We start from the raw sequence: 72,089 nt of genomic DNA, 5'->3' as shown, positions 1-72,089 counted from the left end.
CTATTGATATGGTCATGTAGGTTTGTAGTATTTTTTAAAAACTTTAAAGTTACACTTTTCGCACATAGATTTCTTCTTGCGCAGATGCACCATTTTAAGGCAAAAACTTTATGCTTATAAGTCAGAATACTATCATCACTACACTCAGGCAGAACACTTAAGTCTATATAACTCAGATCAATACCACTATATAATAAAATATATTGAAATGATAATTGCTTGTGCTCGTTAAAGAAAAAGCCACTTTACCATCACAGTGTAGTTTATACTAGGGATCGATTTAGCCATCTTTTCTGCGTCATTGTCGCGCGGCAACACTGGTTAAAAGTTGGATTTATTGTTTATTGGTGTTGTATAATTACAGCGATTTATACATTATTAATGGGTGAACTAGTGGCTAGCAATACTCTCAGTGGCGTAGCCGGGAAAGACTGACCTGGCTCAATCAGGGGCGGATCCAGGACCGACTTCTGGGGGGGGGCGGTGGGTTATCATACTGCTACTTTTAAGGGCTTCAAACTTTGGAATGGGTTTTATTTATATATATAAAATAAGAAAGTGTCCTCTTCTGGGGGAGGGGGGAGATTGCTCCGATCGCCCCCCTGGATCCACCCCTGGGCTCAAGCCTTCCCATTAGTATCATCGAATATCATTTTGTATATATACACTGTATATATTTCATTTACGATCCTGACCTTCCAATGTTTGTTTTAAATTTATCTTAAAGCAAGTATTGTAATGACATGTTCAGAAACCTCACTTCCCCAAAGCTCTACATTGAGCCCTGAATAAGATCTATTTAAACAGATTTATGGGCATTACCCAGTGGAGTAACCAGGGTGGGTTCAGGGTCTGGACATCCAAAATTCATAAAAGTTGTTAAAGTAAATCTAAAATCGAATTTTCAGTCGATGCCAGATCCCTCCTAGCACCGAAATTAAGTTATGGCTAATGGACCCCACGAAATTAAGTACTGGCTACCCCTTGGCATTAGCAGCAGCTGTGATCATAAGCCCGTCACGTATGGGAGATGACGTCCCACGGGAGCACACAATCCGGGGAAGGAGGAAGAAATAAAGGATGTGTGCTTCCCGCGGAAGAAAGTTACCTGGGACCTGTGGGTTAGGTATCATCTCAGCATTTGCCTGATGTGAGTGAGAAAAACCCAGGAAAACCTCTCAAAATGGCTGGTCTGGAAAAGCTATTCACCTTTTCGACAAAGTGACCCCACCAGGAATCGAACCCGGGATTGCTCGCACCAAAGGCAAGAGTGGTAGCGACAACACCATGTCAAGCTGTAGATCTACGCCTGCTGCTGAAAAGGCCGTTAAAACTAAACATTCGAAAGTTCAATTATTCGTTACTGACACATTTTTTATGGGCATTACCGGCAGTATCGGCCTTAAGTCCGTAACGTCTGAATGATGACGTCCCTCGGCGAGTACATCACCCGGATAAACGGAAGGAAGAAAGGAATGGGGAGAGAAGGGAGCGGCATGCTGGGATCTATTTGTTGAGTACTATCGCGGCATTTGGCTGGTGTGAGTGAGGAAAACCCTGGAAAAACCTCAGTCAAGACGGCTGGCCTGAGAAAGCTGTTACATTTTTTCGACCAAGTGACTCCACCGCTCGCACCGAAAGCGAAATAAATTATTCGTGTCGTTCTCTATCTTGAAAATATATATAGTGTCTGTAGCCTATATATAAGGATGAAGAACAATTTCCAATACGAAACGAAACTTTAAATGAGGCTATGTAATTTAACAAGAGCTGCTTTCAATTCTCTTTGTCGTGTGGTTGCATCTTTTTTCTTTCTTTTCTTTCTTTTTTTTAATTTTTAACAAAATGTTTATTGAAAGAAAGAAAGAAAGAAACAAATGGCTTTAAGAAGCGTTAATGTACTGCACAGTTCATCTTTCTTTTATTTTCTTTCGAATTTTATTATACATACAATACATTAAACAAGGGCATCTGTTCCAAAACATTTGCTATAATCTTCATTGGTGTGCCATGAGCGAAATATTGATAATAGCGAAAACCTGTTTTGTGTAAGAAATGATAACAAAATTGGCCTTAGACTATATGGAATTGGCTCGAGCCAATAAAAGCGAAGTACGAATATTCAAGTTGAAACCTACTCCTGCTCGTTAATACAGACAATTGCAGACGATTTCTCTTAGCGAATACAGCAATCGAGAGGAACCTTTCGATTGTACAATCCTCTCGCTAAGCAATCGAAACAATCTATAAGCGGAACTTCTCGATAAGGAACCTGTCGATTGTTAGAACCTCTCGCAATCGCGCATCACTACTTACCACTGTTGCCAGTTATATAGCCTGAAGTTTACCTTAAGAAAACATACAATTTCCCGACTCTCAGAAAATTTTTACGTCCCAATAATTTTACGGAAGCACTAAAAATGAATTTTAGGTATTACAAATCAATATAGGGTGCAGTTTTACTATACGGATCCACATATCGTAAAATGTAAAAAAATCTTAATTTGCCCATTGTGAGTCAAGAACAGGACAGAAACGAACTTCTGCTGGGCTTCTAATCTGTTACTACCACTCAGTGGCGTATTTACGATTTTGTTTCGGGAGGGGCTTTGCCTGAAAATATGAAAATTCTGCAAGATATTTAATATACTTTACTATAGTAAGTAAGATTTCGGGGGGGGGGCTTAAGCCCGGAAGCCCCCCCTTAAATACGCCACTGCTACCACTACTACTACTACTTATATCATGGATCCGTATAGAAAAACTGCACGCTGTACAGAACATCACTAATCAACATTTATAATAAAATATCTTTATTGTAAGACCTAGAGATTTGATTTATTAGAGACTTATTCCGTTTCACTCATTGTAAAATTTGAAATTGCAACATACTGCAAAAAATGAATTTAATTGATTTTGAGTTTAACGCTCCATTCAGTAGCGAGGCTACATGAGACGTGGACCTACTTATTAACGTTTAACATCAACACATTACCTTCCACCGACAATCGAACCCGGGTGTGTCACTCAAAAGGCACATACGCTAATTCCTTAGTAACGAAGTGGCTCTACAACGCGAAAAAGAAAATATAGTAGGCGATTATATGTTCCATACTGAGGCTTTTGATGCATATTAGCGAAGTTACCGATGTTAACACTAAAAAAAATTACATCTGTCCGTTGTTCTCATGTTTCTACATTTAATTATATATATATATCGGGCGGCCCAAAAGTAGGTACACATTACCATACTCATCTGCTCATTGCATTTTATTTCATTTCTTATTGCTATCCAACAGGTAGACTTAGTTTCTTTATTATTTGTTCTTAATGTGTTTTTACTGACGTCTTAAGCCCGGAAGAGCCAAAGCAGTAAACCCATAAACCAGGATGTTATTCTTGATCAATGCAAGGGTGTATACCTACTTCTGACTGTTGATTTGAGCAATGACTGTTAATTGAACAATGTTTGCTTTTATTGCTGCTTAAATAATAGAAGGTAGTTGTCTCGTCTCTGGAAAAGCAAATACGTTGTCATTCTTTGAAGGGTGATATAGAGTGTACAGAAATGCCCATCGATAAAATATGGCATGGAACAATATGGCGGCTAGAGGTTGTATACAAAAAACAGTAGTGGAAGCAAATTTAAGTAAAGGTATTAAGTTGTGTAATTGTGGGGCAAAAAACAATGCCAATAGTATTATAGAATATTGCGATGAGTGTGAAAATAAAATGAGAAGCAGGGACACATTTATAAGCAAATCAAAGCTGATAACTCTTGAGGTCCCCAATCATGCTTTGGAAACAAAAGACGGTAATGCATCAAGAAAAGTCAACTGTGATTGTGACATCGAAAGTGTAGAAGCATGTTTAAAACTTCTAACAGAAGATATACAGGAACTGAAATCTGAGTTGAATGCACTAAAAAGTGAAAACATAGAACTTACTACTAAATTGCTACAAGTCACTAACGTCAGCCTAGTGCAAGGAGAAGTGCAAGGTAAAGAAAGTAAAAACAATTCACATCATATACAGGATTCGTATAGTGATGCTGTGAAAAATAACACAGTAAAACAACAGGGGCGGGATAAAACTAGAAATTGGACAACGGTAAAGAAAAAAGACGGCATAAATCGTGCAAAAAAGCAGCAATCATTAGCTAGTGATATTGAGGTAACAAATAGGTTTCAGGTACTGAGTACTACCAGTGAGTTAACATCAGGACAAAATTTTATGGTGCGCGAGTCAAAAAATGTCATAAACGGTACACCAGTGCAAAATAAATTAAACCCAGTATTGATGGTAAAGCAAGTTGAAGACTGTGATTCAAAAGTGAAGACCCCAAATTTTCATGTGCAAGGGAATATTCTATTACTCGGAGATAGTCATGGAAGAGGTATTGCTGAAAGAATGAAACGTAGTAGTGCAAATGTGTCAATTGTTGGGATTGTGAAACCAGGCGCAGGACTCAGTGAAATAATTAAACCAGTAACGAATGATAAAGTTATGACAAAAAATGATACTGTTATTGTGATAGGTGGTGCAAATGACGTTGCAAAAAATGACTCTCGTAGTGTAGTTGAAGTATTAAGAAAAACCTTACCCAACCTAACACATACAAATGTCATAGTAAGCACTATACCGCACAGACACGACCTTATTGGAGCATCAATTGTGAATAAAGAAGTGCAGAAGACTAATAAAGAAATAATAAAAGTGTGTAAACATTTCAAAAATGTCAAAGTGTTAGATATTAGCAACAGTCCACGGGAGTATCATACCAGACATGGGTTGCATTTCAACGGGATAGGTAAAACAATTTTGGCAGAAAAACTATGTAATCTAGTCAAACAGCAAGCCTAAGAGGGATCCTATACCATTAGCATGGCAAGTCTCAGTAGAAAATACGAAAGGTGTAGCTCCTGTAGTACTTGACAGTCGAATTACCAAAAACAAGAGCCTTGTTCAACTCAACGAAAATGCACGCTCTATTGGTGTAAGTTTAGATTATGTGGATAGAATTAGTTTAGTACAGAGGTCAAATGATTTAAACCAGATAGCAGAAGATAGTAGCAAGATGATAGCAGATTATGATGGCGTTATAGGGTCAGGCCAAATTAGCAGTAACATTAGTAAAGTTAGTAGTGTTAGTAATCTTAATTATGAAAACAAGTTATTGTATACTCGCACAGAAAACAATCGAGTAAACGATGTAACTACAGAAAATGGCCAAAAGGTAGAACGACGGAAGAGAACGCGAAAAATATTATCCAGTGATTTTTTATGGTAGGGGATACCGATACTACTAAATGTTCAAACACTCGTGAAACGCTAACAAATTCAAAAACAAAATTTACGCATGACAGAAGAAACTTAAAGAAACAAAATACTACACATGTATCGATAAGTAGTATTAATATTTTTCATCAAAATGTTCAAGGTCTCAATAAGATAAAAATTAACATGCTGGAGGTACTACTTTCCACTGAATTAGATAATATACATGTAATCTGTATAACGGAACATTGGTTAAAATTAGATGAAATAGAATATTATAAAATCCATAACTATACATTAGTAGAGTGGTACTGTAGAACGGGTACCCAAAGAGGGGGAGTTGCGATATATATTAAAACAGGATTAGAGACAAATATATGTAAAAATTTTAATTACCTCAACACCGAAAAAGACTTTGAGTCCTGTATAATGGAGTTATCAAAACAAAAACTATTTATCATTTGTATTTACAGAACCCCAAATAGTAATATTAAAGTATTAGCACACAATTTAGATGAGATACTGAAAAAATTAACTACCCCAGGTAATAAAGTAGTAGTAATAGGTGACCTGAATGTTAATTTTTTGTCAAGCGAAATCGATAAAAACGTACAGGTTCTTATTGATTCATACAACTTAACGCCAGTAGTTAGGGAACCCACCAGAATAACACCGACAACAAAAAGCGCAATAGACCAAATGCTCCTAAACAAAGATGTCTTAGAATATTCCGTGAAAGTTTTCAATACCGGATTTTCCGACCATGAAGCTCAAATTTTTACTATTCTAAATGTAACCAGTAGCAATATTAATAGAATATCGAAAACTATCACTAAAAGAAATTTTAGCGCAGACAATGTGGTCTACTTCAACTATCTCTTAAGCGGTGAAACATGGGAGGATATCTACAAGCAAACTACAGTAGATAAAGCCTGGGAATATTTCCTTAACATATATAGTAACTATTTTAATGCAGCATTCCCGACTACCACTCGTAAAATTTACACACATAAGACAAAGTCGTGGATAACTTCAGGAATAAAGAAATCCAGCAAAACAATTAGAGAGTTGACACAAAGAGTCAAACAAGAGTTATCGAACCCGGAACTTAATAGATATTACGCGAATTACAAGCGCATATATAGACGTGTAATAAAAATGGCTAAAAGAATGGAATATGACAAACAAATTGAGCGTTCAAAAAATAAATCAAAAACACTTTGGAAAATAGTAAAGAGTGAAACAAACAATAAAGCATCTTCTAGGGAGATAGGAAACATTGAATTGAATCATGTAGATACTAAAATAACTGACCCAGTGTTAGTTGCTAATATTATGAACAACTATTTTACTGAAATCGGAAATAAAAGTGTAACGGGTACTAAATTCAAAAAAAAATCTACGGAAGATAGGCTACAAAAAACGATGTTCCTTCAGCCAGTGATACCTAACGAAGTTGCTCAAATAATTTCAAAGCAAAAAGACAAATGGTCAGTAGGTTTTGATAACATTCCAATGACAATAGTGAAGAAAAGTTCCGCTTATATAGAGGAACCTTTGACATATCTTATAAATCTTTCCTTTTCATCAGGACAGTTTCCTCAAAAATTAAAATTAGCACGAATAAAACCAATTCATAAAAAAGATGATAGGTATAAGGTAGAAAACTATAGACCCATTGCCTTACTTTCGCCCTTCTCAAAAATCATTGAATCAACTATGCAAAAACGCATAGTAAGCTTCTTGGAAAAATATAATATAATAGATATTGCTCAAAATGGTTTCCAACGCAAAAAGTCAACTGAGACGGCGATATTTAATTATCTCGATTACATTCGGGATGCATTAGACGACAGGAAAAAATGTACTGCATTTTTCTTGACTTAACTAAGGCATTCGACCTTGTTTCGCATCAAATACTCCTCGAAAAACTAAACAATATCGGTGTAAGAGGAGTTGTAAATAAATGGTTCCAAAGCTATTTAGAAGATAGAAATCAAGCCGTAGAAATTTATTACACGGATCAGCGGGGTACAAGTTTCAAATATACCTCTGACATCAAACCAATAAAATGCGGGGTGCCACAAGGCTCTATTTTAGGTCCTACTCTCTTTATAATTTTCATCAATGATTTCCCAGCTTACATAAAAACAGCCAAACCAACCATGTTTGCTGACGATACAAGTCTAGCCATTACTGAATACACTGACAGTAAAATGAAAGTTAGTAACGAACAAACAATAGAAGAATTAAACTCATGGCTTGAAAATAATAAATTAAAATTAAATACCGATAAAACTACAGTAATAAACTTTCATCACTCTCAAAATACACATGTAAATAATCCAATCATATCTATTAAAAATAAATTTATAGATAACGTTAAAGCAACAAAATTTCTAAGACTCTGGGTAAGTGATACACTAACGTGGGATAGGCACGTATCTGTACTCCAAAAGAAACTTTGTAAAGTGCACTACGCCTTAAAAAGTGTGAAGACATCATTCAACATATCAGCCTTAAAAGTAATTTATCATAGTCAGTTTGAGAGTCTACTTACGTATGGAATAGTACACTGGGGAAACGCAGCAGAAAGTAAGACAATTTTTAAGATTCAAAAAAGAGTACTGAGAACAATGAAAGGTACAAAATCAAGAGTATCATGCAAAAGAATATTCCGTGAGCTTAAAATTCTCCCACTGCCTTGCCTTTATATATTACGAACGGCAATCTTTATAAGAAAATACCTGAAACCGTCTCTTAAATGCAACAGTGACATTCATACATACAATACCAGAAACAAAAGCGATTTTGCAATTCCCATTCATAATACAGCACTTTACCAAAAAGGTCCAAAATATACAGGAATACAAATTTATAACAGCTTACCTATCAACATAAAAAACTCAAAATCTGATCACCTCTTTAAACAAAGACTAACAAAGTACCTACAAGAGCACTGCTTTTATACTGTCTCGGAATTTTATGAACATGCTCAAGCTAGAAACTTGTAGTTGTATGAATCAATAGTAAGGTATTTTATTTTATTATTACATGAATACTCATATTTATTTATATATTATTATAATCAAATATCTTGAATACGTGTTTCCTAAATACTAAATGAAGATAGCATAATGTAAAGAAAAAAAAATATAGATTCTCGCACTATGAACAAAATTAGGTAGATGAATAGATAAGGTATGGTATTTCTATGTACATATATGTATCATGTTGTAAGACTAATGTGATGTATAAGGTAGTATAGTAGTAGTTTATTATATAGACAATAATAGAATTTGACATGTTCTATACCGCATGTACAAATGTACAATACTGTGGTCTCTTGAACGCAAAATAAATAGATAAATATGTTGTTCTATATGCTAAATGCTGCAAGAGCAAGGAGGAAAAAGTAATGATACTTAAATATATTTTCCACGCTCCTTCCAAATCGAGTACCTGTTATTATTATAAAATGTATGCTAGTCAAATATATCAAAGTTAAAGATATTCTGCTGACAGCACAACTTTTACACTTTCATGAAATGAAGAGTTTGTATCGAAAAGATACTATATCCATCTTTTTCAGAATTTGAAATTTTATTGGGAACGGAAAGGTTAATGGTACTTCTGCATAAATACGATGAAAATTTGTGCCAAAACACTCTGAACCCATCTTAAAAAAACGAACTTTAGAAACACATTTTTTAAATATTACTATATCCACAAATTGTTTTTTTTCAAACATAATTTATCCCTTCCTCATTGCATAACGTAATGTATGCAGTATTGTCTTAATACGTATGTCTTCCTTTTCATGACAGAATGTACAATATCCAACTAAAACAGCTAATCACTTCTTTTGGGCTCCATTTTAAGACTTCTGAGTAGGAAATATATATTTATTTTATTTGTGAATTCATGCCTTCATTTAACAGCATCGCATTTCGCAGCGTCGATAAAACATTGCATTAAACATCATTGTTTAATCATTGTTGATGTCACTATTACTGCTAGCACTGCTCACTGTAACTAGTTTTAAACGTTAGTTGAAGTCAAGCATTACATATTTTGAGTTGTTTATGTAATAAATTTGTTGTTTGAAACTACTTTAATTAATATCATAATGTTATCGAGTGTAGAAAAAGAATGAAGTGATCAAGACTTATGGAACTACTGTGTTGAAGCACCACCAGAACATTCACGGAAACGACAGAAATATCCTGAGCTCGGAAAGAAATATAAAGAAAAATGTCAGAGTGTATGGTTATGGTTTAAGTGTACTATTTAGAAAGTAAATATTTAAAAATGTAATATTCCATTACCGTATTTTTCTTTAATACATACTGTATCCATTCTATTCAGTACTAAATATACTATATGCACATATAAACCCAATATTTACTCTACCCATAATTTCAAAAATTTTCAATACCTTATTAAAAATTACTAAGTGCATGTACGCATCGAGCTATATATCAGTAAAAAATATAAACCATTCTACCTAGATAAAATTGAATCTCCATTTTACAGCAGAATTTAATGATAATATTTGTTCTATTTCCTGAAAATATCTCAAAGTTGATATACGTAGTACATTTTGGAAACAAGCTCTCCAAATGCTCATTTTTGTTTTCCGTATGTATGATTACTTTTACGATGATAGAGATCACAACTCCACGGTTTTTGGAATTCAAAATAACGCATTTTGAAACTGTACTTTTTACGATTTTGGTCAGGTCTAGCTCTCCTCTACAGGCTCATATTAAATTTTTCATTATTTTGATGTTATAAATCACCTCTGACAACTTAACGATTGAGTTCGTTAACATCCTTTAAATACAGGGTGTTTCAAAACAACACCAACAACGTTTGGGAGGTGATTCCTAACACCAAGATTAAGACGAAAAGTATAAACCAACCTGGAAGCACAAACGCTTCCTTTTAGAGTTATAGATACCGAAAATATGAAAACATGAACTTTAAAGGTCCATAGCTCCAAAACTATGGGTCCTACCGTAGTCGGGTCAAAACTCCAATTAGGAACTAGTATGTGACCTATGCAAATGTCCACGTTTCGGAATCCTGCAGTATTTCTGCAACATTTTTTATAGAGGTACTGGGTGAGTACTTTAAATTATATGCACGTAGCCAAACTGTCTCTATAAGAAATGTTGCGTGGGTATTTTAGGATTTTGAATCATGTATTTCTGGATAGCGCACATATCAGTTCCTAGGTGAACTCTTGACTCGGCTACGGTAGATCCCATAGTAATGGAGCTATGGACCTTTAAACTTCATTTTTTCATATTTTCGGCAGTCTATAACTCCGAAAGAAAGCACTTGTGCACCCTAGTTGGTATATACTTTTTGACTTACCTTGGCGGCAGGAACCATCTCCCAAACGTTGTCGGTGTTGTTTTGAAACACCCTGTATATAGCGTACCGTATGTTATTTATGTGTATCACTGTGTTAGTAGTAATAAGTATAACAATGATTCAGAAAGAAAACGAACTATCTTTAATGACATTTACCTTTCTATAGGGAAAATAATGAAACGATATTGTGATGCTTCATTTTTATCGGCAAAAAATAAATGATTTGCAGAGAAAGACATATATTACGATTAAATAATTTAAAATCAAAAGGATTAGGAGATTATGAACATGATTTTATGGCACAATGAAATGCCAATCACTTATGGCTGAGTGGTAGTGTAAAGTTCATGAAACCTTTCTCATCGCCACGCCTGTTGTTTGGGTAGTGACAAAAATGCATGAAATTCTTAGGGTGTCGATAACATTGACAAAAATAGAATCACGCAATATTTACATCAAAATTCCACGCAACATATTGCACTTGTGTTCGATGGCTACATTCAGGAAACCGAACTTAACATTGCGAATTGTAATGAGTAGCCTATACTAAAAGGACCGGACGTACCACGAAACTCTAAATTGGCGCCACTTTCTTCTTAGCTTTAGAGGAACTGCCGTTCAGATGTAGCGACGTATCCTTTGCACCTACAAACTAAGGGAATGTCATTGAACTATTGACTCTGCATTCAGAAGCTGATAATAAATTATATAGTCATTTAAAAGCATGCACATTTTTTCAAGCACATCTAATGTGATTCAAAACGACATGAGCAATTGTATCTCTACACACACAATTAACGACTCAAAAAAAAAAAAAAAAAAAAAATGAGAGACTATATTTTTGCTGCATTGATTACAGACAAAAGCATTGGTGTTTCGAACCTATCCCAACATTCAACAATTCTCAGCTATGCTGTTGGAAATGGAAATGTATGAAAAATATTTGAAGATTTTATGGAGATCGTTGCTGATAGTACAGAAGCTAGTCTGTCCCAAATTGTTTTCGAGTGTTTAACTGATATTTTATGCTGGGAGAATCTTGTTGCTGAAACTTAATGATAAAGCTCCAGTTTATGTTGGAGAACCTTCATAGTTGCAGGCTCTTGTTACACAAGAATAAACACAAGTCTTATTTGTTCATTGCTGTGCCAATGGGCTTAGGTTTTCTTAAGGAAATTTATCATTTTCTGGCTGCAGTAAACAATGAGTTTACTTTGAAGAGGTATAATGCCGCTTCATCTACAATGATAAACATCAAGGGTCATGTTAAAAGTTGTTTCTACCATTTTACTAAGAGTTACAGCCCTTTCCCATTTTGCGGCGAATTGCCGCGCAGGGTAGAAAGAAATTGCAAGCAATGGAGCTTTTCATATATGCGCGGCGGTCGCCGCAAATTTTCCGCCTCTCCCTGTTAGAAAGCGGCGCGGCAGATTGCCGCGTATAGCGAAGCGAGACATTGCAAGCAGGGGCATCATTTCGGACTTCGCTTGGGGGGGGGGGGCAAGAGCACCACCGACGTAAGATTTTCGCGTTTTGTACTAGTATATTAGTAGACAATCAATTAAAGTATATGTATTCCTCAAACTCTTGGGGGGGGCAATTGCCCCCTTCTGCCCCCTAAATGACGCCCCTGATTGCAAGCAATGGAGCTCTTTACATACAGGCGGCGAACTACCGCTTGAGTGTTGGGGGAGGTAACAAGTGTTGCCAGGAAAGAGTAGAGAGTGGTTGTGATAATATGGATGTGTGTGTGTTTTACGTTGTGGAATGTGTTTGTGTATGTGGTTATGTTCTAGCTTAGAACACCTGGAGTGCTTTTAACCAAACTTGTTACATACAATATATGAGAAAAGATAATATGTAATAATAATCGTAAACGACCGATACTACCGAAGTGTCGAATCCATAGGTCGTTGATTAAAAAGAGTCCAAATCAATATAAATTATTTTTTTTATTTAATAGAATATTGGGATATATGTGCGAGCAGCGCTGGGCAAATGACCTTGTAATTCTATAAATGTCTTGTGCTCCAAAATTGAAATATATATACCTACTATCAAATATTTCAAAAATATTGCATATTTTACAGTCTTTTGCTATTTATTTATGTACTATTTTGCTATATATATTTTGTTACATAAAATTCGTAATCCGGATTTTAGTAATAATATTGTACCTTAGGATTACCTTGATTACGTGATATTTGATAACTATACCGTATTTTATATATTTTATAACTCTTAACACTTCTATGGGTGTAATTCCTTGAATAGTCCCAGCGCTTTAGAGAGACTCGAGTCAATAGACGGAACGCTTAAAACAAACGAATAAACCCGAAATACTATAACTATAATAATAATAATAATAATAATAATAATAATAATAATAATAATAATAATAATAATCTCTACAGACCAGCCTTGGGCTCAGTGGTTCAGTGTTGACTTGGGATTCTGGGATAAATCTCAATCACCGACTGTTCTTAGACTTTATCCTGGTTTTTCCAGTCACAATAGTTGAATATCGGGATGGTATTTTAAATATCCAGACCTGGCCGCTATTTTGCTCAAGTCTATCAATTGTGAAAACAGTATAGAAAAATCTTCTTCAAGATACCACTTCTGTAAAAAAAAAAAAAAAACGTAAACGTGTATTTTTTTCTCTTTTTTCCTTTTTTTCTTTCTGTCTGTCTTAACAAGGCGAGTACAAGACACTTTTTGCATCTCTCCATTGCAACCACCACAACACGACAAGAGTCACAAGGTTTTGTTTCTTCAGTTGCACAGCAACCCTGCTTGCATATTTTTCATTCGCGGCAAAAAGCCGCGTTATAAAAAAAGGGTACACTTCTCACGCGGCAAACTGCCGCAAGCGGCGACGGCAAATCGCCGCCTCAATGTGAAAGAAGCGTTAGACTAACGCGGTATTTTTACTTCCGTATTTAGAGACCTCAGTCTAAATAATGTAACGACGAAAAAGATCTGCCACGGCTTTTCCAAAGGGTTGTCCAAACATAATAAAAGAAATCAAAATAAAAGGAAATAATTTACTAATGCAGTGATTTCTACTAAGGTGTTTGAACAACCCTAAGAAAAAGGTCAGGGGCGGCGTTTTCCAACAGAGTTTGTTTCTAACCTCATTAACATTTTCCTAGGAAGCATTTTTCAACATACTTTTTTTTTTTTTTTTTGTATTTCATTAACGTTTCCTAAGTATGGACGCTAAACTCATGTCTTAGTGAAACAATACATCCTTAAACAAACTCTTCTGAATAGTGACCTAATGGTCTGAAAACTCTGGTTCAACAAACATATTTCAACAATTAATTGTTCCCTGTTATACATCTGATTTAATAATAATAATAATAATAATAATAATAATAATAATAATAATAATAATAATGGAAGATGGGTGGTCGTCGAGGTCAATCCAGCATGGACTGGCGCTTTTGAGACCAACTTAATCGTCTCTATTTCACTGAAAAAGTCAGCAACAATCTTAAACCATAAATTACGTCATGTCGTCTAAGTACCAAATGAGGAAATTTTGTAAGCCGTTCTTAGGAGTCTTTTATAATCTTAATGTGGAAGCAAATTTCATATATATTGAATTCTTAATTGACATTCATATCTCTTAGTAGTGTGCAAGAGCTAAATGTAACTCCATACATCATTTCCGAATGGCTTCAACTTAGGGGACAGGAAGTTCCGTAAGCAACGTTTTACAATCAAGTCCGAAATCCTTAACTGAACGCAATACAGACTAAAGAAAGTGTTTCAATATTTTGCAGAACAATCAACAACAAAAGTATTTTCCCATTATTTTCGTTTACCAATGTTTCTGATAGAGATCAAAATTGATATTACACTAAAAAACAGTGATAAAATACAAAAGGAACATCATAAACAAAGATAACGTTAAAGAAAAATTAAATAAGTATGTATCCTAAGATTCTATGAGACATGAAGTTGCGAATGTGGGACGCGAACCATATTAGATCTCTCCTACAATCTAACCCTGATCAACCGAGGAAAACGCGAACGCTATATACATAATCACGAAGACCTTACAACTTATACTTAAAACTTATTTTAATTTTGTATACAACAGATAATGTGACGTTACATACCGTCTCATTCATGGGACTATGAAGACTAACTCGACATTTCATTTGTCTGATTTTTTTAACCAGAATTGGAAGCATGTGCATTTGTTCTTGCTGTTCCCATTCAAAATATTGTGCTTCTCATACTATTTTATAGAGACAACAGAATGTTTGAAACAAGAGATATTTTTTTTTAAAGTAGAAAACTACTAACTTATTTGTTTAATAGATTTGTTCGTTTATTTCGTTTGTCATACGTAACAAAATGCCTATAACTTGTGTTTTAAGTGTTCGCAACATATATATATATATATATATATATATATATATATATATATATATATAGATATATATATTCATCTGATATTATACAGAAAATGTGACGCCATATAACAAGTCTCAGTGCTGGGACTATGACAAGCCAATCGAAACCTCATTTGTGTGATTCTAAGAAACTGCTCAGGTTGTGTATATAATAAAGGAACACAGAACCTAACATCCATATGCTACAGAACTTTTCAATTCTAACGCAGCTGAGATAAAAAAGACATCAATGTTATATAGCTTCAAGTCTCCTATGCAACACTAAAAAATACTTACATATTTCAATTTTCTTCGAAATTTTGGAAATCTTGACACGGAACTTTCAGATTTACGTCGCTTAAATGTTCATTTAAACTGATTGCATTTTTGAAAGTGATATAAGTATTATTGCACGAAAAAATAATCATCTTTATACACCGCTGTACAGTACAAAGTCCCAGTGAAATCGTTTTATCATTTTTAAGTTTCTCTCTCCCCCTCACTTCTCTTTTTCCTAAAATTGACCACTTCTTCACCTATAATGAAACACTGAGCAATAACCTTAAGTATAAGGAATTTTATAACTTAAATAAAAACCACGAGTACAATTACATTTTCCTTTTTCTCTATTGATGACATAATGTATATTTCTACCCAATTTTTTGCAATTACAAAATCGTTTCATACTATTCTTCAAGGGGAAACGCAAACTCTTTGAAAGTCAGGAACACTGAGAACGGAGCGAATCACACTTGTTTTTTCGAAAGAAAACCAGGCCACAATAATGCAATATGTTGCAATAACAAATTTATGTTTAACCATAATACATTTCGGAAAGAACTGAAAGCACATTCTTTTTGAAACAGAAATATTGTACCAGAACAAAACACTTAAAGAAAATTAAGAACCGATGATAAAATACGCGAAGCCGTCGCCCAGGGAGGCAGGAAAGTTATCAGCTGCTTCGTGTTCCTCTAGGATACAGGAATAAAACAAGAACGTAAGTGCAGGTGAAAAACAAATAACTTATCAAGCGATATCAAAGTTGTATATTCATTAAAAAGAGAATTTAATTAGCTAATATTCTTATTGTCAGAGAATATCATACAAAATTGATATACTTGGATTACTTTTAAACGCTTGAAAGGAATTTCAATATCGCTTTAACACTCCAATTTCCTCAGTGTTTTCGTGTAACCTCAGTTTAACTATTGTTAATCACTGTTAATCGTAGCAAAGATCGAAGTACACTTTTTACTGACTTACAAAGATGGTCTCTAATTATTCGATTCTAACTACTATTTCAACATCATCTTTATCATCGACAGTAGGAAAAGCACTCTTCTCAGTAACCTGATTTTTAGAAGCTGATTAGTCTAACGTAGTCTTGTTGAGATTTGTGATACTTCACATTTAATTGAAAAGTTTATTGTGAACGGGTTGAAACGATAACTATTTGCTACTTGTAATACCTCGTACGTGAAATTAAATACTTGAGATTCCTATGTGGTAAAACATTTATTACACACTGATTCTATTTTATTTTATATTTGCATATTTCCAAATCTTATAACAACGATAATTATTTATTTTATATATTTTTATAATTATGATTTCTTCTTTACTACTCGGGCTAGTGCTGAGTTTAAGCACTTCTAGCGGGTTAACTTTGTAAATGGTGGTTGAACAGTAGGAAATTACATAAGTCGTACATGTAGGCTTTCTCAGTACAATTACGTAAAGAGCTCTGGAGCTTATAATAACAATGATAACAACTGACATTCACCTAGCGGAATCTAGTCAAAAAAAAGGGCATTTGGCTTAAATCTTAACATTACATTGAACAGCACAATCGCGAGTAACATTTGGACGATGGTTGTTTCCTATATTTCTTCTTGAACCGTTGGTATAACTCCTGATATATGTGTTATAACCTTGGTTATAATTACTACGAGAAATAAAGGTTTTACGGAAACGATAATCTTGTGCATTGGAGTCAGTATTATCTACCTTTGTGAGGCCATCGCGTCTATCGTTGCTTCTGAAACTGGAATTGTCCCTATCTTGCCGATTAATAGTGATCTGATCTTCCCTATAGGGAAGTTACTACTTCTCTTAGCTACGAGGTTTACCTGAAAATTCCGATTTGTAATACCTTGTGTCATCCAATTGTTCCTATAAGTTTGAACTAATAATAACATGTGACTCAAATTAATACACTGAGCCGAAAGTAGTGTTTGTTCCAATTTATATGGCAAGAAAATGCGTATGGACGCAACGATCCTACCGTTTGATTGCTGAATATTCAATATTTTAAAACTGTTATAGAAGGCAACAAAATTTCCGTAATACATTTGTATACCCGTGTATCAAATTTATTGTTTCTAATCTGAGCATTCCGATTGGCAAGCATAAAGTCGTTTTCAAAATTGGCTAAGAGAGCATGTTTGAAATCTTCGTATGTATGCAAGGAACTCTTTATTACATTGAAACATCACGAACAATGTTTCTCTAAAATATGTTGTAAAATCTTCGAATGTGTACTCTACTTATGTCTACTAATTCACTCTCTCCTTCGAACTTTTGTAAAAACACACTTGCCGGTTTGTCACCTACTCGACGACTATATTGCGTCAAAGATCTTACTTCACTAAGTTTTACATGTTTGGATCGGGATTGAGTTGTTTTCATTTGACCTTCGTGCTCGCTTTCAAAACTAGGGCCAACGTTTGAAACTGAGGATGGGGGCATTTGTATTGCATTTTTCATCACATCGTCCGACCATGTTGCTTCCATCGGATTCGTTTTCATTTCCAATATACATTAGGTTTTGCGCTTGACTATCTTCTGTTCGATCATTGGTATGCATCAAAGGAATTTTCATAACTGCTCTGTTCTTTAAGTTGCTCTTCATTCTTTCCACTTCCTGCCTTAATTCTACTATTTGATTCTGATTAGTCCTTATTCTTTCATCTAACACATTCTATATATCTTTCACGGATGTCACATATTCGTGAAACGTGTTCTTCATATCAGCCATTTCTGTACATATTGTTTGCATTTTGCTGTCCATGCTTTAAAATTTGATTCTAAATTTTTGCATAAAAGATTGAATCCGAGTTTTGAACGCGACGTTCTGCTTCAACGGTAGTTGTATAACTACTTTGTACTTCTTCCCTAGACTCGCAAGCTCTTATTAATTGGTCAGATATATTTATGTTTTAATCTGTCCCTTTTTTGTTACGTAGTAATTTGTACTCCGTTTTTTGTTCTTACAAAATGAGTCTCACAAATTTAAAAATGGTTTTGAAATACTTCTGCTTGAAGATTATCAAATTCCTGGCTTGTGAGGCACCAAATAAAAAAATAATTATTTGTTAGTTATAAATCCTGGGTGTGAAATAATATATCTCTGTGAACCCTTCGTTGTAAAATATTTATTGGATATTAATTCTCTTTTTTATATATATATATATTTGTGTATTCATAAATCTTATAAGAACAGCATCTATTCATTTTCTACACTTTTATAATTATGATTTTTTTTCTTTATATTCGAGATATTGCTGATCTTAAGCACTTCTAGCCGGTTACCATTCTATAGCTCAGTATCCAAGGCTTAATTTTACTTTTCTTGTGTTTTTGAAATTGTACAATATATATTGAACTTGTCTGAGCGAGTTCCAAATATGGTTGAAACCCTACCTGTTTCTTTCCTTTAATCTAACTACTCGTGGAGTCGATTCTAATTCGAGTCTTCTGTGGCTTACATTGTTTTTTGACGTACTTTTATAGCGGTTTGACTTTTCTTGTAGACTAAGCGCATCTAAAATACATTTAAGGCGCCTCTAAGGTTATCTTTTATAAATATTTTGATAGCGAAGTACTGTTCTCCGTTGCAATATTGTTTCTAGTATTCTTTTTTCAATTCGATACAATTTACGGTGCACTAAAGACGCTAGACGGATGGCTTCACTACAAGGTTAGTGATCTATCTTTCATCTTAGGGCTAAAAGTACATATATCAAAGGTTCTGCTTGATCCCAACTGATAAATTTCCCCAGTATCATCAACCTGACAACTATTACATACTCGGGCTTCTGGTCTCCAATATTTTATTATACTATAACGAAAGTTGTAATGGACGTCATAGCGTAACTCTTTGCTGAAATGGAGAATCTACTGGTGTCATAATAAGATATTAGAAGAAGGGTAGACATAGTCGTAGCTGGGGTTAATTGACTATAAAATTGGAAAACCTAAAGGGAAACCTGTATCTTAGAAATAAAGGAACGAAACGAACAATTCAAGAAGCGATAAGAGGAACAAAGTTTCGAAGGTTTAGTACCACGATTGAAACTAGAACAGAAGGGCCCCAAAGTTGAACGATGGTAGGGGGTGGTATGATATGACTTTAATAAAAAGGAAAAGTTAGATTTGGAGAATTTGAAATGATAGTGGCGATTTACGTAATTTTTGGTCTCCAAGACCCAGCACCGAGAAACAAGGAATTGTTTAGGGCAAGTAGAAAATAATGAGTAACCAAGCGAGATTAGAAAGTTTACAGAGCAATTTTACGTAGAAATTGGATCAATTTATCTGAAAGGGAGGTGATCTTGGCAAGGGCGGATATAGCTATATCGAGGCTACTTTAACAAAGTTGATGGTCGACAAAATATGAGATATAGAGGTACATGAACCAAAGACAGGGTCGCTGAGGCTGGGTGACAATTCAGTAATGATCACTGCCAAAAGTGTTAATTTACTATGATTGTTTAAAGAAAGTGTTGATAGAGCTGCAAAGTGACATTTCGAGCAGAGGAAAATTCCGAGCGACGGAAAATACGATTTCAGATACTGCAATGTCTGTAACGTTTTCACTGGTAACACCCTTGACATTTAGAAGGCTTTGTTCTCAAGGAAAGCCTATACACATTCCTGAGAGAGGCATTTTTTTCCTTGTGTAACATAGTGTTCTATCTTTTCTTATTTACAAGATCACTTATCACATTCCTGCTATGTACTAAGGTTACTTTCGGTGCAATATCATGTGAAGTTTTAAATTAATCTGAGAGAAATTTCTCTACCATACACTTAAGGAGTTTCCTTTTGTGTGTGATAGCATATAAACTTAAGTCACTTAGCGATTCATGAAACTCTTATTTTATGTGCTTTAAAACATGGACATTCAAGCTAGATTTTTTAACAAAGCCCTTACTACATACCAGACATATATGAGGCTTTTGATGTGTGTGCGTAAGTATGTGGGAATTCAAATGACATTTTTGAGCAAATCTTTTACCACATTTACATGCATGAGGTTTCTCTCCGGTGTGTGTTAAAATGTGTCTATTCAAATCACCTTTATGACAAAATCCCTTCCCACACTCTTGACAGATATGAGGTGTTACTCCGGTGTGTTTAAACATGTGAACTTTTAAATCTTTTTTCTGGTTAAAAAACTTACCACACTCCTGACACATGTGATTTTTTTCATTTCTGTGCCTCGACATGTGCACTTTTAAATAATGGATTTGAGAGTATGTTTTACCACATTCCTGACAAATGTGACCTTTATCACTTCTGGGCTCTAATATTTCGAATTTTAAACCACTTTTCAAAGAAAATGCTTTACTATACTCTTGACATGTATAACGTTTTGCTTTTCCGTGCGTTAATTTGTGAACATTTAAATGTTCTTTTCTAAGAAATGATTTACCACAATCATCACATTTGTAAGCTCTTTCTCCCATATGTTTTAACATGTGGACTCTTAAGTTACTTTTGCGGGAAAATTCAGAGCCACACTTCTCACACTTAAAAAGTTCTCCTTTAGTGTGCGTTAAAATGTGAGTATTTAAATGACCTTTCTGAAAAAATCGCATACCGCACTCTTGGCAAGTATGTTTCCTATCACCCGAGTGTCTTAGCATGTGTTTCTTTAGGGTTGCTTTTTCATAATACTGCTTACCACACTTCTGGCAGATATGAGGCTTTTCGTTTGTATGTCTCCGCATGTGAACTTTCAAACGAGATTTTTGAACAAATCCTGAACCACACTCCTGACAAGTAAGAGGTCTTTCGTTTAAATGTTTTAACATGTGGACATGTAAGCTTATCTTTTGAACAAACTGTTTTTCACACTCCTGACACCTATAAGGTTTCTCATTGGCGTGGGTGAACATGTGGACTTTTAAACTACCTTTATGAACATAGGCCTTTCCACACTGCTGACAAGTATGAGTTCTTTCTTTAGTGCGTTTTAACATCTGGACTTCTAGGTTATATTTATCAGTGTATCCTTTACCAGAGTCCTCAAATTTCTCACCAAAATATGTTTCCGTTTGCTTTGCTGAATCTGGATTTCCAACAAATCTCATTCTACACTCTTGATATACATTCTCTCTCTCATCTTCATCAGTTAATTTCTGATTCAATGAAAGCTGTCTTCCTGTAGGAGCTACGTTAAATTTCATATAAATTTCAGAGTTGTTAGATGGATCAGAACTTAAATCCTTTGGGATGATCAGCGTATCTCTTTGTCTGGAAAGAAGGCATTTATTAATCTACGAAGAAATTAAACCAAGAAGTACAAAAAATTTAGTAAAGATTTTCCAATACCCAAAAACAAGGAATTTGGTGCGTGTAAAAACGTATAACACAAAATTTCTAAATTAAAGAGTTTCCCTCTTCCATAAAATTGAAAGTGATGATAAAAAACGTTAAAAATCATGGTAGGAGGAAACGAGAGAACCCTGGGAAAATCTCCGCAGACCATATTGGTCCATCACAAACCTCATTAGCGCGACCTCGGTTCGATTCAGGACAAATACCACAGGTAAACTCTCTTCAACTGTGACCATATCATTTAAATTCACTCAGAGATGTATAACGTTGACAACTATAAATAAAGGTTTTTAAATTTACAAGCAAATTATCGACGTAAGGTAACACATAATACTATGTAATCACAAAATTCATCTATCAAAAATTGAAAACACATACGCACAATTTTTAAGTAAAGTGGATGTGATGTTAATATCAGAGTCTGGTGAACATGAATAAGGGAATTCATAGACGACATAACTCAAATCATACTTACCTTATCCTACAATATACAACCATAATACGTTTTAATGTTAACACTAGTAATGTTTGTATTACAAAATACGAAAAATTAACTTATTAATTTTACTTAAAAATTACGAAAGCGGAGAACGTTGAAAAACTTGAAGAAATACATTCAAAATAAAAGTAAAAAATCAGTATGAAGATTGACACTCGTTATCAGATCCCACAGCAAGTCAGAAAGTGAGGACCACCATTTTTATACTACCTCTAATATATTCCACAAAGATAAGCGATATATTAAAAAAAAAAAAAAAAAACATTGACTCCAAACAAAAAATGGGCGAATAATATCTTCAATACATTTGTATTTTGCATATTTACGGACGTAATTAAACGTCATGTTGTAGCTAGTAGCATGTACCAATTATAATTAACTTTATTTTCTGGTAAGTCAGCCAGTCACATTTATAGTGTACTTATTTCTCTCCTAATATGAAAGGAGAAAACAGTAGATGCACGAATATGTCGTAGCTGCGCCTCGAAGAACCGCTATGTGTTAAAATCACAACTTTTCAAGAGAAACAAAAAAACATTCCGAACTCTTCAAATTTTGTCGAATACACAGAAACACTTGAAAAATACAATAAAATTGGTTCTGCCTACATTATGCACTGGACATTGTTGTAGCTTGCATCAAGAATATTATTTTACTATTTTACTGTTTACGTACCACCTTTTGGGCATTTAGAAGCACATAGAGGATTATATACATCAACCAATGCGTACAATTTGAGAACCAGAAGCCTTTGGTTTCTATTTGTAATTTTTTAACTTGTGGCGAAAGAATTGAATATTAACTTATGACATTATCTGAGATGCTGCCTAACAGGTTTCTGGTTTATATGCGTGACTTAACAACTCATTTTCGACAAAAATGTAACGTAGCGGTTCCTCGAGGCGCAGCGAGGATGTGCAGTAGATACGAGAAAGATAAACAAAGTTAAATGAACTTGTGTTCAGATTTTATTAGGTCTTAATCTAATTGGAGTAACTCTTGAACTTGAAAGAGTCAAATCTAATATTATATAATAGTTCACTGATAGGAAATATCTGCAAGTGACAGATTAATCGGACATTGGTAATAACTTTCTGTGCCTAAAATTCACATATTGATACAGATAGCTACATGGCCGTTGCGAGTATCCACGTATGATGAAATCTAGCACAGTACTTACTACAAAAACTGCTTCCCGCAACATTGACTACACAAATGTCTTATTCTCTTACTGAAACAAGTAGTCATCTTCACTAATTTATTCTCATTTGAAGTTTGTTGTTGTATTAACAATTCTTCGCATTAGTTATTGTATTGAAAGAGTTCTACCAGCTATATTGTTTCAGATGTGTATGATATTCGATTTTCCCTCCTTTAACCTCCTTTGTGAACAAGACGAGAAGTCGTGTCCTAGATCTTATAATGCTAGGAAAAGACAACTTGGAGAAATGAAGCAAGTCACTGATCTTATACGCATACGTTTGAGTTGTACTCAAATAATTATTATAATTTAGGAATACATATATTCGTGTGGATTAGATTCGAATTATCATGTTTAATTTTCAGGTGGTAAGTGTATGATTTACGTTGAGTAGCAAAACATTATTTTAAGGTGCAGCCGGACTATGTCGACTCGTAATAGCTACATTGATCGAGTCTTTGAATAAGAAGCCACAAGGGACGAAAACAAGTATTAATTCTATCTTGATTACCTTGTTCTGTTAGTTGAACCGATTTAATACTGTTAAAGCATCGAGTTACCATTAGTTAGTTTTGCTTACGCAAGTTTTCATGTAAGTACGACATATAATTTCTGTTGAATTTTTAGACACGATTTGGTGCGTTAAAAGTTGTTAGCTTCAAATGCGTCAGGCTAGATGTAAAGAACGGTACATATTAGTTCCATACCAGTCAATATTTTAATTATTATACTTTCAAAGTCATATCAGCTAAACTGAAAAAGGATAAATATGAACTGTTTTTATCAATAGTTGAGAATAAATTCTTAGTATTTTTTGTTTGTTTGAATGAGTATCACGAATATTTATTTGAAGTTTAACAAATAAATGGCCGATATTACTCTTTTATAGATCTCAGCATTAATGCTGCTTGTAACAAAATTTACAAGTTATTATGGCAAGTAGTGAATTCATCTTTGATAATATATTACTATATACAGAGTTGTTTGGGATATTACTCTGTATTCTAATTCTTATTGGATACAAATAAAAAAATACGACGCAGAACCGTATATTACGGTCTTCACTCTCACCAATTAGACATTTTCTCTTTATTTGATATAAATGAGCTCGAAATTTTCACATTTTCTGGAGCAGTAATGCGATTCGTTCATATGTTAATTGGAAAGATAATTCACTTTTGGCCACGAATGAGTGTTTCGATATTAGCTGTTATTATTGTCCTATAGTTCATTGAGGATGTTCAAATTAGCATTACAGTAACAGATCTAATAGCTGTGAATATTTCTTAGATACATAGTGTGGGATGGGTTTAATCCGTACACAATATTTCATTTCACCAACATAAGTTCTTGAGTGTATTTGTAGTAAGAAGCTGAATATTACTTCTATTATATATGTAACTAGGTAATGCTAATTAAGTCTGAATTAATTCGTTTACTTGAGGACAATACGAAACTTATCCTAGACGATCTCGGATACAGTGAACAAGATACAACAGTTTAGAACAATAGAGCTCGTATCTCTTGCGTCACTGCACCAGTTAATGCTGACTCACATATTCCCTTCAGCAAGAATAAAAATATCAATTTCGTTCCTCAACAAATAGTGTTTATACTTAGAAGCTTAATAAATTTATCAAACACGAAAATAAAATTTTCTTTTTTGGGAGTAATTTCTGAAATAAATAAATTAAAACTAGTTTCTATAAGGCAAGAAGAGTTGAAAGTGAAGTAAACTATAAGTATCTATTCGTTCGTGTGAACTTCAGCCTGGTTTTGCTCGTACTAACGATAATACTAAAGAACAATTTAAAAACCTACAGATGGGAAATTGTTCTACAATCACAATTAACGCAATCTAATGGAATGATCCCAAATTTACTGTTTTGTCAAGACATAATGGCTTTTTCTGTCTATATTTTAAAGTGCTTTTTGAGCTTATGTTATATGTGAAAACAGTGCACTACTCTATAAACTTGTTCTGATGGCAATAGTAGCAAAAGCACGAGGGGTCTTCTCTTAATCTACATAGAATGTGAATGTGTCAATAATCTCATACGAGATGATCTTATTGTTCATTTTGGCTGACGCTTAATACAGCAAAATTATTATGTGCAATTACACGAAACAAGTGACAACACTGATTTGATTTTGAGTCTAGCGTCCCTTCAAGAACAAGGCTATATTTGACGTGGAACTAAAACTTACCGTGGAATCTCACAAAATGAGCTCCAGCCAAGAATTCAACTCGGGTCTCGCCCGTCCAAGGAGCATACACTGAACACTTGGCCACGAAAGAGCTCGAGAACGTTATGCAATATATCGAAGATTGTTCCTGTTATTACACCTTATAAGGATAATATTATCACTATATTTTGTGTTGCATACTAGTAGCGTAAACCCAAGTGGACTCTGTGGTGTTGGAACATCGTGTCCGCGAGTTTCCTAGGGTTCCTAACGTTTCCTCCCACTTTCCTCGTTTAAACATTGCAAATATTTCCCATCACAATCTTCTTTATCCAAGCCACCAATATTAAAAGGTTTCAGATGAACTAAAGGTAAGACAAGTATATTAATCAGAATTTTTTAAAGAAAGAAATAAGGTGTATATGTTCCGAAATAAAACACGTAACGATGACTTTTCCGTATTTTCAGTAAAGTTGATATCATGGAACATTATTTTCAACGTGCAGTGCAAACATTGTTTGTGGCTTCCTTAATTGATGACGATTTAGGCAGCACTCACTCATCCAGTAAAATAAAAAAAAAAATCTAACTGATACGGAATTAATGACCCAAGTGTTACAGTACAATCTGAATTTGATATATAACTATCAAAAGTAAACTCTTCGCACGGCCTTTTCGAACAACGAAATTTACGCTGAATATTTAAGCGATAACAGCTAATAATATAGTTACTGAGTACAGGAACGACGAAATGATATTCAATAATTTTCAAGTGTGTAAAACTGTATGATATAAGTGGTATAATCCATACTGAGAAAAAATAAAGAGCTAGTCAACCTTCCAAGATTTTCACTCACACATATGTGCACAAGAAGGGAAATGGGAAAATTGAAGTGTTCAAACACATATATACTTTGAGGCAACTGTGAAGATCTACAACACTTTCGAGGCAGAAAGAGAAAAATAAATATAACCTGATGTCATTAATTTCCTTGACCTCTGTCATTTAGACGTCCGTCTTGGTCAGTCATTGGCAGCGGATCTGTTTCAATGATCTTAAAACCAGTAGGGTACATCTGCAGCTTACAGGCGTATGGTCACTAATCCACTGATATCGTCAGTAGAAGAGCTATCGTAGAACTGCGGGCTCATATCATAAAGAGAAAATATATCTCTAAATTACTGGAACAACTGGATAGTTCATACTCATACTTCTCTACGGAGAACCAAGAACCGAAAGAATTATACTTCAGACGTTCATATAACAGATGAAACGCCTTTTCGATTCACATTATACTTTATCTCAGAATAAAAACAGGCTTGACTAAAAAAGGAAGAAAATGTTTCATAATAAAATTGTTGAGAAATTCAGGAGCCATTGGTCATTTCAAGCATTTTTAGCCAAAAAATGCTGGAAGACTTCTTGACTATTCCATATTCGATCAAGATGAACGTTATTACTTGTCTCTTACAGTAGAGCATACAATTTTCCCAATAGTTGTTGCGTCTGAAGGGCTTGATTAATGCGCGTCCCTCAGTTCACTGTGAGTCACAGACCGTTTATGTTTCCATACTACCAACCACCACATTCCAACTGAGCCGTTTTAGTGGCGGATACGAAATATTTTACCATCAAATTCAGGGAATGTATGTTTTTAACCACTGTTTTATTAAAACGGCATTTAGGAAGTTAAAACGACAGAAAAGAATTTGCTATCAAATATGATTTTTTCTATAAGGAACTATCGAAGCTGGAAATACTAGAAACAAATTATTACTTCTGATTTTCTTATAATAACAAGCATGAAGATAACATTTTTTGTGATGCTGAATCGATTCCAAATCATGGATTTTCGATAACACTTAGCGGCATTGTTCCACAGATTTAAGCTTTGAAGACGGAAGAACTAATAGCTTTCTACAACTTTCAGTTTTACCACACTGTTAGGTGTGGTAGCATTTCACTTAGCATAGTGCTTCCATCTCAAAAAACGTTTCTCTGTTTATTCCTGTTTTCAACGTCTATCAACGTTGATTAAGAGTATGACCAGAGACCAGAATTTGCCAAAGGGAAGTTCAACGCTATTCATTTCAACGCGCAAAGCCTTCTTTCAAATTTCGTGGAAATTGAAAGCATTGTGTCCTCTTTTAAACACGTGCATGCAGTACTTATTTCTGAGTCTTGGCTACAGGATTCCCTCTCAAACAACCTCGTTCATTTATTAGGTTTCCATCTCTTTGCAAACAATAGAAAGGGTATACGCGGCGGGGGTGTGGCAATATACTTACGAGACAACTTCCAGGTCAAACTCCTGTCTCAGTCAGCTGGTGTATATAACAGTAGTTCAGAACATATTATACTCGAAGTCACTGTAGGTCACCAGACATTGCTTTTGAGTGTTGTGTATCGCCCCCCCCCGTGCATCTTTCACAAACTTCGTTGACGATATTGCAAAATATTTACTCAATTACCAGCATTCCATAGTAATGGGTGATACCAATTGGGATCTCTTAACAACGAAAGACCAAGTCTTGCAATACCGGGATACGATCTCGGGCCTTAACCTTGCTATCTGCCCTCTTGGTCCAACCCATCACATAAGAAACTCAGAATCATGGATAGATGTGATACTCGTATCCAAGGAAGACCATGTAATTATCCACGGTCAAACCTACAAACCCGGCATCTCATATCACGATATGTTATATATATATACTACATACTTGATGTTCCGCAATATAAAACTAAATTCACATCATACAGAGACTTTAGGTACATGAATGAAGTAGACCTGAACATCGACGCTGCCTACTTGCCGTGGAACTCAATAAACTGCCTCCCTATAGTTGACGAGCAGGTAAATACTCTAAATTCTTTAATAATAAATTTGTATGACAGACACGCCCCTGTACTTAAGAAACGCGTTTCGCGACCTCCATTACCATGGTTATTAACTGATGGATTACGTTCGTTAATGGCGCGGAGAGATAAAGGTTATAGAGCATACAGGAGACATGTTAAAAATAGTAATCCTTCTAGTGATAGCACAGTAAATCCCAATACAAAATTCGAAAACTATAGAATATGAAGAAACCGTTGCACTCAAGAAGTAAGGAAGGCAAAACGGTGCTTCGCCTATGAAATACTTGAATTTGAAAATAATGGAGCAGTTCTTTGGAAACGGCTAAAAGTATTAGGTGTTGAGAGAAACATAGCCAAGAACGCAGTTAACTATACGCCGGATGAATTGAACTTATTTTTCTCTCAAAGCCGTATGACACCATCCTCCATGAAACTGCAAACAATGAATAATATTGTAGCTTCGGAAATTAACTTTCTGTTCTCGTTTTCTCACGTACAGCCTGCACATGTATTAAAAGAGATCCAAAGAATTAAATCTCAAACCACTGGTACAGATGATATTTCAATAACCATGATCAGGAAAATCCTACCGCATGTACTTAATCCTATCACTCTAATATTTAATTACTCTCTTGCCACAACTCGCTAAGTCCCGCCCACTTAAAAAAAAAAAAACGCTGACAATATCGCAGACTATCGTAAGTTTTTGAATATATTGTAAATGATCAAATCCGAGAATACTTAACAACAAATAATTTGTTGGATACATTTCAATCTGGTTTTCGTAGTAATCATAGCACATGCACTGCACTAGTAAACGTAACGGATGACATAAGATGGGCTATTGTTAACAGAAAACTGACACTCCTTACTCTACTTGAATATAGTAAGGCGTTTCAAACGATTGCTTTTGAGATACTACTTCAGAAATTATCATTATTGTTTATTTTTTCTGAATCAGTGGTTAAATGGCTTAATTCTTATCTTCACGAACGTAAACAAAGAGTAGTGATCAATGAGGATTACATATCGATATGGCATTGTATCAACAGTGGAGTGCCGCAGAATAGCGTACTAGCCCCTTCTCTTTGCCCTTTAAATTAATGTTCTCCCTAAAATTCTTAGATATTGTAAGTACCATACTTACGCTGATGATTTTCAGTTATATGCTTCCTTTTCCTAACAAGATATTAATAATGCGATTGAGAAAATAAATACCGAGTTAAACAAAATCAGCGACTGGTCTACGGCTCACGGGTTAAAATTAAATGCAACAAAATCGCAGTGCATCTTAATTAGCACCCCAAGAATTCTCTCTTCTATTAGTATGTATCAACTCCCAAATATAAAATTGTCCAACACTGTTATTCCATTCTCTACAACTGTCAAAAATTTGGGAGTCATACTAAATCAAAATCTCTCCTGGTCAGATCAAATAAATGGAGTTTGTAAGAGAGCATTTCGTGCCCTGCATACGTTAAATCGACTAAGAAATTTCTTACCAATATGTCTGAAGATCAAACTTGTCAAGGTACTGGTGTTTCCACATCTTGACTATTGCGACGCAGTCTATTCTGATCTAACAGAAAATCAATCAAAGCGCTTGCAAAGAGTGCAAAATGCCTGCATTAGATTTATTTTCAATTTAACTTACAGGGAACATCTCACATCTTTTTATAAAAAACTCATGGTTGACGTTAGTTGAAAGAAGAAATTTACATAATGTTACCCTACTGAACAGAATACTTATTACGTCAGAACCATCGTACCGAGCCCGTAGATTTTTATATTTATCAGACTTTCATACTTGAAGCTCAAGATCACAAGATAATTTCTTGCTCTCCATACCCAGTCACAATTCTGATTCACACTCAAAATCCTTCACAGTAAGTACTACACGCCTCTGGAGCAGTTTACCTCAATTAATACACAACGTTTTCACAGTTGCCAAATTAAAAAAAAAAAAATCTGTAAATTCCCTTCTCTTAACTAAAGATAAGCATCATCGTTTCACCAAATTATTAATAACCCATATATGAACATACAACCAATAGGTAACCTATGTTAATTTGTACAGCTTATATATTCATACTTTTAGTACCACTATATGCAATATGCAATTACGTTTCTCCATGTTATTTTGTTTCCTCTATTGTATATTATTTTCAATTTTTGTTTTGCAGTGTTTAACTATTTTTCTACTTAAGTAGTACATTCTTTTTTATGTCGTTCAATACTTTTCTTTTGTAATTGTTATATTTTCCATGCATAGGTGTTTTTTTGTTTTTTTTAAAAAAAAGAATGTATGCACGTGGTTAAGTGCTCGGAGAAGGCTGCAGAGCCTTAACTTCGCCACGTAAAATAAGTCAGAAATAAATAAATAAAGAGTATATTTTACCACTTCTTGTCATAGTGGTGTAATAACGAGATAGATGATTCTCTTTTTTAACACAATTCAATTTCAATAAACCGGTTGTTGGTATTTATTATTATTATATTGTGATTACTCGAGTTGAAATTAAAAACTTTATTTCTCGAATTTTTTATTTGTACTTGGGAATAACGGAGAAGACAAAACTACTGTTGGGACAATAAACTAGAAACTCGGTATCTTCATTTTTTTACTTAAATAACAATATTCAAAACGAAGATTCTAGCTACTTTTTTCCATTTTCGGTACTAAAACAGCGATACTTGTGCGAAAATTTATGAAAAACAGCCTGTCATTCTGACCTAACATTTTTCAAACTTGAATGTACAACTAATTCCCGTTTTAATACGGAGTTAGCGGAGAAGATGGAACTTATTCTTTGAACACTTAATAAATCTATTATTGTTATATTTTACTGATTTGAATTCTATGAAAACCAATTTTGAAACGTTAAATACTAGGAAATTTCTATCACTACCGAGTTTGTTAGATTATTATGGACGGAAATTTATTTTTCTTTAAGACAATGAATCGGAACCAAGCAGTTTTCTGTTCCTATTTGTTAGTGATTTTATTCTATAATCAGTGTTGAATCCGGAAGCACTGACATATTTAACAAAGTGCCGGAGAAAGATATGATATACAAGATAACTAAACAAAGTTCTTTCAATTTTTAACGTCTCGTTAATCAAGCGCTCACAGAAAGAAGACAAAATGACGCTCGCGGCTTCCAAGTGATCGCGTGTTAGTTTATGATCGACCTTCAGTACTACAGGCACGTTATGCACACACACCAGTCATAGTTCGTCAAGTGTCGAAGAGAATCGGAAGTATCAATGCAGCTTGCAGCTTATTCGCGCGTGTTTGATGTATGACTCTAAAGTGGCTTGTCAGCTCCCGCATCAAGTCGCCAAATATGTCAAGAATTTAGGGAGAAGGCAGTAAACGAACGCTCTGACAGGAATGGTTCATGAATTTCCGTGCGGGACATGTGATTTTTTCGGATGAACCTCACATTGGACAACCACATATGCTGGATAATGAGTCTTTGAAAGCAGCCACCAAGGAACACAGTACTAAAATGTGAGTCGAACGTGCAGAAGGGTTCCATGTTTCCGCTGTAAATGTCAAACTGCAACTACACGGAATAAAGAAGATATAAAAAATTAAGCACGCTGGTATCCAACAAATTGCTGACACACATGAAACAATGAGTGACAGTCCGTTTGTCCTTGTTCACTCGACACCCAAACACACTCATCTTTCATCGCTTGCTCACTGAACATAAATGGTTCTCTAACACTCCCAAGCGTACTAGGCATTGGTTGTCACCACATGAAAGATCATCACATCTCAAGACCACCTCTGCAACCATAAAATGTTATGTTTTCTGTATCATTGAATTGGCAGTAAGTTGTGCATTACGACCTTCTTCAACCTGATTAGTCCATCGCTACTGATCTCTACTCTCAGCAGTTGAAAAGGTTCTACCGTGCATTGCAGAAGAATGAGCCGGTTTTGGTAAATCGCAAGAATATGCTCCGACTGCAAGACGATGCCAAACCACATGTGGCAAAGACAACCTGGAAGACACCATGTAACTCATCATATTCATCGTACATTATGGTAACGGAGTACCACCTGTTTCGTTCCCTGAGCAACCACCTCAGTCAGAGATCATTCACAAATAATAAAGACCTGCAGAAAGCATTCATGTAAAACTATGCATCTACGACATCCGAATTTATCACCAGTGCATTGTGCAGCTGCAGAACGTTGGCGAAAGGTGTCAGATTCTGGAGATTATTTTGAAATCTGAAACTACGTATCCTTCATTGTATTGCTCTTTGTTTACTACAGCCTGACAACGACATGGAACTCGTATTTTACTTGTATGTAGAGGCTCAATAGACTTTCCAATATCCGCTTCTTATATGTTACCGATTATGTTCTTCAACATTGAAACTGGAAATAGTTCATTATTACTTGGTGTGCTTTCAATAGAAAGGTAACGGAGCAAAATAGATCAGCTCTTAAGACGTTGAACAGTCTGCACAACCTAGGTCCTCAATTACCGCCACAATTTCTCCGTTCTGCCTGACGGCAGGTAAAATGGTAGCTGTTCTACAGGACTTCCGACATTTATGTTTAGCATTGTTCGGAAACTTAATAGTAAACTCTCGCCTTTACTATGTGCAGCAATACTAGTTAATATTCTTATATAATAGTGTTGTCTTTGTCACATCTGTGATTTTATAAATTATATTTAAAAAAAATCTGTTGTGCTATTTAACTTATAATGTTTGAAATTTCTATTGCAAAGGAAGTTAAGAACTTATTAGCCTACTATTAACTAGATTGTACAGTTTAAGTTAATGAACAAATTTTATTCTGCACTTGATAGAATATATTATAACTGGTCTGTCGATCACAACATTTTGAATATTAATTAATTAAAAAGAAAATTATGTTTTCCTACTGTACAATATTTACAAACCTTAAACCACACTGGTGTGAAGAAAGGATTAGCTTGTTGAATGTTCTCAACCATTTAAGTACAAATACCGTAAGCAACGTTTCATTACACGAAATGTCTATACTGCTGTAAGGCAAGATAATTAGTACGTTTATATATCTTAAATGTTCCTTTCTGTCTGTCTGTTTTATAACCCTAAACAAATATCAGAATGGATCAGGGAAAAGAAAATCCATGTGGCGTATCCTGTCTGAGACTACACGTCCAGAAGTTATACTCAGCAAACTATAATCATGAAAAGACTTATCCAAATAAAAAGACTACATGCTAAAGCGTTGTCAAGATTTTGCAGTGTAATAAAAAGAAAGAAAAAAGAAGGAAACCAATAGGGATCCGAACCGTATTCACAACAATTTTTAATTATTTTTTTTACAAAGTATCTAAACTAATTCACCTACCTAGAGAAATAATTATTACAAAAAGAGAAACTAAATATTTTCGTTTAGTAATGATTGTTCAATCAGATCCTTTTCTGCGAATGTTAAGTCAAATCGCTGGGCCGATGCTGCTTAAAAAGTTCTCTTGAAAGTAGGATACCAGGATATAATCAATCGAGCTTAAAGTTTCTACCTATATATTTATTATTATTTTGTTTTATATCTTGGGAATATTTTTGTACAGATTATTACCTCAACTAACTAATCATTAAACTATAGGAAAACGCGGAAGGGAAACTGTAATAAACACAAAAATTGTTGAAATATAGTAGATGCCCCAAAATTTTCTGCACGTAGATGTTCCTGGCATAAATATGGGCACAATAAACAGTTAGCGGTTATTTCAAGCTGTTATTTAAAGTTCTTAAAGCTATTATTTACATCTTTTTTTTGCGAAACATTTTTGGTGTACTTATTGTAATTCAGTTATACGCTTTCCTAAAGCATAAAATTTACAATAAGTTGAATTTGAAATTCATTGAACAGAAAGCACGAATTGCTAGGTATAGGGTTGAAACTGCGACCCTATGCAAAAAGAGAATGTGCCTATTTATGTTCACTTTATATTTCTTGCATTGAAAGCAACAAGTTGTGTACCAACTACTTAACAAAACAATTACCATAAAAAAGCAGTTCAACTGTAGAAACCAAAGAAAGACAATTTAAAACGACCTTGATTTAAACAGGAATCAGTAATTTACAAATTCAAACCTCAAAATGCTACACTATGGAGACGCATACTGAACCACTGTTGAATCACAAACAAGTTAAACCTAATTTCAGTTTTATGATTTTGGTAAAATTTCTTGCAGAATTTTCTCGTGACCGTTTGAGATTGGACATTTCGCATTTATTAAATGAACTAACAAATATAAACAAAAAATCATATAACTTTAATATCTTAAAGTATAAATTCAAATGACATCTAGATGTTCGTCGTAGCACGATGACAGAATAAAATGAACAGCTACATTGTTGCAAAAATTCAAGAGTAAAACGTTGTAATCTAAAACTGTTTTCATCTTGAGAGTAATTCAATCAATTTTTCAAGTTAATCTTGTCATATTTTATTTCAAACAAATGTTACAAAGCCCTCGAAAAGATAATATTTCTCTCCAATCTCAGTCTGATTCATGTGAACACGAATTATTGTCATTAATGAATTTTATTACGTACCCTAGTATTTGCAAGTAAAAATAATTGCAAAAATGGAAACAAAATAAACTCTAAATGATCAAATCTATTTTTTTTTTCAAGAAGTATTTTCTGTGAAGACCTGTTACATGAATTTTAGCAATGTTATTATCATGAAAGATTCATGTATGACTAAATTTGACTTATCTTTGTGCTTTTAAAATTTTAAATGAGGATTTTCTTCTCAGTTGTCTTTCATGGGAATTTACATATTTAATGAAATTCTCTTCAAAAAATACAGTAAATCGCTTCAAATAAACGATTACCGCTTCTTTGTCACGTGTTTTGTTTAAACTAAACTAAAGGACGTAAACATATCAATGGAAATGTTCAACAATATATGCAACAGAAAAGTCAAAATACATGAATTTCAAACTTATCGTGTAATTTCACATTATAGATGCACCGTATATTGAAAAAATCTTATATTATAAAATCTTTCTTTTACGTCCCACAGTTATGCCGGCTAGGCTAAAGGAGAAGGTGAGTGATGAGAAATGAATTAAATGGTGCAACGAAGAAAGTAGGAGGAAACGGAATAATCCCGAGAAAACTCACACTCGCCGTGTTTGTTTGCCACAAAGTTAACTTGGCGCGGGGTGGGATCGAATCAATGATGCCATGGTCCAGAAGTTAATGCTCTACCAGTGAGCCACCAGGGTACCCCATATACAGGAAAATGGAAAACGTTGAGACTTCCTTTAAAGGGTGGTTTAAAACAATGATTTTTATTCACGACTATCAGAGGTGAGTTTTTGATCTCTTATATGCGCACATCTCAAGATATCTGTACCTGTTGGTATAAATTTCCCATCAAGTTCAATGAAGTATTTAATTATTCATAAAGCCAGTGTGAATAATGTGTTTCTTTTTAATAACAAAAAACTTTCACCAAAAAAAAAAAAAAAAAGCGAGAGCTGAACAGAATAGCCGTAAGTGGAGCAAACTTCACAAATGTCACAGAAAAAATTTGGTGAAACCACAAATATTCTATTTTCTGCCATAATAAACACTATATTAATAGAAGTAAATAAAACAAAGCAATAATTACATATAATAAAATACACCAATGCTTACCTCAATAATGTGTATAGAGCTTTTCTATTTTAAGTGTCACCTATTTCAACAAAAATACGTAATCATACTTTGCCCCGCCCCCGCATTACTCTTACGAACGAAACCTTCCCTTTGCTTACGGGAAAGAATTGAATGACCTCGGCTGTGTTACGAATTTGTCATTCTGTCCTTTGGTATTGAAGAATGACCTCGGCTGTGTTCCGAGTTTGTCATTCAGTCCTTTGGTTTTGATGAGTGAAAATCGTAGGATAGCTTAGAATTGCTAGCAAAGTGCAAAGTATATCCCGTTAAATAATTCATTGTGGCAAAGTTTCCACGTCCAACAATCACAAAATCTCGGTCAAAGCAACTTATCCCTCCTCTATTAAGAGCGGTACAAGTCAAAAAATCCACACCAGCGCCAGCAGGGGCACATTTGAAATAGGAAGCTTTTAGTATAGTAAAGATAATTTTAAGTAAACAACTGGAATAAGAATTCGTTTCGATGTAACTGCGAAAATAGCATAGAAGTAATATAACTACAACGTACAGGTTATTTAAGGTACACTCTCCAATTCAGAGAAAAACGTATATAACCTATTATCATTTTTTCTCATAGAACAAAATGAGAAAGATGTTGTCCAAAGCTATTAGAAAAGAGAAAAGCAATGTCCACCCCCCACCCCCTCCTCCGTTGTTAGAAGAGACGATGGTAAAAACAATACGCAAAATTTCGAAACGTTTATCAAATAGGGGAAAACTACTTTGTGGTATATATTCACAATCATTGTTACAGCCTTCCAGATTCTATTAAAGAAAGACTCAAAGCTGACTTTAGTCATCTAGTAGGAATGGCATGATCGCTATCTTTAGTAGTTAGAAATCAAATAACTGTCATTAGTTGGTGCAGGTTAGAAACATATCTCAAATAGATCAATTGGCTCGTACCTAACGATACTGTTAAATCCATTTAGATTATAGATAATAATCTCACAACATGTTGCACAAAAGTCAAAATAATATCCATCCGAAGGAAATCAGATGTCCAAACGTAAAGTTCGAAACAAGTATAATACACAATGCCTGGAAAATATTTATTTCTACGTGACGGCAGTATATGATACTATTGCATTCTAGGAAATAATAACGAATAATGTTTCAATTACCTAAAAAAGAAAGATCCAATTAAACCATCCAAAGTAACAGGCAGAACAGCCGTCATTAACTGGTCCAAGTTTAAAACGTGTTTTATATGGAACGATTGAGATCTTTTTCCTTCCCTCGCACCATTTCAGGCATTCCTACATCCTTTTAGATTCCAGAAGAAACTATTTCATAAATTATTATGCTTAGCTATTAAGGATAGTGTGATCTGAATTAAAATATTCGTGTAATAGGCAGCAGAGCGGATGAGGAAAAAGTTCAAATTTGGAATGTGATTTAAATAGACTGAAGGGATTGCTTTCATAGATGCTAACTACAATTATTTCTTCAAGCATCAAGATCCGAGAAAGATGAAATCATAATTTATTTAACATATCTAATTGTGTATTGCACAATTCCAAGCAATGTAGTTTCTACGGAAAGCCAAAGTTCGGAACATCAAAAAAAAAAAAAAAAAAAAAAAAAAAAAAAAAAAAAAAAAAAAACGAATTATATGAAGCATTTTCCGAATTACCACTCCTGATAGAATCTTTTTGGTTCCTAACCATGGATAAAATAACTTATCATTCCCTTACGACACTAGAAGATAATAAAATTTTGGATTATTCTTTACTAGAATCTAGGATTACGTAAGAATTACTCTAAGTAACACCCACGAAAAGTCTCCGATTTATTCTTCTTCAAGCTTGTTCCTAAGTTCGAACACTGCGTCAGATTCTGTTCATTTCTCCGCAAATTCTGTATGTCAAAGTCCATATATATAACAAGGTGATAATGAATGTGCGTAGGGCTGTCTAAAGTCGAGAAAACTCCACATTTCAAGAGATCCTATTTCGAGATCGAGAGACTGTGGCACTTATCAGCGCTAAATAAGCCGTGCATACACAATCCGAAAATTCATATTTCGTCAATTTTCGATAGGTGTACAGGACACTCTCTGCAGGGAGTAATTCTCATATATGCTGTCAATAGAGTTTTCAGATATACCCGGATTATCAGAAGGGTCCAAAATAGGCACGATGTAAGCCTTGACAACAATGGAATCCAATGCTTCGAAGAGGAGTCGGAAGTGTTAAGAACCGGCAGCAGCACGGTCTCTCGTACTCGGCAAAACGCATGCTGGGATGTTTCTTTCACGCTTGTAAGTGGAGAAAACGTGAATTATACCATAAAGAAATATATCGCATCACACGTTATTCCGAACAGAAAAAACATGAAGCTGCCGGTTCTTAACACTTGACTCCTCTTCGAAGCATTGGATGTCCACTGTTTTCAAGCCTTTATTTATTTATTTATTTTATTTCTTATTCAAAATGGTGGAGTTAAGGCATAACCTTTGCTTCCACTCAAACATTTACAGTCGTATCTCATTTTTTTACGACGAAAGTAAAAATGATATACAGTTAGACACGTTAAAGAATTACCGACATACATAACAATACAGAAAATAAAACATGAAAAATGAAAATGAAACTTATTACATATAAAATAAACACTAAAACAAACAAAAGACAATGCTAAAGGCATGTTAAACTATACAAGGAGAAAGAAAGGCGTCAATCTTGATTATATATACCATAAAATACATTCTTATGATTCACTATCTATAGATAAAATGATGCACGTACTTAAGTGATTGTCTATAATGTATACATTCATACACATGTATCAACAGGGAATATAAAAGAAAATGAGAAGAAATAGAAGGAGAGAAAAAAAAGCAAACGACTGCATAGTAACGCCAGGAATAGTTTCGTGTGTAACATTTTTTTTTTCTTACTGAAGACCTACATTTGAAAGATATTCTTTAAGCCGACGTTTAAAGTTCAACACTGAATCAGAGTTTCTGATGCTTTCAGGGGTGTCATTCCAAGCTTTGGTGGCAAATAGTGTGACAGATTTTGAAAATAAATTAGATTTGTGCGTTTGAAAGGCGAGTGTTGTATTTCCTTTAGAACGGGTATTTAGTGGGTGAGTATCACCGAGAAATTTAAATTTAGAGGATAGATAAGTAGGTTTTTTACTATTAATTATTTTATATAAAAGAGTTAGAGAATGAATGCAGCGGCGGGTATTTAGATTGCACCATCCTAGTTTCTGACAACAATGGGAGATGTGGTCGAAGCTTTTTATTAAATATGAATCGAACGCAGGAATTCAGAATGCGGTGTAAACGTTTTGCCAGATCTTCGGTTAAATCAACATATGCTGCATCACAATAATCTAAATGAGATATTACCAATAACTGAACCAGGGACGCTTTAATGGATTCCGGAAGAAGGTTTATTAAACGCTGAAGAGAATGGAGGGAGCCGTAAGCTTTCTTGCATACTCCATTAATACGGTCTGTCCAATTTAGGAATTTATCGATCTGGAGTCCTAGGCTATTGACGCTATCGCTTACAGGAATGGCTACATTGTTTACAAGAACATTCGGTAGGCTTGTAATATTGATTGCGGAGAGTAGTTTACGAGAACCAAGAATGATATATTTTGATTTGGTTGGGTTTACTTGCAGTCCACTTTTACGTGCCCATGTGGATACTTTCAATGTCACTGTTTAAGTGATCAATCGCGGTGGTTAAATTTAGGGGATTAGTGGTTAAATAGCATTGTATATCATCTGCATATAAGTGATATTTACAATGGGTGATGTGCTCAGGTAAATCGTTGATGTATAAGGAAAATAGAAGAGGTCCTAGGACGCTGCCCTGCGGGACTCCACATGGAACCAATTTCGTATTTGAACTATGTTATTAGTGACAACGTTTTGTTTTCTATTTGATAAATAGGAGCTAAACCAAGATAAAGTTGACTGGGAAAGGTTGTGGAAGGAAGACAGTTTGGCAATCAGTATGTCATGGTCTATAGTTTGGAAAGCTTTAGAAAAATCTAGTAGGGATAACAGTGTGACTTGGCGTTCATCCATAGCGGCACGGATATCATCAGTGGTATTTACTAGAGCAGTGCAAGTGCTATGCTGAGATCTGAAACCTGACTGAAACGGATTTAAGATGTTATTTTTTTCGAGGAACTTAGTTAATTGCTCATTTATTATATGCTCTAATGCTTTGGAGAGTGCAGGGAGTATACTAATAGGGCGAAAATCTGCTTTTGTTGGATTTTTGGTTTTAGGCAATGGGCGAACGTGAGAGAGTTTCCAAATTGATGGAAATTCTCCGGTTGTGATGGAACTGTTAAAAATATGCACAATGACATCTACAATGAACGGTAATATTTTTTTTAATAAGAATGATTGTCAAGTCATCAGCTCCTGAAGCAGGTGATTTGATTTTGTTTATTGCCTTTATGACTTCCGGAGAAGTGACGAGGTGAATGTTAAATATATTTTTTACAGGGCTCGTTTTTTTAATATTCTTCAAAGTATTGATTTTATCTGGTGTGATATCTGGTGTATAGCATAGCTGTTCATTTATGGTGTCTATATGAAGTTCTGAAAGTTTATCGATTTTGGCTTTGCCACCAATACCAAGGAACTTCAGTTTTTGCCATAGCTCTCGTGGTTGGGTCGTATGGCTCAGGAGACTTCTAGCAAATTCGATTTTCGCCTTACGAACTTCTTGATTACAACGGTTTCGTAATTTTCTATATTCTTCCTGTATTAATGAGATAATTGATTTTTGTTTTAAAGCCGCTCTGTAACGTTTTTGGGCAGAGTCTCGAAGAGCCATGAGCGCGAGTATATCATCGTTAATCCAAGGATTGGGGGGTCTACGCACTCTTTTTCTTCTCAAAGGGGCATGCTTATTATATAATTGCTACACAAAACTAATAAAAAGTGTTATCTTTTGATCCAGAGTGGGAGCACAGTAAACTAAGAACCACGGCATGAGATTTGTGTCTTCGTATAACGCGTTGTCATTTATTTGTTTTAGGTTCCTTTTATATACTACTCGCGGAACGTATTTTGGACATTTTATGTTATAAGTTAGATAAAGAAGGTCATGTAGGATTATAGCTGGCACGGATACTTGACCTACATTTGTTACTTTACGAGTATCAGAGATTATGTGGTTAATTAACGATTCGTTCGTCTCAGTTATATGAGTGGGTTGTAACGTACAAAAGAAAGATTTAGAGAATTAATATAGCTTTTATATCGCAGCACCTCGGATTTAGGCGTCAAAAGTTCATAGTTCATGTCCCCCATAATTATGATGTTACTGTACTAGGGGATAACTTGGGAGATCGCTTCTTCAAAATTTTCAAAGTTTGTATTAGGTGGGCGATAAACGGAGATCAATAGAATATGTTTATTTTGTATATTCAGATCGAGCATGAGGTATTCTGCAGAAGCGGAATATAAACTGGGGGATTGATCTAGTATTTTCACTTTAACGTCTTCTCTAACATATACCAAGATGCCCCCGGAACCCTTCCCTATTCTGTCGCATCTTATACCCCTGTAGTTGGGTATGTTTATTAATGATTCGGGTGAGGTAGGTTTCAGCCAAGATTCAGAAACCAGCAAAGCATGCACAGAGAGAGGGATAAGAATGGCTGTAATTTCATCGTGGTGCTTATGGCACTTTGTGCATTTACGTGCAGAAGCTGAAGATCATATGGTTGCTTTGCCATCTCATTTTTGAGGATTTCGCTGGTTGACTGGAGACCGGGGATAAGGGCTGGAGAGGGAGGGAAGATTGCGGTCATTGACACCAAGGTCGATGCCGCACAACTCCCCAGAGAATGCAGACCCCTTGCTCAGTGTTGCAAATCTATCTACTTTGTTACTCTGCATTATGTAATTAACGACGACAGTAATGTACACTGTTTATGAGTTTTTCTGTTTACTAATGAGGTCTTTGAATAAGCAGGACATTTTCTACCGCGTATTAGAATTGAACCTGATCTTATATGATGAAAATTCATGACATTGAATACATTGCATTTCACATAACTTAATTGGAAAATAGCAGAAAAAATAATGTGAAAAAAAAATTATTGTACTAACCCTGTTTTTGCTTTTGTAACTGTGAGGGACACACACACACACACACACACACACACACACACCATGTGGTAAAATGTGCTTCATTTTGGAAGTAGAGAAAGGAACTCATGCTCGTTTGTGACAGATTTTTTTTTTTTCACAGCCGATGAGGATCACAATTTTTCCGTCGTTTGTCCACACATCTCGTACTCCAAATGCATCCTTGGCGCGTCGTAGAAGGTCCAGACGTTTGGAGGTAAGGGATTCGGTAAGGAGAAGTCCACTGCCTTTCAATAGTTCTTTTACCTTCCAAACTTGGTTTCGAGATCGATAAGAGAAATTTTACAATGATGGGACGGGATCCCTTACGCACAACTTCTGCAGCACTTCGACTACAACCAAAGGAACCCAGCCTGTGGCAACGATCGATTTGGTCTACGGCAGGGTTGGCTGGTTTAAACCAAGGTGGTTTAAACCATGGTTTAAACCAGCTGGTTTTTTTAAAAAAACCAACTGGTTTAAACCAAAAAACAAAAAAAATGTTCGTAAAAGTGTGTGTTTGTAAAATCTTGATGAACACACATTTGTGGGTTATCACGTTTCACTCCCGTATATTATTCGTATTATATTCAGACCTAAATTGCCCATTCATTACTCAAAAAGATTATACTACAAAAGCAACTTTTTTTTTTTACAAATTTATAAATGTTTATTTCGTGATTTTTTTGTAGTTGTTATTATTGTTATGTAATTGCAATCGAAGAAAAATTCTAAATATTGTTTCGTTTCAATGTTTACTATTGATAAAATACATCGAAAATGCCGTACTTTTTGTGTGTGGGGGGGGGGTCATACAGACCCCACGAGAGGCATTTAGTGAAATAAGTATCTTTGGTATCTATTTATGTATAAATGAGTCTGAACCAGAGTGGACTCAAATAATTCGTATCTTTATACACTTTTCTTATTGATATGCAGATTAAGTCGGTGTATTTCTTTAGTTTGGACCAATAAAAGAGTTGTTAACTAACTTGAACTAAATTAGTTCTTCTGTACTCCGTCGTACTTTGAAATTGTTCATATGTAATTCTGTGTAATGGTTTCACTTGTGCAACTGTTTATCTTTTTGTCCTTCTGAAATGACTCTTGACAGTTATATTAAGGAGAATGTAAAGATCAGTACAACGTATTTTTTTTTATCAGGATTCCTTCGTGAGTGAGTCGGCAGACGTATCGCATTTGTGGCCAATTAGTCCTGGTTCCGAGTTCAAATGGAGGACAATTTCTCTCGGATGTAACTCGAGAAGCGGTTTTTATTCCGCTTTAAGCTTATATGACCCCTTCCAGCATAACCCGGTTGTTGCATAATAACATCAAGGCGAAACAAACTTATTTCTGTCCATATATGATATGAATATATAGAGCAAATCATTTAAACCATAAAAACCTGGTTTAAACCAAAAAAACCTGGTTTAAACCAAAAAAACCGGTTTTTTTGGTTTTTTTAATAAAAACCATGGTTTTTGCCAACCCTGGTCTACGGTGAGATTTACACCACGCTTTTTGTTGAAAGTCTCAAGAGCAACTGCCGTGGGATCTTCATTTGGTGTTTCAGCTACTTCGTGGAGGACCAAACACGACCTTAACCTTAACATGACCCAAACACGGACCAAGCCTTAACTCCTGCCTACTTTAGACCTGTCTTGAAATGAGGGTATATGGGAATTTTATTGAGAGCATATCTGAGAATTACATCCCGTAGGGAATACCATATACACTTACTAAAAATTGATGAAATATGAACTTTTGGATTGTGTATGCATGGCTTCCTTTATGCTGATAAGGACCACCATTCTCTTATTTTGATGTGAGGAATCACTTCTTACAGTTTGTTGGTAGAGTTCATTAACACCTTATATATATATATATATATATATATATATATATATATATATATATATATATATATATATGTGTGTGTGTGTGTGTGTCTGTCTTTTTGTCCGTATATCTTTTCGGAAAGTAAATGTGAAATACAATATTTATATTGCAATCGTTTAGGTAAACATTTTTCGCACTATTTTATGCATGACTCTTGTATTCTTTCTTTTCCTCGTTTTCTTCCATTAGAATACTGTATCGAAACGTTATATTTCTTTAGAATTATTTCTCCGTGTTTTCTGCTAATCTCTTAGAACATCCTACAGAATAATGCTGGTTTGTCAAGTTCGAAAAACGTTGTGTGTAAGTGACACACATGTATGATTTTCTTTCCAGTGTAGAACATTTTAGAGATATACTTCCCAAATATTCATACTCCATCACCGTAAGGTGACTTAAAAAGAAGCTTTAAATGTGAATCACTTTCAAGAGCATCCGCATTGTAAACATATAGAAAGTGGGTGAAAAATGTATAATCAAAAAGTGTAAGCATATATTCGTGCTGGGTGAGATTTATAACCCTCATATAGATTACCTGAATTTTTGTATACACTTAACAATATCTTGAAACTGTATTACTTTAGGCATTTGTGCTGTTATCGCCGGGCAAAACAAACATCGATAAAATTACCAAAATGTACTACATTTGCTTAGATTACATTACTGTAGATTAATTTACATTACATTAGGGTAGGATAGGTTCAGTTACAAATCAGTTAAATTGAAAACTGAGGTAACTAAACTTTGACTCGAGTTGACTTTAAGTTTAGCGTCCCTATCAGCAGCGAGACAATACGACACGTAGACCTACTGATTAACGTGAAATCCGAACATGAGCTCTCGCCGGGAATCGAACCCGGATCTGCCACAACAATGAAAATCTTAAAATTTGTAAAAGAACATTATCTTTTGCGTATGAATACGGCGTTCGGACGTGACACGAAACCTAGTGCAAAAAACACAAATTAACTTGTGCTAGATGGCCACTAAAAAGCACTAATGTTACCAAAGCGATTCAGGGCAGAACGATGATGGTGCACCTGTGCTGTATCGCAGGCTGCTTTCAAACGGAGCAAGCACGTTAGCGACGGTTAGTACGTGTGTGAACGAGGTAATAAAAACAGGGGTTTTGCAGTGATACCAGTTGCAACAGCAACTTGAATGGTTAGATATTAGTATCGTTGTACTTGTTATCAATAAACCGTATCTTTTGCACAATTTCAAGTGAATCTCGTTATGTTTGCATAAAATTCAAAGACGGTATGTCACAACTTTAACATACCGTATGCGCCCCATTTTTGTACTACCTTTTCTATCACTAAATCATATCATTTGTAACTTTCTACCTCCAAACACAGTGCTGCTTATCACATCAGATCTAGCCTACAACAACCAATTTCTTAATTTAAACTATTTACCTCACCTGACTTTTACTCAATCTTTCTAACAAACCACAAGGAATTCTCAAAAGAGCTCCTCCTTGGATAAGCGGTTAGTGCACTCGCCTTTGGCGTGGGAGATCCGGGTTCGATTCGATTCGCGGCGGGAGCTTACTTGGTTCGGATTCCGTTAATCAGTAGGTCCGCATCTCATATAGCCTTGCTACTGAACAGGACGTTAAATTCAAAACTTACCTAACCTCAAATTCTCAATTCAGCCGGTAAATCTCCTAAAAATTGATCAGGCAATACAGCACATAATCCTTAATCCAGATTATTATCGTACTCTTACAACACCACATACATTATTGTTTTCGTGATAATGTTTCCGAATTCCTGTAACCGCATTGTCTATCTGAACCAATTAACATATCCAAAATTTATCATTACCTTTCTGATCCAACTGAATTTAGATCGTTTAATGTTAACTGATTGTAGTCCGTAGAGTACGATGACGAGGTATCTCCATTTACTACGTTACCTAGCGTATCTAAATTACTTTCACACGTAAAGTCTACTTTAATTGCAGGTTCTGCTTTCACCGTATAAACGTTTAATTTCACATCGGAAAAAATCATAGGTTTAGGTTCTGATTTCACCATATGACTGTTTACTTCCATATGGGAAGGAGTCATGGCTTCATCCTTCGCTTTTTGAATTCCTTCCGCTGATATTAATTTTTTATTGGTTGTCACTGCTCCGTACGCCCACTTTTTCTCTTCGAGTGGATCATCCTGATAAAAGCCATTATCGTGTTCTTCTTTGCACATAAATTCCGACTTAACACATGCTTCAACAGCCATTATGAGCGAACATTTATTACTAAATTCCAACTGTTACTGGGACTCGATTTGTATATTATTCTGCCAATGTAAATTTAATGCATTACAAGAACGTTCACAGAAGAAATTTCATACTTGATATTAAACATACAGATTTGAATGAAATACAGAAAATTTTATATAATACAGATTGTTGTCGCTTATAGTAATATATGTCAATAAATAATTTTGATTGTCTTTCTTCCTTTAATAATAAGAATTTCAGTTATTATCTTCTTATTGTAAACAATTATCGATTTAATGAAAGGTGCACCAGCTATGCAAAACGTTTGTGCTACAACTGCAAATTGATTTTTATGTACCACACAAAAAGGATTTCTGATTCAGGAAGAAAAATGATGAAAAAACAGGACACAGTCAGGAAAAAAGAGGAAAATCAGGAAACGGTCAAAATACGGATGTTCAGACAGTGAAAGAGGGCTGAAGGCCCATTCGGATGGAAGTGGCAAAAAGAGGAAAGTGGGAAATGTTCGATGGTTTAAAAAAAAGGGAAAAGGAAAGTACATAAAAGAGTAGAGAAAAGAAGGGGAAATTTAATGTTAAGTATAAGTGTAGCGTAGGTGAATGTGAACTCCCACTCAACTCTCTTCCTCAGAGAGCATCACAACACACGGTGCATTCGCCGTAACTACCTCTGTCGAACTTAAGCTGCCAGTGACTGTGTATCTCAGAGCTGCCAGTAAACAGGTGATTTTAGTAAAAGATAAAACATCCAAAAGTCATTATACTGCTTTCGTTATATTAAGGCACTGATTATATAAAAGAGGAATCATTAGAAAATTGAAACACAGTAGCTGTTAATAAAAATGTTGTATTATTAAATACGATGACAGTGCCTTCCTTGTACATACTTAAACTACTTAAAATCACTTGTGGTAATTAGTGTAATATTTTAAAATAAGCTGTTGCTCACCACTTTTCTACGCTTGAAAAGAATAGTTTGTTAACTCTGTATCATTGATTACCTACATACTGAATTTTTAAGAGCCGGATGCAGAGTCTTTCTGACGCCTGATAGTGCCATACTAAAGAGTTCCACTAGCATATGTTTCATGCAGTAGTCACACTTTTAGTATAATGCTAATCATTCGTCAAAACGACTCTGCATAAGGACCTATGGACTTTATGCAGAGTCGTTTTGGCGTGTGATTAGCATCATACTAAGGCTCTGACTACTGCATAAAACGTATGTTAGTGGAACTCTTTAGTATGGCACTAAACACGCGTCAAAACGACTCTGCATAAGGCGCAATATGTTTAAAACTGTTTAATAAGCTACCCCGACGCATAAAAATACTCATTCATACTGATTCATACATACTGATAACAGTTATTTGCATTGAGGAACGTTTGGAATGAGAAAGGGAGTTCTAAAGAAATTTTGTGCTGCTTCAGGTTGGTAACACCAGGAATCAAAGACAAAGGTTTTCCTATCTCGAAGTTGCTAATTGCTTATCGTCAAACCAAATACAGGTATATTGTAATTGAATGCTTCCTTAAGTCTGCAATCTACTGAAACAACTGTCAGTAAGCTGCAGCCACTTACGGAGAAATAGTAGAACTAACTCTTGCCTCTAACATAATAACAAATTTGAGCATCTCCAGGATTAATACGACTGTTAATAAGGGATAAATTTTCATTACATGCACATTGGTGTTACTGGTACGCAAGGGGTTAATTGTTTACTAATGATTGTTACGCATTGTTGTCAACTTACTACTGTCGTACTTCGATGGTTTTCTCAGCGTCAGCGCTTATGCTTGTTATATCACGTTCCAAAAGTTAGGATACATAGGACACCCATCTCAAAATTAGACAACTCATAAATCAAGCCACTCAAGTTAGATTTAGAGGTGCACCTATGTTCTATGTGTTATCTGAGAACAACATGGCACAATGCAAGGCGTTTAACTTTCCATGAAGTTGAAGAAAATGATCTGTTACGTATGTTTTTTTTATTTCAATGTCAGTCAAGATGTATATTAAAAGTACAAAATAAATGTGATGTACGTATCTATCAATAGATAGTAAAAAAAATTAGGTTATCCAGCATTGAAAAAAGGAAGGATAAGTTTGTGCCAATAGCTTTCTCGGAAACAATATGATGCAATGTATGCAGGTTACATTTGTAAATGAGGTTAAGTGATAATATCTATTAAATGCACAATATATTCCATGTTGCATATTCACTGCATTCTAATGGTCAATGTAAGTCACCGTACCAGATATATTCAAAGACAAGGTTCCCACTTGTTAACTGTACAAATTTCCAATATACACCTTCAGTGGAAAATTCTATCCAATAACTTATCTAGGTTGCCAACTGTCCGACGGTTTTTGACCTTCTTGTCAGGCGTTTGGTACAACCTCAAAACCGGACGTTAAGTATCCGGCAACTTTTTTCTCTTACTAGTCCCAGTCTCTGTTGCATTCAGATTATTTTGGAGTGTCGGCAAACGAATGGTTTGTTGATGAACATGGTTAAACCAGAGCTTATGATTCGCTCTAGTATTGACATGTCGTGAGCGAAATTTCCTGAAGTGTTGAAGCCAGGAGAATATATTAAAATTATCAAAACTGCTAAAGGTCGACAAAAGTATATTTTCAAAAGCGCAGCTATTTCTGGTTCATCTACAGTTAAATCTTCCAATTAAATCATGCTACAACATCCAGTGAAGTACAGTATGTAGGCAATATGAGACATAACCAGCCCCAGCGAACCTGGTAAACCTTTTTTAAAATATTTTTTGGGCATGCCGTAATTATATTTCCAATTAAACTTGCTTTTCTGTTTTAAATACGATATATTATTGATGATAGACTACAAAAATTACGTGTGCCGACTCAACCGAAACTGGATTAAGTAAGTTTAATATATTCTCGAAAAGTAACTCAAGCTACTAAATTTGAACTCCGAATCGCTCAATTTTATGTAAAGTAACACTTTAAGTTCACATTATTTTCACATTATTATTTATTTTTACATTATTTTTAGACGTACACCAGGAGGATGTCCAGTATTTCAATTATCAAAGGTTGCAAAAACTAAAATTACGTATTTCACTCTATAGCTGGAGTAGAAGTTTGACCCTTAGTCCCGACCTGGGAACGTTCCGTGGGCACCTACACCAGCTTGAACTAGTATGTTAGGACGCACTCCTGCTCTTAGAGGGCTGGTCACTTCGTTGGGAAATTTTGATATGAAAATTGGGCTGTTACTAGGCGTATATGGGTATAGATGTGTATTGAATAGTGTCATGCTCTTACATGAGTGTATAAACAAGATAAAACATGAGTTTTCCTCTTCTTGTGAAAATTGGTTCTCAAAGCTTACCATAGCATTTTATAATGATTTGAAGCTATAGGATGAGAATCGTACAGACTCCACCTTTAATTACTTGCTAAGGGGATATAGTGTTTCATTGTAGCTATTTAATATGTCTAATTCGGCCTTCGTGGTCCCCAAGAAATCACTTTTGGGTGTCCACGGGAAAAGACTTTGTTACCAGAATGCATGGAATTTGTCCTATGATCGAATTGACGATAGTTGCTAAGATGAATTTCGCATTTCAAGATTTTATTTGAAAACTTACAATGAAAATTCGTGTATTTAATAACACCCACATAAATTGACATGGCCTTGGGTTCTACGTGAAAGTTATTATTGGAAGAACTGTTGTAATAACTTATCCATCTAGAATAAAATATAATTTGCTACTACGTAACGACTAGTTCCTTTTTAACCAACCTTCTCCACCTCTGACTCGGAGTACTAGCAACTCCGAAAGAAACCAAGAATATGTTGATTTGCGCAACGGAATTTTAGAACCAGAATCTTACCACAGGAGGACGCAGTTCAGACGAAGGAGTAATAGATAATATGATATGAAACCTTGAAGAACACTTTGATTTACTAATTATTAGATTCAATTACCTCGTATTGATATTTGTCTTAAATCTTTAAATAATTTCTTCGATTTCCAAAGACACAGTTTTATTAACAAAGGATTTAGTGTTTAGTATCACACTTTCAATTATGACAAGTATGACAGTAGACTGTAAAGTTCCTTGAAATATCCAATCATAAGAAAGAAAAAATACTCAAGTTACAATTCGAATTAATATATGTTTGCTTAAAACTGTCTTAATTAACTTTTGTCAGCATTTACAGAATTACAACAATTCTTTCGTAACAGGATGTGAGTTCCACAAGAACAGTTTCAAATAATCAATTAATTTAACGAAGAACAACGATTTAGTTAAATTCTTCTGCCATCACTGTCACTCCGTGGAACACTCGGATGATAATTTTAAATTTTATAGCCACAATCGACTGTCCGACAATTTTTGGTTACGTCGATGTTTGAAATAAACACTGATACACCTTGTAGTACATTTCACGTTACATATATTAAACAGTGAACAGGACAATTTTACGTTTCGTCCGAACAGGCAAACGTCAGCAGAAGTGCAACTGTTTCCTGACTCCGTTCAGTGCCCCCAACAAATAAAGAAAAATAACAGAGGAGTTATTAGTGTAACATCAATCATTTTATAATGAAGTCAAATCAGAGACACATCTGAAGTATTGAATACAATTTCCGCAATCCCCTTTACCAATTTCAGAAGAAAAGCTTTGAAACCAAGGCTTTAACGATGTCGTAGACAGCCAAAACACTCGACAACATAACCACAGCAACAATCTATCTAGTTAGCAAAACACTAACGACTTTCCCTCTCAGGTGGACATTTATGGACAGGGTGTACACATAACGTATGATATATATCATGTGGACAAGTGGACGAGAATTGACTAATATAAACATTAAATAGAAAAAATGGACACTACATATGCTGACAATAGATCATTAAATTGATTAAACCTTGACAGACCTCACTGAACTATGTAGGAGATAATTACCTCGACATCAGTCAATGCCAAAATTGGCTGGACATGGGCGGACAGTTTAACTAAAACAGACGTATCTCCGTACTGAAGTAACGACATTAATATTAGCTCGGCAAACATTCTGTAAGACGAAATACTATATATAATGAATACAATTAATAATAGATGTAATTAACTTGTGTGATACTATAAATTTCCGTGTTATATTGTAACGCCCCTATATAACTTATTTACAATTGTATTACTAGTACGATTTACAATATACTTCTTGTAACCTTTTTGCATTTGGCAACCCTGTTGAAACATCATGTTCGCGGGTTCGCGCAAGGGATTCTGGGTACTCAATCAGAAACATGAAGACGCAATGGTAGTAGTAACCTTTGTCTGCTAACAAAATTTTGTTATATCTCACTCGCCAGTATTTATTATAGTATTTAAAAATGGTTTACGTTACCTCGTAACCTGGTGAACAATCTCTCACATCTTACCGTGTGCAACTAGTTTGAATAACATCAAATTTTGAATGGAGTTGGGAAATAGTCATTCGCCCTAGCTCACACGTGAGCCGTCTTTGTGTGTGCATGTTTCAAGTTTGCCTTCATTCTGTTATACTATCAATTTTTGGGATATTCAGAGTGAGTTCTGTTGGAGTGATTTAGTCATCATGTTAATCTCAGTACACATTTTTAACATGCAGCTTGAGTCAAGTAACTTAATGTGCAGCTAAACTCTTAGCAGCGGGGCCCCCAACCCATTCACAATGTCCGTGAAGCAAGGCAAAATTAAGCATTCTCTTCGTTTGTCTTATTCAGTTATATCAATGCAATTATTCACTATGGAAGCGCCAAGAGCGTATGGTAATCTCACCAGTAATAATATAACCTTCTGTGAGTGGAGTCCAGAAAGTCGCTACCGCAGCAAGTTACGTGAGTGGCACGCATGGCTGCAGGGCTACCGTATGTTCATAATAATCTTGTACGTACTGTTCAGCCACTTAATCGTATGTAACCTTTTAATCAATGTGAGCAATCATCTTTTGTGGCTATTCAAGAGGTTAAAAATGCAGCATCACGTCAAGTAGAAAGTGGAATTTTGTGTATATACTCATATGTAAAGTGTTAGCCAATGAGAGTCACTTTCATATACTTTCATTAATCATCTCTTTGAAATATCAACAAGGCGTCCAGTCTCCAGTTCATTGCTATAGCCTTATGTTCATTCTACTTGCCAGTTGGATTTAAGTTTGTAATCTTAAATAGATGTATCATCATCATTATCCAGACTGTCTAGTGACCTCCGAGAGGTGGATGCACACCAGCTCCTACCTGCCCAGGCCGGATCGTGTAAAATGAGGATGTCTTCTCACGCTTAATCTCCTATGCCAAATAATTTAGAGGAACAACTCCGCAGCAGTGATCATTTAATTTATCCAAGCCTCAGTGCCTTGTGTGTGCTTAAAGCCGCAGTTAGTGTGCATATCGTGTAATTTGTTTCCTGTTGGAAATGTGTTTCGTTAATGGTGAAAGTGTACTTGTGAAAAGTATAATAATTTTGTTTATTCTATACCTGCCAAAAGGGTAAGTACCTTGTGTCATAAGAGCCCGCCTTCGTAGCCGGCTAATAATTCTGCCTCGTACAGAATTATCGTCTTCACTATTGGTGATTTGTTGAATTACGTGTACATATTGCACCCTCATGTGGTTTTGCTGGTGCACGCTTAAAGAATGTTGTTCTGCAGGTATTCATTTGCACTTATCAACGCCGCAGCTATGTTGGAAGTATTCTACCAGTAATATAAGTGCATAGTTAATTACTATCCTTTGAGTTTATCACTGTCTAAGTCACGAGCACGTCTCTCGCATTTAAGAGTCACTTGGCTATCTAGCACGAGTTGGTCAAGAATGTTGTCCCTTTAGTTTATTATGTTTGTGTTACCATTGATTCAACTTTGGCCAGTTCACGTTGGTCCCCTGCTAGTTCTTTCCTCTTAATCTTCGCCAAAGTGTATCCGAGCCACAGCAGTGTCCTACTGTGAAAGGATTACATGGGTTTTATTAAGCATGTCACTATGTCTATATTAATATGGCAATCTACCATGTTCAGCATCAGGATACGTTTGTTGTTTGTTTTGGCGATCTCGCATCAGGATCGGAGCATGGTTGTTAGCAACCCATTTTGTCAAGACTGGTCACTATGTCTTGCATCCATATCTGTCCAATTTGTCCACCCTTTTGTCCACTTTAATAGCCTTATTCAATTAGGGTAGTTCATTTATTTTATGGCGACGTATAATGTAACGAAAACTAGACCTAGCATGATGTTTCCTTGGGGTTTATTGGTATTTTATTAATTACTTACTGTTATATAATGGTTGAATTTAAGCACTACTTATTTTTGTGTACACCCGACTAGTCGTGGTCAGTAAAGCTTACCTCGCTCGAGCTATTTGTCCTAATAATTGTCAAAACCATGGTGAACTCTTTAGCATGACATTTTTCCTATAAGCTATATTATTTGTGTGTATGTGTAATTGCTTATCGTATGTTCATTTTACCACCAACGTATAGTTGTATCTAGTATGATTTTGTTCGGTCTTGTACCTGTATAGGTTATAAAGCAAAATATCGTAGAAAATTCTCAAAAACTAGTTTCAGTCTTAATTTCAATATGATCACGTTGTTCTATTTACCAGTGTATAATGAATAATCTTAATTGTGAGAATACGTTTAGCCAAATAAATATAACAACACCATAACTATAAGTGTTATATTCCATGAAACCAAACATTATAGGTTTATCTTTCAGCAGCTGAGTTCTCTTGGAGGGCATATAGGTAAGGAAATCACTACATGAGAAAAGGGCTGTTCTCTGTGCACTCGTAGAGCGTATAGGGTGCAGTCTCGCACAGGTTAGATTCGTTTACCGTTGCATAGTCATAGTTTTTTTTTTTATCTTTCTCTTAGATAATTTTAATGCAGGTTATTCTGTTCTTGGAGTTTATCTACTCATTTCCTGTGTTTCGAGCAGATCACAGGTGGCGATCCCTTTTCTTATCTATCAACTCAGTGCCCAGGCACTGAACATCAAACTTAGCCGTAGCCTGCCAGGGATTAGGGCCCTCTGGGGCGCTAGAATATATTGAACAACGAGAATAACTGGGATACTAACTTAATTTTTCGCTAGATATAACGCATACGCTGGAACAGAGAGTGAGAGAAAGAGAGAGAGATTGAATTGTGCACAACCTACAAAATGAGAGTGTTAAACTGAACGGTTACGTTGCCAGGCAAAAGCCAAGCGCCCTGGAAAGGTTTCCTCCCATAGGAAAGATTTCCCTGGACATGTTGCAGTAAGTAGGACACAATTCAAAAATTAAGTATATTTAAAGTCAATATTTCTACTTCAAACATTGGTGAAATTACAGTATTTTACTATTACTTATGTTGATAATCAATAAACAATTGAGTTTGATAATAATGAACTATTAATTTTCGATTCTGAAGTGTGAACTCGTTTCTTAGTAATCAGACCGAACTTCACAAACATGTGACGGAGTTTTACTGGATTCCCGTTTCAATAGTTCTGTTTTTCAAAAGAAAGATATAGTTTCCACATAACTTCTGGCAGCGTCCCTTATATTTATAGCGTCTGAAACATGCAAAGAGTTAATAACATTACTGAGTTGAAATACAAAGTAAACACCTCAATTACCGCACAAAACTTCTGCGAACAAATGACAAAAACATGTGATTGTCTTTCCATCTCAAAAATTTTCATCTTGACATCTTTGCCAGGGGTGCGCACAAAGGGGGGCTATGACGCAAACTGCGTCAATGAAATATTTGGGGGGGTAAAATTTATATAAATATGTTTGAGGGAGTGTAAACATTAATCCAAAAGATTCTTTTCATGGAAGAACAGCTATGGATAGACAATTGAGGTGGGGTGCGTCATGGACATGAGGGGGGTGGGCACCACTGTCTTTGCGGTGACGTTTTCTGTTCCCTTCAATTCACTAATTATAGTTTCATTCTAAAACTTAAAATAATTCTGATTTCACTCAGTTTTACGCGGATGTATCGAGATTTACTTAATTTTTATAGAGAATATCACACTGACATTATTGATTATATCATTTTCCCGGTTGCGATACACAGTATACACGCAGTTAAATCACCGGGTAGAAATCTAATATTGATAATTTCTTTCTCTCTTTGTTCAAGGGATACTTCGGCAAAACTCCAAATGAACATTTTAATAACGACTGAATGAATAAGAATATATATATATATATATATATATATATATATATATATATATATATATATATATATATATATATATATATATATATATATCAAAATAATAAATATAGATGAAAAGAAACTACAAATAATAAAATAATATTCGTTCAAGATCAAATGTTAGTCTATTAACTGGCCTCATTCCGTAGTTTCTCTTGCTCCTGCAAATTCTTTTGCATGACATTGTTCAATGCGAATGGAAGAAGAAGAAGTACAGCAAAGTAGGCAAATTACCCAACGCAACGCAATTATTGCGACAAACTAGAAATCAACATAAAACTTGTATACACAAGTAATTACAGTATAGTTTTATTATAATAGAATATAAGGAGCATAAGCAAATTAATTCACCATGAGCTTACATTAAAAGCTCTGTAACAAACAGAGTACGTTACAGTTCTCCCCACGCATTGGAGAAAAGAAAAACTTTATTTTAAGTATCTACTCAAATTTTTAAAAACAAAATACACAAGTAAGACACACAGTTTTGATCTTAACTAACTATACAAAGCAACTGAATGAAGACACAAAAATGAATACTATGAAGACACAAAAATGAAACAAAGCAAAATAACTTAAACTATATCCTGATCAGGATACCTTGCTAATAATTCCTTTCGTTTGTCGGCAGAACAATCAAATACCTTTACGAACTATTTATAGGTTCTCTCAAATTCATGGGACCTTCATTATCGTTACTATACACCTGTCTGGAACCATCGTTTTCTTACACTTGATTGCTATTATTATTATTATTATATGGATTTCCATTTTTTCGGTAGCTATTTCCCATTCCTCGAAAGCGTCGATTTCGGTTGTTTCCTCGAAACAAATTTTTGGGTATAGTTGTTATCATTATTGTAGTTATTATTAGAATTCTGAGAATACTCAGAGTATCTCTTTTCAGTTTGACAACTGCTATCAACTTTTTTTCTTATCTTGATTGAAATTTTGATTCGAAGATTTTATAACCTTCGCCTGTCTAACAAAGAATCTCTTCCAAGAAGGAAGCTCAAATTCGGTACGGGGACCGGTGACCGAAGATGAAATCCCAATGTGAATCATCAGATCAACTAAGTTCTGACTTGGATTTACAGACAACAATCTTACATCATCATAAGGTAGACTTCCCAGCATTAAACTGGAAAGTTCTTCGATATTGGGATTTTCTGTATTATTATAATACGTCTCGACTAAGAACCAGGAGAATTCAAGTAAGAAAAAGTATTTGGTTTTTACCATACTTTAAAGATTGATGATATCTCTTGCATCAATTCTGTTTTCTCATTACCATACTGACTTTTAAACAATCGGATGCAATCATCGAACAATCGAATTTCATGAGAAACGGACTGAATCCAAACTTCATCTCCGTTTCGCAGACAACTCAGAAAAGCTCTAATCTTTTCAAAATCCGAAACAATATCTATCTATACAACGTTTAAAATTGCTAAGGAAGGCTCTGGATACACAAGGTTGTATTTCTCCACCAAATGTAGGAAAATAACTAAGATGTTTTAATGGAATCGGTCTAGATTCATAATTGAAATGTTGACTAGGAAACCTAGGCCAACTAGAACCATTGCCAAAACGACTTAAGTTGGATACATTGTGAAAGGATGTTGAACACTGACTCAACTGATTTATTGGATTACTAAGGGAACTACCCCAACTGGACTGATTAAACGAAGAATGTTTAGGAGTTGAATGACTTAGATTCCAACTAGATATAGTATATACCGGGGGACTGCTGTTACTAAAAATGGGTACTATATTCCCAACGATATTGGCAAAAGTATCAACATTAAACGAAGGCCTCATCGACGATAAACTAGGGACAGGTTTTATAAAACAAGAAGTGTTAGTTGCTGTGGTAACGCCACTAAACAAAGTCTCATTCGAGTCCGACGTCGGCTGGCCACAATCACCAAGCCTAATCTTTTCAACAGATGTCCTATCCTTTCCGACATCTGTAAAACAGACTCTCTTAGGAGTGAAACCATCATTTCCCCCTTCAGTCTCATTGCTCACCTCTTTCCAAATCAACGACTTAACTCTAGCCTCGTTCATTTTCTTCCGGAGTTGATCATAACGAAGCTTGAGTCTTTGGTGGAGGACCGAGACTCGTTTCGTCAAACTTCTATGTTCGTCGCACACCGATTCAAGGATGGTAGCAGTAGTTTCATAACCTTCCTTGAATGAAGCTATATCTTTACTATTAGTATTCACCAGTACAGGTAGCTTTACCAGTTCACTCTGCAGTTGTTCTGCTTTTTGATTTACCCTCAGGAGATCGCTTTCTACATTTTGCAGTCGAGCCTCTTGGTCTAACTGCGACGCGGATAACACATTGATTTCTTCACGTAACTTATTCGCTTCTTCTACTACTTCTCTATGTGCGTCTAATTCAACTTCATCAATTTTCTCTGCTAAAACCAAACCTGCAATGCACTAGACACGACGATAACTCTGGCGTGAGAAAGTACAGATAACGAGCTACGAAACACGCAGTTGGTGCCACTTTGGTCACTGGTCAGCCCGTATTTCTCTAATCTATTGCAATGTTTCATAAGCGATTAAATAAAATACTTAATTCAGTTCCCAATAACTATAGGATATTGTAACCATTTTCCCTCTCCATCCCCACAACCCACCCAAGACAAAATTGAATAAATCCAAACATGTATTGGGAAGCAGGCTGTAAGGCCAGAGAGACAAAACAGCCACACATCTGGATGAGTAAATTAACTTCCCGAGAATCTAATTTAGTTTCTGGCCAAAATACACATATGAATTCTATATACTATTGAGGTTATACTGCTGGATTTGGAAATATAAAAGTCAAAAAATTAACAATTATAGTTATTTTTTGTTTTTTAATAATTAAAAATATTCAACAAGAAACTAGACGCAATTGAGTTCAAGAGTTGTCTACTCCCAGTTGTGTATGTAATTTTTGTTTTGTTGAAAATTACCTTGACCACGAGGACACAATAGTCCTTCTGTTTGTTACAAAAATGGCGTCAGCCACAAAAAAAAATAAAAATAAAATAAAATAAAATAAAATAAAATAAAATAAAATAAAATGACAAATAATTATTAAGTATGAAAATGTATGAACTAATACTCGTAAAATTCACATAAATATATATAGGTAAATATAAACTTATCTGCAATACGTATATTACTGGGAAGACTCAATTATATTATCCAAAACTATAGAAAATTGATAAGCTAAAAAAAGAAGTTAAACTCACCAGGCAATTACGTCAACTAAAGCATCTGAGAATTTTTACATGGCAAGCCAGCAAACTGCCAGCATGCTCCAGTTGATAACAAATGAAAAATTAAATTCGTAAAACAAAAACTACAATGCCGTGAAGTAAAAATAATAATAACCAAAGCAAGGGAACAATAACATAATAATAATAATAATAATAATAATAATAATAATATTTTATAAATGACTAGATTCTAAATACATTACATATCACCCTCCTCCGTCTGAAAAAGTTAAGGTGATCAGGCTGAACATTTTCAGGCTCAGAACGATACCAACCTTATTCAGAAAATAGACCATTAAAATATATATATATATAAACCATAAATACATATATATATATATTTATAGTAAATAAAACAACTACCAAATATATACAAATGAAATAAGTATTACATATAGGTAATTTTTTTGACGTTTTTGTGGCCACAAAAACAAATTATAAAGTGCATTTAACCCAACAAAACCAGAGAAACAGATCTATAAGTGAATTTCAGATATCTAGAAGTCATGCCAGACTTTCTTAAACCTTAAGGATCATTAACATGCATCAAAGGTAAGTAGCGTTTTAATAACGATACATGATAAGGAAACTTTCTATTTTTAGATTCATTAAATAACAAAGCTGTATTTTTACTCAAAAACGACTCAATAACCACGGGCCCAACCCATAAGGGCGACAAGGATTTATTAATCGCATCTTTCTTAGACGACATAATATGAGAGCGATACAGCACTCTATCCCCTTCTGAGAATGTTACTGGAGTTACACGTTTATTATAAATACGTCTTCGTTCATTCCATACTTTTTCCATATTGTGAAATACCTTAGACCAAATATCCTTGGCCTCTGGAGCTACAATATCGTAATCAGAAATATCCCATTTAGCCATCAAGGGATCAATAGGTTCTCTTCCCATATACAAACGAAACGGGCTATATTTAAGTTCTGAATGAACTGCAGCGTTAATGCCAAATTGTAATTCTTTTAAATAACTCGACCACTTGTCTTTTTTGTCATGAAAATAACTTCTGATAGCCGTTTTCAAAACCTGCACGTATCGTTCCACGGCGTTTCCACAAGGAAAATAGGGTGAACTACGTATGTGCTTAATACCTAAGCCATGCAGGAAAGACCTAAAGGTATAACTTGTAAAATAAGAAGCCCTGTCTGTAGTGAGACAAAACGCGAAACCAAATTTACAAAAAATGTTATATAATTCACGTGTAATAGTAGTGCTATTGGCCTTCCGTAATGGATATAAATGCAAAAAACGTGTACAGTTATCAAGTACTAATAACACATAAGAATAGCCAGAACTAGTAGGGAGAGGACCAGCCAAATCGGCAAATAGATGCATATTAGGAATCTTATTATATTTAGATATTAATTCCCCTTGAGGTTTGGCTAGTCTAGGTTTCGAAATTTGACAAGTATGGCAAGTGGTGACAAAAGACTTGATATCAGCCATCATATTCGGCCAAGTAAAAAGTCTACGAATTTTACCCAAAGTTTTAAAATAACCAATATGATTTCCCGTTAGCTGAAATTCATGATAGTAACTCATGAACATATTTCTCAAACACAAGGGTAACAATATTTTATACTGAACATTAGGAGCTTTAGTTCGATGGTAAAGAAAACCATTTTCTATTCTATAATCACCCAACTTATTTCCATTATTAGCCACTTGTTGATATACGTCTTTCGTGTCAGATTCAGTTTTTTGATAGTTCCTAATATCACCATAGGCTAGAGGCAAATCTCGCAAACTACATATAAAATTCTTAGCATAAACATCTTTGTCCAGTGGTTCACCTAACACATCATAAAATTGGTGTCATATATACGGGTGAGAAAATCTGGTATTAAATTCTGTCCCGAGGTAATATGTTCAATTTTAAAATTGAACTCAAAAAATCTCTGAATTATGATGCCATAACGAGATACTTCCTTAGGATTGCGTAACATATGTACCAAAATCATATTGTCAGTAAGGATAGTAAATTCATTTACCAAGAACTGCTGAAATCTAATCACCGCATTAAAGATACTAAGCAGTTCCAGTTCAAAGATTGTACGATTAGCGTCAGCCTCCTTTAAACGCTTAGAGTAGAAAGCAACAGGGAGCATTGAACCATCAGTTGTCTTTTGTAAGATTATCGCAGCCAGGCATTTTAGAGATGCATCTGTTTGAAGATAAAATCTCTTATTAAAATCAGGAACCTTTAATATTATATTTTCTTCAAAGGCTTCCTTTATTCTTTTAAAGGCATCGACCTGCCTAGGCCCCCACTCAAATTTTTGCTTAGAAGATTTTTACTCAGTAATAGGCGACATTATTTCCGCATAATTAGGACAATGTTTCGCATAATACCCCAGAGCTCCTAATAATTTCTGAACCCCTCTTCTACAACGGGGGGTGGCAATCGACGGATCGCCTCAATACGCTCAGGGAGTAATGAAACATTACCATCAGAAAACAAGAAACCCAAATACTGAATGGAAGTTTGAAACAGCTTACACTTTTGAGGCGAGACCGTTATCCCTCTAGAACGCAATCTAGAAAATACCTCAAGCAACAACTTCTCATGAGATTCCACATCAGAAGAAGTTAGGACAATATCGTCAATATAGAAATCGACACCCTTTTCTTTTAGATCACCCAGCACATCATACAAAACACGAGTAATTGCTTGACTTCCTATCTTTATTCCCATAGGGATTGTATTCTACACAGGTTTTTCCCTCAAAAGCAAAGGCCGTGTAGGCCCTACTACTTTCTGCAAGGACAATTTGATGAAAACTCCGTTTGGCATCAATATGTGATATTATCTTAGCGTTAGCTAGTGAAGCCATACACTCTTCTACATTAGGACAAGTCATATTGTCACCCATTAAATGCTCATTTAATTTCGCGTAATTTAAAACTACTCTCCCTGCACCTTTAGAATTTTTAACAATGAAACAAGGAGATCGGTAATCAGAAATCGCTTCTTGGATGACCCCATTACGCTTATATTCTTCTATAAATTTTCTCATCTCATTTCTGTGAGCTTTCGACAGCGGATACTGTTTTTCACAAACAACAGTGTTATCCTTTAATTTTAAGTGATATTCAAAATTGGTAACCTTACCTGTTTTATCTGTAAGAACTCCCTTAAATTCATCACACATATATTGAACAAACGAACTTAATGTAGGATTTGAAAGAAGCAACTTTTTATCAACACCATTTATAATACTATTCATATCAACACTAGGAGCCAAGTTGGCTGCATTATCAACACTACAACAGTACATTTCATATTCCACTGGTTGAATGTCTGGCAAAAACACGTGTATAGAAAAACAGCTGTTATTTTTCTTTTGTCTTTTTGTTGATAATCATTCATTTTTTGCTGGCAAATGATAAGCACTCGCTGAACGTGTGGACTCTCGATTCTCATAATTATTAATAGATAAAGACCTCACCTGCTGTTTTTGAATGCCAGTGGCGTATCTTACCGGGACATCCACCTCACCAGAAACGCCAGGAATCAGGTTCCCCTCAGATAGCCGAGAATGTGAATCCTTCCACTGTGCCCCAGCAACAGAATAAACAGATGTAGCCTTAGATCGACGATCCTCTGCATTGTTAAACATTCGAACAGCGCAGGAAGTATCTGAGGTGACAGCATCAACAAAAAGAGCGTGTATTGGGTGCCCTTCATCGACAGACTTCCTGCAAGTAGAATCAAAGGCACCAGTATCCATGTTAGACAAAGATCCAGGGGAGGGTTGGGGGAGTTGAGTTGTTATTTCCGTAAGTAGGGGAATAGACAGTTCATAACGTTAAAGTTTCAAAGATTTATTCTTAAAGTCCCTGTAGCACTGAGCATCATTCAAAAATTCCAAACCCAATAAAAGAGGAAATTCAAGTTCTGGATAGACAAATGAGCGCACACTAATAAGTTTGTTTTGTATTTTAAAACTGAATCGTACACACTTGTCTAACACAAGTTCGGTATTATTAACTGCCTTTCCTTTAAATATTTTAGGAATAATTTTAAGTTCATTTTTGTTTTCAAAAACTGAAACACTTCATTATTTATTAAATTGATAGAAGATACAGAGTTTATACAAGCATGATATTGTTTACTAAACAGCTTAATTAACACATAAACACCTCTATTAGTCTCTTGTGAAATGGTATTGAAGCGTCCCTGGCCTTCGGTGTTATACGAATGTCCTTTTGTGTTCATAGAATTAAAGGAAGACGAAGGCAGGCGCGCAGCACTATCTTTATTGTGAAAAGTTCTACCACCTTTTGGAGAAAAATAATGTCCCAATCTAGATTTATGAAACGAGGGGGAAGCACTATCAGTAGCAGTTCTCGTATAGGACGATGTGGGTTGAAACGAATTATTGAATTGCAGAGAATAAAGTTCATGCTTCATATACTGTTCCAATAGTTGTTCAAAGTCTCATAGATTTAGGTATTCCAGCATAGAATAATTTGTCCCTAACACTGGGAGTAACACCCGAAGCAATTGCACGCAATATACTTTCTTCACCCATGTAAGATCTAAAATTTTTACACTAGTACACACCCTCTTTACATTATCCTTAATACGTTCACGTGGAACTTGGGGACAATAAAAGTTAATAACCATAAGGTGATGCTGCGCACAGTGAGAAATTAACTGCCAAACAACGTGCCTACATACAGGGTCCCAAGCGCTAGCTAAAGAACAGGCTTCAGTAAAAATATCACTAAGAGGATTTCTCATCCTGGATCTCACTGCTAACATTAAACATTACAAGGGAAAAATGTTCAACTCGTCCAATTCATTCAATTGAACTAAAAAGGTATACAATTGGTCGGGCACTGTGCCATCGCACATCGGAAGTTGATTCACATACATATCAATAAGCTTCAATTGTACATTTTGTTCTAATTTGCTATGAGGGACTGAACCCAGACTCTCATTCATATGAGGTTGCCCGCATTTCATATGTTTACTAGTCCCACTATCACCTCCTGACACAAAATCGGTTTGAGTAACTTGTGACTTCGCCTGGGGTTTTGAACCCCATACCTTTCCAGAACGAGTAAGGTGCAAGTCCTTATCTTCTTCAGATTCAGACATTATGAATTATTACAAATAAATAAAGTTTGTAAGACCTTAACAGAATATAACTTTCCTTTTTTTCTATTAAATAATTGCACGTATCTGTGTTCGTCAGTTCAAGGCTACACACCAGCAAATCTACACCTGTTGTTTATAATCCCATTGATAACACGAGAAACAGACACGTTTCTTTCACTATCAAGCAAATACAAGTAATAGCAAAGACTACATGCCCCCGAGCTATTTCGATTAAAGGCCAGAAACAAAAACATACGAGAGTGAGTTGACGTAATCTATTATATGTAACCATTTTCCCTCTTCATCCCCACAACCCACCCAAGACAAAATTGAATAAATCCAAACATGTATTGGGAAGCAGGCTGTAAGGCCAGAGAGACAAAACAGCCACACATCTGGATGAGTAAATTAACTTCCCGAGAATCTAATTTAGTTTCTGGCCAAAATACACATATGAATTCTATATACTATTGAGATTATACTGCTGGATTTGGAAATATAAAAGTCAAAAAATTAACAATTATAGTTATTTTTTGTTTTTTAATAATCAAAAATATTCAACAAAAAACTAGACGCAATTGAGTTCAAGAGTTGTCTACTCCCAGTTGTGTATGTAATTTTTGTTTTGTTGAAAATTACCTTGACCACGAGGACACAATAGTCCTTCTGTTTGTTACAAAAATGGCGTCAGCCACAAAAAATAAAATAAAATAAAATAAAATAAAATGACAAATAATTATTAAGTATGAAAATGTATGAACTAATACTCGTAAAATTCACATAAATATATATAGGTAAATATAAACTTATCTGCAATACGTATATTACTGGGAAGACTCAATTATATTATCCAAAACTATAGAAAATTGATAAGCTAAAAAAAAGAAGTTAAACTCACCAGGCAATTACGTCAACTGAAGCATTTGAGAATTTTTACATGGCGAGCCAGCAAACTCCCAGCATGCTTCAGTTGATAACAAATGAAAAATTAAATTCGTAAAGCAAAAACTACCATGCCGTGAAGTAAAAATAATAATAACCAAAGCAAGGGAACAATAACATAATAATAGTACTACTACTACTAATAATAATAATAATATTTTATAAATGACTAGATTCTGAATACATTACAATATATACTGTGCATATAGTAAGTCAGGGAGAAATACTGAAATGGTTCGTCACTAACTGAAATGTTCTCACCAAAAGCAATGTTTCAAATATATATATGAGAAAACAATGAGATACTTCTGTCCAATTGTGTGGGAAGGAAGCAATTCCCACCGAAGAAAGAACTTATATACGTCGCAGAATAAAGTATAAATCGGAAATAATAATCACTGTCTTTACGAAATATACAGAGCGTCCACAAAAAAACTTCTATAACCTGGTTGTGGTTATATATGGTGTCTGAAAGGGAACGATCTGTTAGGTACACACGTAGACAGGTTGAGAACCCTTGGCCGTATAGTGACATATGAATAAAATTAGGTTTTTCACTAAAAAATAAAATTAGGCAGTTGGCAACACTGTGATATGGTGTGAAACTTACGTGCATAAGAGTTGAATGGTTTTTCACCTGAAAAAGGGCTATTTAAAATAGTTAAGTAAATGTTTCACTCACTACAACATGATGAGGTTCCTGCATGAGCAATGTCCAATCCAAATGTTCCATGGAGTAATAAGATCCTTTTGAACGATTGACACAATTGGGTTTCCTTATGTTCTGTTTCTTCACATGTTGAAACCATGCTTCTTCCTGTGTTAAGTACCCTCCATGGTTCTCCAACGATGAGATAATGAGGGGGGAAAAGGGGATATTTTTTAACACGTGTGAGGAACGAGGTATGGTTTAAACACCCGTATGATAATTTTTTAACTGAAAGTGCGCAGAAAGCGTTTATAGGGCAATTTAATTCTTACCTTTTTCTAAAAAAATATTTTTCGTAAAATATTTGAAGTGTTCCGTTTCGATCACTTTGTTTGGTATAATAAGAAGTAAATTTACTCACTTAATAACTATTCATGAAAATATAGACTTAAAGAATTATCAAATATTGCAATAAAAGTTAGTAAACGTCTTCTTTTTAAAATACACTGATATCTGTATTCAAAATATTAGAATACGAATGAATATGCAAATAGCAAACGTGTTAAACGTATTAAAAATATTAAAAGTATTGTCAAAGTTTCAATATTATTATAATATATTTTAAAAAAAATGAAAATCATTGAAAAAGTAAAATGAATGGAAATGTAAACACATAAATTGACAATATGTAAACAAAATATGATTTTCACCTGTATGTCCTCTTTTTTTAACTGTGCCTCTTGTTGTTTGGCAGAAAAGAACGAAAAATCGTTTTTCCAAAATAAAAAATAAACTTAAGTGTCAAAATTGACGTTCATAGTAATTCCAACAAACAAGTATGATCCTATATATCAAGAAAAAGATCGTGATTTCGTTGATATGTATGAAGAAAATTCGGCACGCCGTAAGATCAAAATGACACTGCTCGTCATGAAAAAATCGAGACTTTAATTCGGTAATACTCAATGTAACAAATGATTCATTCTGAAACAAAGTTATTATTAGCTTAGGTCTAGAATAATGGTCATTCACTTCCAAAAACGTAAATATTGTAGGGTTACCAGAACATGTGGGTATTATCTGCAAAAGAACTTGTTAATAAAGCGTTGAAAACTATACGGTGTTGATTCAAGTTTCTCATAGGTCTAAATGAGGAAAGTTGACACACTAGTCCAAAGGTTTCTGAAAATAAACGGTCATTACGTCATGAATTGACTGAAACCATAGGTGGGAAAAATGTGTAATACTATGTAGTGTTTAGTATTTTCTAAATATCAGTTGAGTTAGTTTGTATGTATAAAAAAAAGAAAGAAAAAAAGGAATTGAATTAGTGGTATTATATTGTAGTTGGATACACTGAATGTGAAAAGAGAGTTCAATAAGTTAGTTAGAGAGGTACGAGCCTAGTGTTGAGACGTTCGTGCGACATTGTAGCATTTGTAATAGCTAACGTTAAAATATAATTATATAATATATTAATGAGCACTCATTTAACATACAAACGAATTAACCCGTCCATGCGAGCTTTTATTATAGTGTGCTATCGGAAGAGATTTATATAAAAGAAGTTTCGTGGAGTCAGATTACAGAAGACATTATCCTTTCGATAAAGAAGACAAAAGGAACATTGCAAATTGGTGACCCCGACATGATTCAAAAGTACGTGTTGGTTCGGGTGGTATTCTTGACGTTTGTGGCTTGTTCAAAAGTGAGTTATTTCCATTATGTTATAGTGTTTGAGCAATTATAGTGTTTCAGATTTAAGTGGCCACGTTTATTTTGATAACAATGTCGGACACGAGCACGGAAGCTGTTTGTTGTGACGATAGTGGACTTTCTATGGGTTGTGATGTTTGTAATAAATACTATCATTTTAAGTGTTTAAAAATGAGTGCAGAGGAGCAAGACTATTATTCACAACCAGATACTCCATGGAAGTGTGACGAATGTACAAAAGAAGACACACACAATGACAAGTCGGTAACAGATGACAAACTGGACAAATTATTAAGTTTAATGACAGGACTCGATAGCAACCTCCAGGAAGTTCGTTCTGAAGTGAAAATCAACCTCCAGGAAGTTCGTTCTGAAGTGAAAAACAACCTCCAAGAAGTTCGTGCTGAAATAAAGGAAGAGATGCAAGGAATGCATAAACGATTAGAAGAGAGTGTATTTGGGTTCCAGCGCCAAGTTAAAGATTTGGAAGTAAGAATAATTTCTAATAGAACTGTTTGCAAAAAGGAAAACGATCAGCTTCTAAAGGAAGTGGAAAAATTAACGGAGAGATTTGATTCCCTGGAAAAACTTGTCAAAGAGCGGCCAGACGACTTGTATGTTCGTGAAAAGGAGACAGCCATTAAAAGTAGAATCTGTCAAGAAGATGAAGAAGTGGAAGACAAGGGCTCAGAGGTGCGAAATCAGCTCGAAGAAAAGCAGGAAGACGTGTTTTATTTGTGTGCAGATCAAAATCGCCGAAGGAGGAACACTAACCAAGTTGTAAGTACATCTTTTCAAGGCACATTTGGCAAACTACCGCGGTCTAATGATAATACTTTTGTTGCCGACTGTACTAGAAGTTAAAACTCTCATGTTGTGTCTAATATCAGTAATAAGAATTGTTCTGCTTATGATGAGTCTAATAATAGATTTTATTTTCCATTTAGTGAACAAGTTGAAGGGTCTGGTTTGTTGCAAAATTTTCAGAACGATAATTTTAAATCAAATAATTTTGAACAGGTAGAAAGTAATAGTTCTTATTCTGGTTCTGAAACTCACGAAAAATTAACAGAATGTATGAGATCAAGGGAGGAATTGTGCTCAGCTGTTTGTAAGAGACGTGAGGGGGAACATCATTGTTGCTTTCCTACTGACTCACGTGCAAGGGAGAGAAACTTGATACGGCCGGTCGAAGAAAGCAGCAGAATGCGATTGTTTCAAGGTGGAAAGGTCAAAGAAAAAAATATAGGTAATAATTGTCAACCAAGAAAGGGGTGTGACAAGGAAAGGGATTGTATGTGTGTGTGTAACCATACAGTGTTTCCTACTCACTATGCAGATAATGGTCAGTTTAATCCTAATAATGAGGGTTTCGATAACGATAGGATATGTTTTAATAGATGTTTTGGTAATAATGTAGTAGCATCTAGGCCAGTTAAACTAACAGAATTAAATGCTTACCCTTCGTTTTCTGGCGACATCATGACTGAAAGTCCGAGAAAGTTCTTGGAAGAAATGACCTCATATTTTGAGATGGGATGCATTAATGAAAGGGATCGTTTATTAATCTTGGAAAAGAAACTTACTAATAGTGCACAAGGTTGGTTTTTGTCCATGAAGAGTAAAATAAGGTCTTATAACGATTTTGTACACTATTTTCTTCAGAAGTATACTGATAAAAGGATTGTAGCTGCACAACTTCGTGCTTTGTATCAATCTAATTTTAAATCTTCAGGGTATAAATCACTTGTTGATTATGCATGGTCAGTGTATCGAAAGTATGTGAACTTAGTGTCTTGCCCTGACGAATTTGAGACTGTGGATTTATTGTTATCAGTGTTGCCATATGATGTACGTAAAATGCTATCACTTGTTAAAATACAGAGTGTGTCTGATCTAATTGAGAGATTAGAACGTTTGGATATTCCAAGCTATAATAGAGTTGTTGATAGTTGTAAGTATTACGATGATGATAAGCGTGGTAAAGAATCAAGTAGCCAAAATGACAGATATGCTAAAACAAACAAATATGATGTAAGGAATGTACAAGTAAATGATAGGGGGACCCAATGTACTGATAATAAGAGTAGGCCTTACGCCAAAAGTAAATTTCGCGAAGGAAAGTATTTTCACAGAAGGAATCGTAGGTTTTCAAACAGAAATGACAGATGGTATTGGAGACGAAGAAATAGGCAAGATTATGAAAAGAACGATGATAATGATGATGAAAGGAGTGTACAGAATGAAACTAGTAGAAGTGGTGCTGAGCATGATAATAGTGTAAGTGCAGAACAAGATGAAAGAGACAGGGTTTCTAGAAGTTTCCCTGATCATCGTGTATTTCACACTAATGAAACTAGAAATGATTGACTAGGCGTAGAGTCAGGTACACAAATTTCTGAATTGAGAAATGGTGAGGTAGAGTGTTATCATGATGAAACAAAAGTACAAACTAGCACCAACTTAAAAATTTGTTTTGTTGTTGACGACGAATTGTTGCTTAGTTCTGAGGGAAGAAATTTTGAGAGATGTAAATTTTCTTCACCGCGATCGAGTTGTAGTATTGTAGGATTAGAGTTTACATGTATTATTGATACTGGTAGCGAGTGCTCTATTTTATCAAAGAAAGCATGGAATAAAATTGTTGCAATAATGCCTAAAGCAAAACTGAATCCTGCAAAAAATGTGATATTGTCTGGATTTGTAAATAATGTCAAACAGTGTGTAAAAGGTTGCCAGGAACTAAATATAATAATAAATGACAGGGTGTTCAACATTTTTGTATTTGTTGTCGATGGTCTTCATGTAGATTTGTTGATTGGTGCAGATTTTTTGTATAAATACAACGCTGTCCTAGAGCTTCAGAAGAATATAATGTGTTTAAAGGATAAAGTTGGTACTGAAACTCTTGTCAACTTAAATAGTTTTAATGTGAGTAACTGTTTCATAAAGGAAAGTGAGAGTTCAAACTGTATTACTGAACAGTGTATAATAGATTCTGTGCAAGCTAGGGATGACTTACCCATGTATGTTAAGCCAAAGTTGATAGATTTATTAATCAAATATAAAGATTTATTCTCAGATGAGCCTAGGTTAGCCAATTTGGAGCCATATAAGATTGTTTTGAAGGATGGAGAGATAGTCAATGTCAAACCTTATCCTATACCAATCAACTTGAAGGATAGCTTTAGAGAACAAATAGAGAATTGAAGAAATTTAATTGTTCAGAGGAGAGAAAACTTGAACTTTTGGGTAAAAATTAAAGAAAAGATAAATAGATTATAAGGAAGATATGTATAATAGTATATATAGACTTATATAATTGTTATTGTATCTTATAGTAAAGTTAGTATTGTTTTAAAGTATTTAGAAGTAAAAAAAAGAAAAATTAACTACGTTAATTTTCTTCAGGCAGGGAGAGCCTGTAGTGTTTAGTATTTTCTAAATATCAGTTGAGTTAGTTTGTATGTATAAAAAAAAGAAAGAAAAAAAGGAATTGAATTAGTGGTATTATATTGTAGTTGGATACACTGAATGTGAAAAGAGAGTTCAATAAGTTAGTTAGAGAGGTACGAGCCTAGTGTTGAGACGTTCGTGCGACATTGTAGCATTTGTAATAGCTAACGTTAAAATATAATTATATAATATATTAATGAGCACTCATTTAACATACAAACGAATTAACCCGTCCATGCGAGCTTTTATTATAGTGTGCTATCGGAAGAGATTTATATAAAAGAAGTTTCGTGGAGTCAGATTACAGAAGACATTATCCTTTCGATAAAGAAGACAAAAGGAACATTGCAACTACAAGTACTTACACACAAAATATGCCAACGACACCTGCGAGGCAAAACTAGAAACATGAAAAGGCCTGCAACCATAGGCTCTTATAAAATGTTTCTATACATAACTGAAATATCAACATTAATATTCAGTAAACTACGCGTATGTTCCCTGGACCATAATGTGTCTTCCACTTAGAAAAGATGTGTAAATACACAAAATACTAATGCTTTCGTAGCATCGTAAAGATATGTCTCTATAAGACAAAATACATAAGACCTAAAACATGGGATCCAAACATGAAAATATAATCAACGACATTACAACTTTCTGGTCGGTCTGAAACATCCAGATTAAATTCCCTACAAAACAGCTATGTCATTCCATAACAATTAAACTTTCTTAGGCATCTTCGCTACAAAATACTCAAAATGGTTTTATTGACACATTAAAATTCAGTCATCGAGCATACGAAATAATTGACAAAGTAGTTTTCATAAAACATTATGGCTTCATGCTGTTGGAAAGAAAGAAAATAAGTTTTTTTTCGTAATCTATATCGAATTTGAATTTTTTCTAGGATATACTGGAACTAAAATACAATTTGCTCAAAATTAATAAAAACATTACAACACATTAGCATACAGATCCACATAATAGAATTGCGGTTCATAAACATTACGATATTCACTAAAATGTTACTAGACAATAAAATATACTCAAAATGTCTAACCTAAGAATACACATGCTTAGTTACGGGTTACTATAAAGGAAGAAAAGAAATTAAAAACTATATTTTGCGATTGATGGCGAAAATACAGTTAGCTATTTTGAATCAAATAAATCCTATCTTATGTATTTGTTTTATTTTCTGTTATCGTTTCAGCATGAATCACTACCGAGATTGTTGGTATTATATCCAGATACTTG

The 72,089-nt window shown here is 34.8% G+C and overlaps 1 protein-coding gene across 1 annotated transcript; it reads right to left on the bottom strand.

Annotated features, from left to right (window-relative positions):
* Positions 1–15,146: 15,146 nt before the first annotated feature.
* LOC145684399 (uncharacterized) lies at positions 15,147–46,719 on the bottom strand. Its single transcript, XM_081756684.1, has 2 exons — positions 45,988–46,719; positions 15,147–21,611 (listed from the first exon to the last, which is right to left on the bottom strand). Exons 1-2 carry the CDS (start codon positions 46,398–46,400, stop codon positions 20,228–20,230), a joined length of 1,797 nt encoding a protein of 598 aa, XP_081612810.1. The 5' UTR covers positions 46,401–46,719; the 3' UTR covers positions 15,147–20,227.
* Positions 46,720–72,089: the final 25,370 nt, after the last annotated feature.

The sequence above is a fragment of the Thermobia domestica genome, chromosome 4 (assembly GCF_964235325.1).
Source record: "Thermobia domestica chromosome 4, izTheDome1.hap1.1, whole genome shotgun sequence".
NCBI classification, from domain to species: Eukaryota; Metazoa; Arthropoda; class Insecta; order Zygentoma; family Lepismatidae; genus Thermobia; species Thermobia domestica.
This window is presented reverse-complemented; position numbering and strand designations above follow the sequence as displayed.

Coding starts and splice junctions, on each gene's coding strand:
- LOC145684399 (XM_081756684.1), bottom strand. CDS start 46,400: ATGGCTGTTGAAGCATGTGTTAAGTCGGAATTTATGTGCAAAGAAGAA. Junction 21,612..45,987: donor AATTCAGTTGGATCAGAAAG/GTAATGATAAAT, acceptor CCTTCTTTCCAG/ACAAAGAGATACGCTGATCA.